This window comes from Anopheles ziemanni, chromosome 2 (assembly GCF_943734765.1).
Source record: "Anopheles ziemanni chromosome 2, idAnoZiCoDA_A2_x.2, whole genome shotgun sequence".
NCBI lineage: Eukaryota > Metazoa > Arthropoda > Insecta > Diptera > Culicidae > Anopheles > Anopheles ziemanni.
This window is the reverse complement of record NC_080705.1, coordinates 85,859,232-85,931,320: the sequence shown is the minus strand read 5'-3', so window position 1 is coordinate 85,931,320 and position 72,089 is coordinate 85,859,232. Positions and strand designations below refer to the sequence as shown.

The window sequence follows — 72,089 nt, the reverse complement described above, 5'->3', positions numbered from 1 at the left end:
ATTCATGAATCTGCCGTCGAGAGATTCATGAATCCCAAAGACACATCAACTGATGAATAGTGATAAGCCAAAAATGGGTAGAGTGACCCGCCCCCCCCCCCACCACAACCGCCCCACCCCTTCTTTTTTTGGTCGCATGGTCCACGCCAATGACAGAATCATGGAGAGTCGTGACAGATCCATGAACGATTCATGACGATTAATTAAAGTCTCTTAATGAATCTGACTGAATCTTAGATGAAAGATTCATATGATTGAATCTCGTCGAAAGATTCATTAAGCACAACACTACATTCTTCACATTTAAGATTGATTTGACGGTACTTGCAACAACTTTAATTAGTTCAACTTTAAATAGTTTTCGGATTAAAGTCCTAGTAGGTCCTCGATTAGCGATGCACGGACCATCGTTGGGAATCACTGCCGAATGATGGTGAGGTTTATGGCTCGTTTCTGCCCTTTTTTAAAAAAAACTCTTCCAAAATGGACTCCACCTGGTGACCGTATCCGGACGCATACTATTGATCGATCGAAACCCGTTTTGCATACACCACTTGGCTTGGTTCAACCTGCTGCGTTGACGCAGTGATCGGTAAAAGTATCAAAGCTAAGGTCAAAAGGCACGATGGGTGTACATAGGCATGCGATGTGTTCAAAATGCAATTGCAAACAGCTTGGGTTTGGTACTTAGGGTGTTAATGTGATGCACAAAGAAGTCAATCGAGTGGGTAGGCGCAAGAACAAGGAACTGATTTCAGTGGAAAAATGCAAAATCTATTCTACCGAAACGAATCTCAATCAGATGCAATTGTTCGATCGAGCTTGCTGTTTACTCCACGCCTCGATATATTAATCGAATACACGGTGTATGAGTTCAAATGGGACTGGCACGCATACTATTTGAATAAAATATTTCAGTATAATGTATCACATTAGAAAGTATACTTCACTATAGGACGGTTGTTGGAAGCATTTCAGTAGAAATTATTCTACTCAATTATGCATGATAATTCATGCGTTATATTTTATACAAAGAATGATTTATACAAGGAATGGTTTTTGTCTTTCATTTGAATGTATATTAAAATCAACCATAAGTTTCTAGGAATATTGTCGTATCAAACGTATACATGAGAGTTATAATTGATAAGTTCAACATTTTCTCATTTTTTATTATTGCTTTCATTATCATTAATTCATAGAAACCTCACCTATCGTTGTTATAAGAAATCAAAGAAAACATTGCATCAAAACTCGAATAAAAATACGCAGAAATATGTCATATAAAATTACGATGTAAGTTCGTTCAATATCGTATGATGTTTTAACTAACTTTTTTTAAAGATTAGTATTTCGAAATGATGTGTAAAGCGACCAATTACAAGAGTGTTGCGAGAACCAATGATTATTTTTAAATAACCGCAATCTAATTCGATATCTGGGCATCGTTAATTGTAGCTTTGCTCGTCAATTCCAGTTCCTGTTCGTTCTGATGGAAGATCATGCACGCCATGATAACGGCTAACCTTTAGTTCTATTAAACGTACGCAACCGGTGCATTCCACTGCGGCCACAGCTGAACACGCTCCGACCAGCAGTTCTTTAACTTGTTGCGCACTACACACGCTGAAAAAAAGATGAAGTAATCTCCTTGAACAGTTTTGAGTTTGCAAAGACCAACCGGTAGAACCCTAACGCCTTACAGTGTTAGCGCTAGTGACACAAAAACTGTCTGCCACGGACGACGAATGATCAACATCATCATCATCATCATCTTATCAGACGCGACGAGACCGACAGCGTGTCCGGCCGAAACCGGTTGTCTAGGTTTCCTACGGCGTCCACCGACGATTGTTCAAGGCTTAGGAAGACGCTTACATCACAGACGGAGGGAGGTTTAGGGTTCAGGTCTATGCCCTAACCTTGCATTTCAATAATAATAATAAAAAAAAATGGTTGAACCGGATCGAAATCAAAGTCCCTTCCAAACCGGGAGGGAACTGAAGCAGGGCAATTCGACGAATGTTTGAAACGGGCCACAAATGCACGCCGTTGGTCCGTGAGAATTTGGGAAGTGGGCATCCGATCACGTGAAGATCACGTGGTCGCATGCATCGACCATGGGTTCCGCTTATCGGCACAATCGGTCCCATCCATGCGTCGTATTTGGTTCTCTCTCTTTCTCTCTGAGGTTCCCTCGTAGATCGTATGCTATCGATGCACACGGGCGGGACTATGCACCGACAAGCCGGAAGCGTTCACAACGTTTTCACATGGTGTTAATCATATTCATGTCGACCCGTATCTGGACCGACTGGGCTCGAGCAAAGGATCACGCGTGTGCTGGAATGGTAGGGCTTTTTGGGGCAATACGCACCTCTTAAGGAAAAGTAAACAATACTTTAAGGAATTTTCAATGAACTTTGCCAGTGATTGTTGATTTTATCAATTCGTTTGGTTCATTGAGCTTCAAACTAGAAACCTGTGAGGGAATGTTTAGCTTTTTTTGTTAAAAAATTATAAATTTTTAAATTAAAAAAAAGTTCAATTTTTGATGGATCTGTACTTAGTTGATGCACCTGTGCTGTGGTAGAATGCTCCGTGACAAATTGTATTGCCCACGCACTAAAACAGTGGGGCAAAATAAACCCTCCTCAAATGACCAAATCTGGACCGATTAAAAAGTTTAAAAAATGTCTGTGATTCGACCAGAAGAAAATTAAATTCAAGGAATCATTGCTTTTATCAATCAACATCTTAGTTTTGAATGATAAGCATTCGTTTTAGTTTGTTTACTAACTGGCTCTTTTTGCCTCGACCGGGCAGGTCGACATTTAGTTAAACACTTCTTTAAATTAAAATACGAGTAAATCTGCATACTTACCGAGATTTGTATATGCAATCTGAAGCTCTGATTCTAACTAATAGTACTATGTTTGCCATGTATAAAAACTACGATGTTTGTACTGTCTATTCCTAGCGGTATGGGCAGCAAAATTATATTTTAATGATATTCTTATTTTGCTTTTCTGTTGATGTAGAGCTATCAATCTTCCAGGGTGACTACTATTTTCGTGGTTAAAGGGTGCGTTTTGCCTCAGAGGTGCATATTACCCCAGCCACCGCTACGAGCCTGTAGGGGCCATGTGATGTGGGCATGGTTTCTCCTGGTACCACTTGATGATAGAACAGAAATTGGTACATGGTTGACCTTCGCCTGCCGGGGAGTGAAAGAAGCATACAATGTTGTTGAGAAATTAAACACGCCAAAGTCAATTGACATCTCGTGTTATGTTCTAGGTCGAATCATAATAATTTACTGTTTGAAAGATTTTTTTGAACATTCTGTCAAACAAATGGAACTTACCACATAAAACTTATCAACAAATAATGAATGTAACTGTATGAAACAAAATTGAATGTCTTCTCGCTTTACTCAAGAAAGCCCGACGAAAGAGATGAAAGAATAACATCCAACAACCATAAATCGAAGAAATGAGGAAAGTGACCGAAATCGAAAGCGATAACACGACGCGTTCTGGGCTTGTCTTTTTTCCGTCCCTTTTTGCTTCCAATCACAAACGTTGCTGTGGAACTCTTTTAGGGTTAAAGTCCCGTCTGTCTTTAAGGGCCGGGTCCAAGGGTGTGCAGACAATCCAAGGGTCTGCTAGACGAGCTGCTTGGTTCCCTATCACAAGAAGTCGGGTTTTCCGATGCGCTTGGTAACGGTACAGTAGGGGAACACATGAACAGATATGTTTGGTGGACTTTGTACCCTCGAAGTGGTCGGTCTTGGATGGCAATCGACATTCCGGCAGACCAGAGCATACCGAAGGCCGGTTGATGTTCGAATCCGCGTGAGGGCAAGTGCGTAGGAGAATGCGAAGGGCCCGAATAAGCCCTCAGGTAAGGTCACGAGACGGGCACGAGGTAGGATGTATAGACTATGGAATGCGCACCCGTCTAGCAACCGGGTTTGTTGCTAGGAAGTAGGCGACAGTGCACTCGAAACGTCATCAGAATTCGGCAGTGTAATGCACGAACAAGTACAGTTGGTTTGTAATTTTTAAAAAGTGACTTTTATGCGTAATAGTTTGAGTTGCAATAATTTGCATTTTGAATGAAATTTTGGCTCAGGACATACTCCTTCGAAACTATGTCTAGTGTTTATGCGTTGTTTTTATATTTATATTTAAAAAAGATCCCAGCAGATGAAACGATAAATATTTTCATAGGACAATCCTTCGTATCAATAAATTCGTTACATCAATAAATTACAACTAATTGTACATCACGAAACTAATTTGAAACAAGAAATTCGATTAACTATTCGCTTCCTCAGAAAATCGTTTAACCCCAATAAAAATGTGATATTTGTGACAACTTCAGCAAAATTCACTTCATACATCTAAGCTGACAGTTGTCATGTTTTCTGAGCTGTATTCGTCTTACTTTTACGCCTCAATTTCGACATACTCAATGTCAGTTTATCTGTTTCGTCTAGAGTTCGATCAGGTATCGCTCGATCAAGAACTTATGCCTCAAATTACCCATTACCTGCACGATACGCTTAGCCATAATGGCGGTCGGCTTACCTTACGGCAATACCCCGGTAATTGGATGCAATTGCAAGCATTGCAAAAAAGCGGCGAGGGTGGATAGAAAGAAGGTTAGCTCTTGTAATTACCATCATCACGCAGTGTCAAATCGAATGCACAACGATAGAAAGGAGTGACCGCGGCGGTGCGAAAGGTATGAAGCGGCCCAGGCTAAAGGGACATCGTCGATGTCAAACGAAACGGTCGCAATGTGATACATATGCTTAATTAATTGCACCCTCTTTGTTGCATTCTAATTTAACGGTGACGCCAACCTAACCAGTACCGAATAGAACGCATCAATCACGGGTTCTTTGTCTCTAACTTTACTTGTCATTGACATGACTGTACACACTTGTAAATACTTATCGTATTATTTGTTGTGAGCTAAGGCAACAAAAGTGGTATAATTATTTGCGAATATTATTAGCAAATAATCTAACATTGAACTTCTTCTGCAAAAAATGTAGCATAAATATAGTACATCAAACCAAAACGAAAACTCTCTGTTGAAAATCTGTAGTTTAAGTCGTTTGATCTTGTTTTTTATTCATCGCGAACTTCACTGAAATTAAACATCTCTTTATGGGAAATGAGTACTTGAAAAACAATATTTATCCTCTTAAATACCCATGACAGTATTTTTTTATTCGCATTTTTATTGATCGAACTCGAATCAATAATTGAATTTCCACGGTTTGATAATGAGAACGTGCAGGTAGATTCCCGGAACCGGTAAAAAAAACCATCTCACGAAATGAATGCCAATTCATCTCTGCAAACAGTCCGATGCCGTGCGAAATCTCGGCGGCTGTGAGCGTCTCCAGCTGTGAATGGCCCGAATTACGAGTGCATCCTTGAGTTGCGTTTCGTATCGTCAAGTGCCAACAAATATTGGTACTTGGTGTTGCGAGCAAGCAAAACAAAAAATCCGAAGAACGCTTTCGCAAACCGCGAGTCATCTTTAAGTATCGGAAGTAGCTTTAAAGTCATTTTGGACGAGGGAAGTATAGGGCATGGGGTCGAATCATACACGACGTCATACGATCAGTAAAGGAAGACACAAGGAACTCGAATCTGAGACTGAAGGAAACTATAGCATTTTCGTCATTTCGTGACACACCTCTCACTGTTTGGATTTGATTTTGTCTTTGATTTTTCCCATCCAAGAACTCCCCTGCGGCCAACATGCATTATGATTCCAAACGCGACACCGACCCGACTATCCGACGGTAAAAATAATGGAACCGGCGCACGCGTACGTGCCTCACGACTGTTTACCCGATTAGTCAATTGGAAGCCGTATTTTGCGTCAGAATCGGAGTCTGATCATCATCCCAAGCCACACTTGTAACTTTATCCGGTTCGTACCGAGGAGCCGTAGGTAGCCGGCGGGATGCTTGGGGATGTGCTGAGAATACTTAGCACTTGTGTGACGTGAAGTTCGCGTGCGGACGCCATGGTTCCGATGATCTATTGATTTTTTTTCCGCCCGTCATCGTGATTCGCGATCGTCTTCGAAAACATTACATTACTTCGTTCGCACCGCGATCCTCCAGTCATGTGTGGCGTTAGAGCGGGCAGAGAAGCAACATTGATCTATGGGTTATTGTTCTCTTTGTGCCAGCATGTATGATTCGAGGGGTATTTTTTTCACGAACACGTTTTTGTTGTTGCCCTCTCAAACGGTGACGGTGGGTAATTTTGGCTGACGCAAACGAACGCAAACGATCGGTTCCAAGTGAGTAGTAATTGGTAAGATGCAGTACTTACCCCAATCCACTGTGTGAAGCATTGGGCAAGTGGGTTGTCTTTAAGCGATCTTCTTTCGTGGAATAAGGAGGAATGGCAAAAGCTGGCGTTGATTGCGAAAAAGAAAACCGTCCAAAATTGGACAGCTTGCAAAGTGTCGGGAAGAAGTAGACAACGATTAGACAAAAGCCTTGTAATATACGATTTAATTGTTGAAAATTATCCGCAATTGTTGGATTTCTTTGGAGTAAAAGCCTAGTTACATTCTTAACAATTATTTCTGATATCCTTTGTCTTTCCATGTTTGGAAGACCTATAAGACTTTAGTCTCTAGAAGTTTCTATACGCGCGATTAAACAGAGCCTACAACATTAAACAAAAACATGGCATAAATTAAATCACAAAGAAATCCTACGATCTTTGCCTGATGACGCAAGAGATTCGATCCGCACCCTGGCATGAGCTGACTAGAGGCGGACTAGAGACTATCTTCTGTCATCACTACCAGGTACGCTTTGCCAGAATTCCCCAATGTCGTAGTTTGTGCTAATCAAAACTAGTTCACATCTCACCGTGCTTCTCATACACGGGTATCCGATCGGTTCCATCCACCCTTTTGCTAACAACGCATTTGATCGATACGGAAGCAAACACTAGATCACACCGGATTGGGTTTTACTGGCCACCGTACACGCGTCCACTTCCGGATACACGCGTCCATCCGTGTCTCGCGACTGTACCGCTAATCAATCGGAACACACGCGAACCCATACGGGTTCACGCCTGCAAGGTTCACGTTGGGAGATGTTTCTGTACGGCGCCCCGAATGCCCGAGGCCAATGATTTGCGATCGAGCTGAACCAAAACATCATACCGAAATCTGGTGGACTTCGCGATCTATCGCAACACATCCCTCGCCGAAGGTCAACGCAGTTACTTCCGCTATGGACGAACCGGACAGGGTTCTTTGTTTGGCTGCGGCTGTCTATTGGCGGAACAGGTTTAGTAACGACGCACCCAGCAACGCTCCTCTGGGCCGGCCAGTTACAGATGGGTGGAAAGTTTCTAGTATCGTGGGGACTTTTGTTGTACGGATTGCATCGATCGGTGCTTGTTTGTTTCTGTAGGAAAATTTTTCACCTGGGAACTTCCCACACCGAACGTCGGAAGTTGGACGACCGATCCGATTTGTTCTCCCGAGAAAACCAGTTACCCCCGGGGCAGATCAGGAAACGAGATCACCGACGGTGGCTTATCGGATCGGATGGCGGATTTGGCATATCGGTGTGAACTGCGGCTTTGTCCTTACGTTGGGTGTTACCAAGTGACAAACTGTAAACTGTGTTCCACCGCCGGTAAGCCACTCACTAAGCCCTGGTTTCTGCAAAATTTCTGATATAGTGCTTTTGCAAGCCAACCAATTTGCCAAGCTGTTGCACGATCACCTAACTTGATGCAGCCCGGCTGTTTGGAGCTCTGCTGTTCGATGATCTCTGGCTCACTCTCTATCGAGCTGATCGTTCGATCCAAAGTCCACCGGCGATTTCCTTCTTCGCGCCGCCACGCAGCTTTTGTCTGCCAAAAAAACAAAAAATAAAGCAGTACCACACAACGGTTCGAGAAGTTTCCTCTCGTGATGATCATCATATGATCGAATGCGCAATGGGGATCACTGTCACCACTACTACCAGCGAAAACCGGCGATCACTGGGTGATCAGGTGTTTGGGAAGGGATAACACCATACTGCAAAGCATCAGCTCGCATTCGCCCGTGCATTCGTGAGCGTAAATCGCGTCGCAGCTTTCGGCGGATCGCGCTTTCGGCATGTGCCACCGCGCGGGCGCCATCAGTGTGTGTGTGTCTGTGTGCAACTGCGCGTTGTGTTATTCTGGGCGTCCTTGGGTCTGTCATGCCGCTCATGGGGCTCGCCACGATCGATGCTGCTGCAATGGCGCCCAAAAGCCATTTTCTCAACACACCGTGCCGGTTTTCCTGCGCTCACGAATGAGGCCTCGTTTTCATTTCATGTGCTGAATTGAACGCATCATTTCACCAATATTGAAGGCATCATGGTGTCTACTTCACGAACCTTTCGGAACGATACGCCAGTTTGTTTGTCCCTGGTTTGTTATCTATTGGAGATTTGTTTGGCGATTTCCGCATTTTTTCACACTTTGCATCACTTAAGCCTATCATGTTCTCTGTTTGATGATTATATTTGTCCCCGGGAGTGCAGTGAATTTTTTTTAGTTTGAAACAGGAAGACAAACGGAAGGTCTTAAAATATCATAAATGGCCTCATACTAACAAGTGGGTGTGAAACGAAACTTTAAATCTGCTTAGTTTTATCTCCTCCGATGTGATGACGGAAGTACTTGAGGGACAGGCAAAACATTACACTCTGTTCAAGAGATCACTTAGCCGTTAGTTGACCCTAAAAAAAAAAGGATTATTTCCATCCCCTGGTCTTCCAGATGCTTGGTGTTATTTTTATCAATCGAAAAAACAGCAACAAACATGCGTCAACCCATTGGCTTAATTAGTCGCGAAGCTGTCGAGTTATGGTGTTTTGCATTGGCCGGCGACACCACTATTCATACGAGCTGTAATTTAGAAGGTCAAAGGCAAGTGCATCAATGAGACTTAATTTGTTTATCTTTTATTTCAACCATGAACGGAAGGTCAAGTTAACGATGTGTGTTGAAATATTATGGGGTGTGAGGAAGGAAGAGAAAATAAAGATATAAAGGGTACGCGAAACGAAGTGTAATTGATGGTGTAATCGTATAATTCCGTTGTAATAACAACATAATAGTCGTTGCTTTGCAAAAATACTGCAACTTTTACAAAATATTGCTTGCGAAGCATCGACCACAAATGGTGCAAAACATAAACAAACAAAGCCAAGATTACGCTTGACCCGAATCTCGATGATACACGAGAGAACGGAAATCCACGGTTACACTAGTGATTACGCTTTACTGTGCCCTTAAGCCATATTATTTATTTATGTTGATAATGTTATTGAGAACGTTTTATACAAGGTTATTAGCTTAATGGTTTTTTTTTAAATTTGAGATTTTTTTTAGACGGGGTTATCCTACTTGAATCTTGAAAATTCCTCTAATACATGTGCAATTAATTTGTAAATATTTGTAAACTTTTTAAATATTTTGTTGAAACCGAACACGACACTAAATACCGTTGGAACCTCTAAGGGATGGATCATTTTTGGGATTAATTGCATATGATGTGGTATGATTTGTTTTGCTCGATAGAATATGCGCATACGATAAATCTTACGTAATAAATACCTAAACAGAATCGATAAACACATCCAAAATAACACCAAAACATGAAAAACAACCATCCAGGTGCGTGAGCATGCCGTTTCGATTAAGCTCGATCACGCGATCGATAATGAAGCTAATGCTCTCATCGATAGCGGAATTCAATTATGAAGACACTAGCAGTTCAGGGTGCGAACGCGCCCAGATGCAATAAACACAATAATAATATTGACTCCCCTGCTAATCAGTCATCCGATGGCATGTACGTCATATACGTGTATGGCCGCGCCGTGGCGTGATAATCGCGTGGCGCACGCCGTTGCCAACCGTTCGGGGTCCATTCCGCCAAAGGGTTCTACCAGCAAATCAGCGGAAAGAGTCCGCAAGCTTTTGTTTTTGTACTCCATCACCTTCTGCTATCGCTCTGCATATGTATGTGTCTGTGTAAGTGTGTGTGCTTTGGGGGGTGTGTTGTTTGCTGATCCTCATTGGAAGGATGCACCTACCATTCAGGGGGGATGCAGCTTATCTGTCCGACAGGCCTTCGTGTTTGCGGGGGGCCATATTTGTTTGTTTGTTTGTTTGTTTATATATTTGTTTGATATTGATTACCAGCGACGTCATGCAGTTTCCCGTTTGTTTTGCCTTTTTTTGTTTTGCTCTCTGGCCATCAGCGAACTCATCATACACGATAAGGAGAACAGCTGGAAAGGATTCGGCCACTCGCTTTCATTTGGGTTACCAACCCACGATACGGCAATGTGTTTTGTTGTTATTCGCACGAGCATGACTGTCTTTATTTTAAAAAGGCCTACTGTTTGTTTGTTTTGAGCCTTCCGCAATCGGGCTTACGAAAAAGAAACGTGGACCATCAGGCCGCGTAGCTGTCAACAAAGAGGTTAATGGTCGGTGTTAGAGTCAGGCGAGAGATGGCACGACCGAATGGTGTGATGCCGGTCCCTTATGTTGTTAACCCACTGCCGGGTGGTGGTTTTACGTGAGATTTGATGGATTCGCTCGTAATCGATAGCAAACGTTGCATCAGACCCATGGTAAATAACATGCACTATCACCACCACCACCACCGACGTAGGGCTAATTGTACGGAATTTATTTAATCTGTACGTTATACGACCTTTTCTTGTCTACCACAGCGCGAGTTTGCGAGAATGTTTTGGTCAGTAGATAAGCGTTAATTGCACGAGGCGGCTCGTCCCTTTCGGTACGCTATCGGAGAAACCATTGTATTGGCATTCGAGACGGTCTGGCAATTTAATTGTTTTCCCGGTTTCTCTGCCTTCCCGAAATAGTTTTCTACAAACATTCCTCCATTTTGGAGCTGCGCGTTCTCTTGTCGTCATTGCGGCACGCAGGAAATGAATGGGCAAAAAGCACTCCGGTACAAGTGCTTCGTTGTGTGAATAATTGGTAACAGCTCAAAATTAACTCCTTATGACGTCTTTTAGGGTTAGCACAGGTGCTGGCATGTTTTGGGGGCACTCGCCAGGGGGCAGGGAAAGCCCAGCACTTGTTTCCTCGAAAGCGACACGTTGGGCGTGTAAGGGGAACCTGGTTAATGTTGATGACCCTAGACGATTTACGTCATGAGCTTGAAAAAAAGAATCCACCTTTTACCAAGTCACGAAATTGGGCACTAGAGAGCCAAGCCCGAGAACTTATTCTTCGGCAAAGGCGTCCGGAACCATCATCTAGTTACGCTTGTACTTATCGTGTTTAGAAAACATAAGTAAATTTTGCATACCACTTAGCACGATGGGAGATCCTTTGTGGTGATCGTTTGCTCAGGTGTTGCTTGGAAGAAAGTATGATCAGGTGCAGACTCTAGAACCCAACGGGAGGGTTGTTGTCCGGTGAAAAGTCACATGCCAATGAGAAGAATATTTATGATGTAATGAGTTGTTTGTGCAAACATAAGCTAAAACAGTAATGTTCGGACTGTTCGGGATGTTCGGACCAGGCAAAGCGAAATATTCAATTAGAAACAACATAGGTAGCTTCCTCTTCGTAAACATTTGATATATAGTTAACATAATTGCCATGTTGCGAATCCATGTTTATTCGAATGAAGTATTCAAAACTCTTTTTAGCACAAAACAAAAAAATTTCACGGCCATTATTTTAAATTATCTTTTAAATCAAAATCTTAACACAATTACCGTATTTTTCCGTAATTTTTTTTTCTAATTTTCATCAGTTGTAACAGTGTTATATGTGTTCAACGCAACGGGAATCGGTATTGCCTGTATGACAACTTCAATTAATAAACAAACAAATTTAAGAAGTAGGTTATTTGAAATTAACGTTTAATTTGAATTGAGTGAATCGTTGCTTCAACTCTTCTTTACCTGTAACTTACCAACCCTTAGAAATCATTTATAAATATTTTTTTCAAATTTTTAATCCTATATTTCTCATTTCAATTGATTTCCTTTTTCCGATCGAGTACATACATTGTAATCATCTTTGTTGCTTGGAAATACATTTTTACTGCAAAGATATTGAACAATATCACCACCTCGACGGCGTGGGTTCGAATCCCAACCGAGACCGGACCCTCCCCTGTACGAGAGGACTGACTATCCACGTACCACAGGGAAACAAGTCTCGTAAGCCCTTAACGGGCAGGCATGACTAAGAGGTCGTTACGCCATGAAGAAGAAGAAGATATTGAACAAATGATTCAATGGGCAATTTATGAAGGCATCACTGGTAATAAAACGTTTAGAGAATAAATTGTAGTATCTAATGTTCTGTTTCCACGAGCAGGGGCAAGCCCACTATCAGCCCCCAGCAGTCGTTTACATCGATGCAATATGCAAACATTGGCAGGTGCAATTACTCAATGCAACGGGAATCGGCATTGCACACGTTGAAAATACCACCGTGCGCGTACGCATCCGGAATACGTTTAACCGAAAGCTATATAGCGCTTTTGCCGCCAGCCGCGCTTGTGTTTTTATCCAATTTCGGTTTCGGCCGCGCGCAAAAGCACGAATCGTAGGTTTCAGGGCGTGTCGGTGCGCTTTCAGTGAAGGCTTCCTTTCCGTTTCGAGATCGGTCAAGGTTTTGTTTGGAGCCGGGCCTTTTTGTTTCAGCCCCCGGCCGCCGTTGCCCGCTGCTTTCGTTACAAAATCTCGCCCAACGCCACCCGGCTGCGTTATGTTGGATGTTGAAATGAGCATAAGCCTTTTGCGCAGTTGTTTTGGGGCGTTTGGTTTGGAGGAGATAAGAGGGGGGCGAGAGGGGAGGACGGTGGATTCGGTGGATAGGGAAGTTGAAGATGTGTTTCACTTGCGGGGCAATCGATCTTCAGGCACGAAATCGGTGATCGACGATGGAAAGACAACAATCTGTGTGTCGATTATGATGGGAACGACCGCACAGCTTAACCTTCCCAATTAAGGTGGTTGACTGATGGAGTAATAACAGTTGGGATCCTGTGCAAACATAATTTAATAGAGTTTGCATTGGCAAGTGCTTGACGTGAAGTGGATGCCGGTAAACCAGCAGTCAAGTGCATTTGGTGTTACAGGCTTCGGGAAATTGCGCATCAAGACAAGGGTGAAAAAAAAAGATTTCCGTCGTGAAATTAGCACAAGTTTGATGTAACATTTCGATTGAAAAATGTTAGTTGAAGAGGGGAAAAGATAGAATTGTTTTCATTGCTTAAGTGGTTCCTTGGTTTGCGAAATAAATTATGTTGTATTTTTCTTAAATGCCATAGATAATGGAGAAAAATAAGATCAATGTGGCGAAAAAAAAAAGTTATAACCATAAGAATGATCACTAATTCGGCTCTCGCAGTTTAGCTAGACTGTTTAATTGATATTGAAGTAGTAGAACGGGGTTTTTTTCAATACTGAAAAGTAGCAAAATCAGTTGTTAGAGTAACTGTTTAATCTTTTAATTGGATTTTATTTGTAACAGAGTTCGTCGAACTTTTTGTCTGCGCTGACCGGATGTTTCGATTCTTCTGGACCATGAGTCGTCAAACTCATTTTAGAGCGAATTCATACAAAATGTCTTGTTTGTAGACTAATCATGCAATTAATTTCAGTTTAGTTTAGTAATCTTGAAAAGGAAGTATATTTACTTGTAATGTACGTTAATTTTGGGATATAAAAGGATAATGATTCAAATCAAGTTTCAGCGTCAAGAAACAGTTTTAGTACCAATATGCAAACAATTGAGAGTCCTAAAATGAAATTTTCCATTGTTGTATTGCTATTGCTAAAAATATGAAAAAAATATTTAAACCAAAACACATTACTGTCGCAGGAATATATTGTTGCGATTTGAAATCAAGTTCTTTGAAAATAAAAATTCAAATGCAGTTTTTGAGCCGTCGCGACGCCGTTAACGAAAGTTTTAAATTCATCGTTGATTAGATTTCATTTGACACCCATCGCATTAAGTATGTATTTTAAAAACGCTGTGAAATTATGCATGCAATAATCGTCCTGTGCTTCTAAATTTGGTTGGTTCACAATGTATGCTGATTAGTATGGGATTAGTTTGGCGTTAAGGCGAACACAACCATAAGCTAGAAAGGAAATTGGCGATCCAGGAAGATGTTTCCAATTCCATAATAAAAGCTCTATTAAAACAGTTCGATCGTAATTCATTGAAAGCGGCGCGCAAGACAAAACGGTCCAACTGATTGATCATCCGATTGAGCCGCATTTGAGAAAACTATTCCATTTTGGGGCTGAGGTTTTCTTTGCTGACGGAACCTTCTAGGCGCGTCGGAAGCAGACGTGTTTGTGGGCGCGTGTGTGTTGGTTGGTTGCCTAGCAGCAGGTTGGGCCAACTCGTCTCGTCTCGCACTTTTGTGAAATGATTAATTTGCATTATTCATTCAGTCGAGCATCGAGGCATTAGGTATTGCTTTTAAGTATCACCCGACCGAAGCTCGTCCACTTATTTACGTCATCTCATGTTTTTATGGCCTCCGGGTCCAGGTAGCTTGATAATTCGTTCCGCGACTGCATTTTGATAGTCGATAATCGGAAGTAACGAAAACGGGAACCATGTTGAACCGAAGTGATACGGAGTGGTTTAACAACTCTAGTGTAACGTACGGGGTTTTACTCTCTGTGCTACAATGTACAATGTGTGGGAATCAAAATGTGCTTGCAAGCGTTTCGTCATCTCCTTGAATTATCTTTTGAAGCAAACAACAGTTTAAAAAAAGGATCTCCATTGCGTACGATCGGGCTTTCGGAGCACAAGAATACACCGGTCAACCTCGCGCAGTTCACGAGCCCATGTTGGCAATGAACTTGGCTCGGCCGATGTTTGCGATCGAACTGGCAAATGTTTCTTCTATCGAATTTCTATAATTTAGCTGCTCTGTACGACGCCGAACATCGGCTCGCACGGCTACCGTGAATGCCCCGTCCCGTGGCGGATGGCCTCGTGATAATTAGCTTCCATCGGTAGCGCTCGCCGGTGCGTGAAAGGTCTCTATCGGGTCGACCGAGAAGGCCGTTACAATGGCGCCGTTTTTCAACATGAATGGTTAAGTCTAACGTTGAACGTAATGGTAGATCATCAAGGCGACATGAGTTCCCAGTCGCATCGCCGTGGTGCATCGGGTGGTGGGCTTTGTTTTCACCCGAGGAACATACCGCATTCCGGAGCGAAATGCCGTCCAGCGGGGGCCTGGTACTCGGCAACCTTGCAACTCGTGCAGCCCGAGCTTTCCTATATCTGCAACCGGTCCACCGTCGAACGGGTCCGGTCTTTTTTTCCTTCTCTTTCGTCTCGATGAATTGGGGTGTTGCTCCTCGAAGGACTACCGGCGTAGAGGACAGTATCGAGTTTTTTTTCTGCCTCTGTTGCTGCTGTCCTTTCCTTCCTCGTCAAATGTCTACAACCGGCTTGTCTGCATCTCAAGGCAGGTGGGCTCGTATGCTTCTCGCCAGGAGTGTTGTCATATTCTACGAGGTTCCTTCTGGCGGTATACGTGAGTTTTGCCGCATAAACAACAAGCCTTTGCACATCGTATCGAACCACTCCGTCCTACACTGCATGTTCATTCTCTTCAAGCTTATCGAATAAAATAAGTACAGATAAATAGTACATTCACCTATAGTACAAACCCACCACAGTTGCATTCAATTGGAAACAAACGTCAAAAAAAAAAAAAATGCAAAATTGGAATTTTGACGTCAGAAATCAGGTTCGTCGCTACAAACGATTCGGCTTTCATCTAAAAAAACTGCTCCAATGTCTCTTACTAAAGCCAACGACAAACATAACGAAATTATTTTTCTTACTTGCAATTTATGTTAAGCGCTTGAAAATGATTCGTTTTTTACATCATTAGGAGTTAAAGACAATCAGGAGATTACAATTTGAAACCCCTTTTTAACGATAGATGTAATGTAGCAACCTTGATCCTTTGATAACTTTTAATCTTCTTGCACTGAACAAAACCTTTCTTTGCTCTGTTTCTTCTTTCGAGGCACGTAATTTTCTGATGAAAGGTCCCCGTGTACTCTTTCCTAATTTGCTTAAACTCCAACACACTTGAATGTTGATAAAACATAATCGATATATCGAGAAACTGTTATTAAAACACACTACAACAGCAAATCATTTACTTTTTTAAGATAACTTTAAACGAGCGGTATCACACAGATTGCTCTATGGAGTTTCCACAACCGAAATTGGCAGAGATAACTAAGTATCTCTACATTCTAAGTATAACTACGCCGGGGTTAAGTGAAATTAACAAAATTAACTTATGCAACATATCGCGTTCCTATCGTAATTTTATTTTACATAAAAGTGCTGGTTTGAGGTCGTTGGATGGTTAGTGTAAACTAGAAGTTTCTATCGTATAGATCGTGCTTAAGTGATATTACGACAGCTATCTAAAAGGTACACTTGTGTGTTTTTTAATCAATCCAGGAGTTAAATAGTAGTAACGAAAAATTGTGATGGACCACTAACTTTCAGCATCAAAAGCGATTAAAAAACGCTTTTCCTTTTCAGTAAAATAATGTGACCATAATTGTGACCAACTTTTTATGTCTTGAAAAATTATTTTGTCTATTTTTATTTTTTTAATTTTTTTTTATCGATCAAGAATTAATGTTGAAATTGAACATCTATTAAATGGGGGAAAAATCTAGATCATTCTTAGACCGCTAGAAATCCCGCCTCCTCTGATAAAAAAGTAGGCTATGTAATCCTGTGCGGTGAGTGACGAACCACATTTCACAACTTTGGGTAAAAAATTATCAATTTCCGAGAGGGATTTCTTCGGATATGTTGCTGCCTACCACCCCACGGGTCGCACATTTATCTGTTTATCTACTGACTCAACGATAAGCGCAGCATGAGACGAACGACGGTAAAAAAACGGTAAACGGGTAAACTATGATGAGCCAAATTCCAAAAAACGTGTCCCCTCAGGCTACATGTCAAAAAACGTGCCCGTAATGGATCCCATCTGTTTCCGCAAAATTATTGTCCCCGCTTATCGATAATATAGCTGAATCACGCACGCTCCTTTTTTGTTCGCTCGCCCCCCCCCCCCCACCCCCCCCCCCCCCCCCACCCTTTATGCAGGCCGGTGCATCAGTCCATCGATGACTTGGGGGCGGGGGGTCTCATGTTTGCATCTAGCAACAAGTGTTTTGCAACAGAAATAATCTATCGAAATTAAACTGCAGGCAGATTAGATTAACGTACCGCCACGCTAGGGGCGAGGGTGTTTTTCCTCTAGCATCGGGAAGCAAATGGGAAAAACAACGGGTTTAATTTGTTATTGATCAGCTGGGCCCTTGTTTGGATGCAGATTATCGATAATGACACTGCACGAAGCACCGCGGATGCAGAAAATCACGGACCCTTGTGGGGAAGGGTTTCCGCGTGAGGATCGGGTCAGAAAATCTATCAACAAAGTCCATTCCAAGCAGAAGAAGAACAAATTAAATGAAATGCTGTTGGTACTCTTCCGCTGGGTCATGGTTACTATTGGCCTCCTGGAACGCCATGTTGCCAGGTGAAAAGTTCGCTTGGGCCCTTATCAGCGATGGTAAAACCAGCTGACAACTGGTGTCTGCGGATTGGTGAAGCTAATTTATGAGGATTTTGATTTGGTTTTCTTTCTTCGAGTTCGCTAGACTAGGCTGCACCAATTATCAGCTGTTCGATTGGAATGGTATCAGTTTTTTTCTACTTTTGTAAAAAAGGTGATCAAAGTCGAGTTTAGTAGGCTAGGCTGCACCAAATATTGGCTCTTCGATTGGAATGGTATCATTTATTTTCTACTTTTGTACAATAGTTGATCAAATACTAAGCAATTGATCGAATGCAATTTGTTAAGTAGATTAGTCTTTGAAGCTGTTGAAAAATTAAAATTAGATAATAAAGATATAATGTAAAGGTTATTTTTAAATAACAATGTTAATCTACAAGAAATCATAGCAATAGTTAAATGTGTTGTATCATCATGTTTTTTTGCGATATAAAAAAAAACTTGTATTTCTTTGTTTATCACTAAGAGTATCATTTAGTTTTTATTGTTTTCAACAAAAAAGTTTGAATTGCTTTGTTGAAACAAACAAACTAATGCTTTGTTTGTAATTTTTTATTTAGATTTCTTGCATATGTTGAAACATTTCTTCACAATTTTTTTGGAAGCAAACCTTGAAAGTAAGCATTCGTTTATTTAGATTTCTTGTATTTGTTGAAACATTGCTTTACAATTTTTTTTAAAGTAAACCTTGAAAGTAAATATTTGTTTTGAAAAAGGTAAAGAAATATCCACTTTTAAAATTATAAATCAAATCAAATTAAATAAAAATCATAGTTTGATAGAATTGCAACGCTCAGGAATAGTACATTTACTTCCTTTTAGTTCAATCTCTTTAGTTAAGCAATAAAAAAGTTGTAAATTCGATCGGGCTGATTCATTTGAAACGATCTAGTTTAGCACAACAAAAACAAAATGACGCTGAAATGTGGTTATTTCGATGAAACAGGATTCCGGTGCAGAATTTTCGCAAAAGAAACGGTTCTCTACCACTAACTTTTTTTTGCCGTGGTGTAGTCGCTGAAGGAAGTATAGTTGAATGACATGTTTTTCGATTGGCAAACAAAGAAACTGGTTTTTCCGGAGAACAATCCTCTTGGCTAGAGAACAATCCTCCTCATCTTGTTTTTTCTTTGTGCATAGGTATGTTGCCTTTTTGTTTTTGCTTGAGGAAACCCGAGGTTTTACGGTAAAGCTGGTTTGTTTAACGTTCTGAAAAGTTCTTCGATCTCCTTTTTGCGCAACCTTGAAATTTTGCACTCAGTTGGCTTAATGCTTGCGAATAGAACTTGATAGGAAAAGTGGTTTAATGCATGCTGTTGCCGGGCGAACATTCCACTTAAGGATCACGCATTTAGCCATCGTGCGAAATGAATATTCTACCGTCGACTCTAGGTTCGAAGTACGATACGCAGATGGATTTTACGTGTACTATCGCGACCTGCAGGTAGAATGCACCTGCTTCTTGTCCACCTACGGGGTATCTAAAGAGCATTTCGTGAGCCATCGCGAATTCCTTCGGGTGCATACACCTTTGCATTAAGCCGATGCTCTAGGAAGAAGAGGGAATAAAACACACTTTTTATATTTATTATTTCTGGGGTTTTTATTATCCAACACTACGTTTGTGGTAGCAATGTTTGTTTGGTTGCATTTATTCGGTTTGTTTTTGTTAGTGTAGCGATTACTCGTCATTTTGTATACGAATGCAATGCAATGAGTATAGTTACAGTGTAAGTTTGTATGGTTTCGCTCCTAATTACACAATCCTGGGGGTTTCTTTCACGCCTCACCGACAAGGATTCGCGTGTCGGGGTTGGGGGTTTTCCGTTTTTTAATTTATCCATCTTGCCAATTAATGGAACCCGTTTACGATACTGGTTCAATGTTTTTTTCCCTCCTCGGACATGCTAATTATATTTATTGTGGTTTCGCAATCTTAGGCGTAGAAAAGTTTCATCCGTTTCCCAACGTTCCCCCACGATCCGGGTGCGTGTAAGTGTTGCTTTGTATCTCTACTGCGGAAGTCCTAGAAAAGCACTGCTGTTTTCGATTAGTTTTGTAGTTTCTTCTGCCTCCCGGCGCACTCCCTACCCAAATGTAACACAATCGCACTCCAATGGTACTCTTGTGTCACTGCTGGTATAATTAGTAAAAATACAAAGAAATTGCGCATTTTTGCGTTTTGCCCTGGTTGTCCATTTTGTTTTTGTTTTTTTTTGTGTTAGTTATTTTGTCGTTTAATTCTGCAACGGATACACACATCTCTCCCCGCTCCGCTGGCCGTGCCGATTATGTTGCAAAATATATCGCTTTTAATACATGTGGTTTGCATGTTCCTGCGCCGTCTCTGGTTGTATACGAATAAATGGTTTTGTGAATCTAGTTCTCACGTTTGGTTCCCTGGGAAGGCATTTCCGGTTTTTGTTTTTTTTTGTTTTTGCAAACGACAGCACAGAGTCGTTAACGGTGAAGCTCGGTTTGCTTTTGGTCCTTTCGAATTGCCTGTAGCACTGATAGCATCACTGCACTGTCTTGAGAAAGATTTTGCTATCGGTTGGGCGATTGTGAACAAAAAAATTACTCTGCTGAGCTTTGGGGCCACTTCAACTGAACTAAAAATATCACAATGTACGCCCTGTTTGGGATTATTAGCTTCAAAAGAAGGTATTCGGTTGGGGGAAGCAAAGCTTTTCGATGAACACACCCGGTATGTCAATGGGTCTTATGTCGGAACTAAGCTCTTGAGACACATTGGAAAGGTAATTGAAATCATTGGTTACCTTTCTTCAAAACTAAGGAATGGAATGAAAACTTGAAACAAAAATGACACTCTTCATGCATTCGTGATAGTTTTGCTTTCAATTTCTCTAAAGATCATCTCGACAACTAGAAACTAAGCTGAAACTATAGAACATGAAAAAGGGTGGAAAATGGATATAAAATTTGACAAAACGCAGAAAAACTCCCCCAAGAACCTGCTACTGAGAACTAAATCCACAAAACTAAGTGTTAAAGTTAACGAATTATATATATATGGTAGAGGGTAAAATACCCGCAGAGAGACACAAATGATGTTCTACGTATATGTTACAAACTAATATAACTTGTGTAGCGTATCGAACCGAGTATAACTGTCTTAAGGAACTATGCCGTGGTTCTTATTTTGAACCGGATCGTTGCTAGAGTAAAAGAAAATGTACTACTCTATGGTTAGTAAAGTTACATATGTTATTTGTTTTAATTACTCACAGTGTTGCTTAACTGATAAACGTAAATAGATGTTTTAATAGTTTTGCTACCAGTAACTTTTTCGTATTTCGAATTTATTGACGAAGTTTATTTTTTTTGCCGCAAATGTCTAGAAACTAGTGGAATTTCGATTTGATGGAAATCATTATATCAATCTAGTCGAATAGGCTAAACAAGTAGTTTTCTAATGGTAAACGTTGGTTCGACTACGTTACTATCCTAAGGATAATGACTAGAGTTGGAGAATGCGACGGGGAATGGGGGTCCGCCGATCCTCTTCTTACACTTGACACTTCTACAAACTAATGGATGGATGGATGGATTACGAAAATTTAGAGATCCGTCGCTACGGCTACGATCACTGGCCAACTGGGGTTTCGGTTAGAATGATAATTTTCCAAAATTTCACTACTTACTAACGAAGACGTATCTCCAGCGAAAAACGATGCTCGAATTTTCGATAAGGGATAAAGAGAGGATGTACGAAATATACCTGTAAACGCTACCCTGCCGAATGGCGGAGGAAAAAACAGTATTTGTTTGGCTTTTGCTAGCGGGGCAGATTATAGTCGATCAGTTTGGCCACCAACACCGCGATTAACGACTCGAAAGCCCCGACGGAGACGACCGACCGTGCTCAGTTGTCAGAATCGTTCAGCTCGTTCAGTTCAACGCTTTGGTCTTCGAGACTGCGCTTTATTTCTGCCAGCGTATCCATGATGAGCTGCTGCTTGGCGTCGGCATCGCTGTTGCCATTTTTCTTCACATCCTGCCCATCCGCGGGCAACGGTCTCCCGTTGTAGGGAACTGCAATGTAAAATCAAGTGTAAGAAAAAGTGTAAGCAACAACAAGGTATAATTATGGAATTAGTGTAAGCCATAGGTATTTAAAACTCGATCAAGATTAGAAATATTGACGAAAAATATCGGAAAAGTATTAAAACATTGAAAAACATGATTGTAACAACAGAACCGTTTCGTTTCAAATCGAACCGGATCGAACCGGGAATTGGAGTAGTACGAGGCTGCGCTCACCAGATGACGCTAGTGAGGCCACCACCGGTTATGAACCGGTTATTTCGACCGGTTCGGGCCGACCAATCACAGGCCTCCGTTTAATGTGTCCGTTGAACAGTTCTAAAATGCTTGCGGAATTAAAATTTGTAAATGTTTAAATGAAATCAAGACGAATTTCGAGCATTTTGCAAATTTTGTGTCAAAGATGAAACATAAATGTTTAAATAGGAGGATCTTATTGGTTTTTCGAAAAATAACCTCAGATCGTTGACTGGTATTCCGTGAATCGAAATAGTATCATTGGACTCGAAACCATATTTCATTTCTACTATTTCATTTTCTTTAGTTAAGAACCACTTATTTTTGCTATCATTTTTCAAACAATAATCCTCAAACTAGACGCATATTTGGCGATATTAATATCAGTTGAATTGCTAACGATATTACTTTTTTTTCACATTCATAGATTTCGTTGATGCGCTAAAAGCTATTTGTGCCAACGGTTTATATCCAGATCGAATTAAATTTTTAATCTGATACAATTTAAAATTACACAATATGCCAAAGCGTTTTACGTCGTCTACCAAATGACTTAAATTGTGAACATTACTTCCTATGAACTCATTTCCATATGTATGTCCGTAACAGTCAACGAAGTGCAAAAGAAGCGAATTTGCCAAATCGAGAAAATGTGCATACTCATAACGTGATACGAAATCCAGCCCACGAACTGGCCTATGTAATTCTAATGGCATCTCTAATATCATCAGAAGATTTGAGATTTCAGTCACATCATTCAAAGCCCATTTTGTCCTGAAGCTACCGAACTTTCCATCACGCCATCCTACCAAACATTTCTTCATCCCCCACTGTAATGCACTTTTGGCAACCAAAATGGTTGTTGAAATTAGCAGTAGTAAAACAATTACTTACAATATTATCTTAACGCTCAAAATGATTACATTTATTTAATTAGATTTATATCTTTGATAAAAGCTCTGGCTGGGGAATCACATATAAAGTCACGAATGGAGACTGCAAAAGTGTGGCCATTGATCACCACACCATGTTTCAGCACATCCTCCATTTCAGCGACGAACGGGTTCAGAAATAAGCCGACATTACTGGGCTTACTTTTTCCGCAATAGATTCCTATTACCATTGGTTGTATACTTGAAGCTTCTTCTATATTGAAAAGTATTGGCCATAACTCGTCCTTTGAGCTCTTGTAGATTGGAAGCCCATCGACGTTTACTTTTATGGATATCTTATTTAGATGCTGTATTGCTGCGCCTCCTGAAGGCTACCACAGGCTCTCTTCCTCAACTCCTACTCAATACGTCCGCGACGTACAGAACGGTAACTTGTCGTCTAAATATCCAAGCTTGGGTACACGGGGAAACCCACCCCCTTGGGCGGATAGGCGGCAAGGCTGAATTGAGAGGTGGAATGGACTGCTACCTGGTAGTAGTTCATCCCCGAGCGTCTGTTCTCCATGTTAGGAGCGGCTCGAACCAGCGTCTGTCCCCCATGTTAGGGGCGGCTGTACACCCTGTCCTGGCATCCTACGGGACGTGAAACAGCTAGGATGCGTTGTGCCACCGACGAGATAGGAGGCGGGGGGAAAGGCCTTGCAAGCCACCCCCTGTACATTTGCAACGAACAGTCATCAAAAAGAAACCCCGATTTGGACCAATCATGCCCGACCTACGCGACGAAAAAAGGACTACGATTGGAAACTCGGTACATGGAACTGCAGGTCTCTTACCTCACCCGGGAGTACCAGAAAGGAGTCTCGGAGTGCCCCTACCGTAGCGATTGCATGATCTACCAGAGTGGTGGAGACAAGCACGAGCTCGGTACGGCGTTCCTTGTTATGGGTGCTATGAGGAAGCGTGTGATCGGATGGTGGCCGATCAACGACAGGATGTGCAGGTTGGGGATACGTGGACGTTTCTTCAACCTGAGCATTATTGATGTGCACAGCCCGCACCTTGGGAGCAGCGATGACGACAAGGACGCCTTCTATACGCAGCTCGAGAGGGAGTACGACCGCTGCCCACAACATGATGTGAATCGTCATCGGAGACCTAAACGCTCAGGTCAGCGGAGGGGAGGCCTATAAACCTACGATTGGTAGCTTTAGTGTCCACCAGCTAACCAACGACAACGGCCTCCGGCTCATAAACTTCGCATCCTCGAGGCACATGAACATTCGTAGCACCTTCTTCCAGCACAAACATCACCACAGCAGACATATTCCCAAATAGACCACGTTCTCATAGACGGAAGGCACTTCTCGGACATCATCGACGTACGTACGTACAGGGGCGCAAACGTCGACTCGGACCACTTCCTGGTTATGGTGAAGCTACGGCAGAAGCTCTGCGCTGTCAACACACTGCGTCACCGGCCTAACACCTGCTGTTGCCGAGGGCTACGCGTCAGCGCTTGGGGAAGCGCTACCGGACAACAACGCGACCGCCACGATGTCCCTCGATGACCACTGGCGTATGGTGGAGCGAGTCATCAGCAGCACAGCCGAGCAGACACTGGGCCATAAGCCACGTAACCAGAGGAAAGAGTGGTTCGATGACGAGTGCAGGCGGGCACTGTCCGAGAAGAACGCAGCGCGCGCCCGAATGCTGCAGCGCGAAACCCGTCAGAACGTGGAACACTACAAACGACTGAGGACACAGCAAACCCGGCTCTTCGAGAGCAAGAAGCGCCGCTTCGAGGAGTCGGATGAACAACTGTTGCAGCAGCTAACTCAGTCGGGGGAAACTCGCCAGTTCTACAGGATGTTGAAGAAGACACGAGGCGGCTACACGCCAAACGTCGCAATGTGTCGTGACGAGGAGGGCAACATTCTTACGGACGAGCGAGAGGTGATCGAAAGGTGGAAGTGCTACTTCAACGGACACCTGAACGGAGCGGAATTGGGGGAGTCCAGCAGCGGCGCAGGCAGAATTGAGCAGCACATTAGCCAGGAGGTAGATGACGAGGTGCTCCCACCATCATTGGACGAAGTCACTAGTGCCATCAAGCAGCTGAAACAGAACAAAGCAGCTGGCAGCGATGGGCTGGTGGCAGAACTATTCAAGATGGGTTCGGTAGAGCTTGCCGTCAGTATGCACCAGCTAATTGTGAAAATCTGGGAGCAGGAAAGGATACCGGAGGACTGGAAGCTGGGTGTCATCCACCCAGTGTACAAGAAGGGTGACAGAATGGACTGTGCCAACTTTCGAGCCATCACAGTCCTCAATGCCGCCTACAAAATCCTATCCCAGATACTCTTCTGCAGACTCGCGCCCCTTGCTACAGATTTCGTCGGAAGCTACCAAGCTGGGTTTGTTGGAGGCAAATCCACCACCGACCAGATCTTCACTCTACGGCTGATCTTCCAGAAGTGCCGGGAGCACCAAATCCCGACGCACCACCTCTTCATCGACTTCAAGGCGGCCTACGATACCATAGACAGGAAGGAGCTATGGAAGACCATGCGGCAGTACAGCTTTCCCGAGAAGCTGGTTCGGAAAAGAGCGACCTGGAAAGCGATTGGTGACCAGGCCATGTCAGCACGACGTGCTCAACTGCGAGCGGGCCAGAAAAGAAGAAGAAGAAGTCTCGACTTACGTGTCTTGGCTGGCGACGATGCTTCCCGTTCACGCGGCGGTGACTTCGATTGACGCTCGCGTCGCAATAGGGAGATACGTTCGAGTAATGCCCTTTTAGAATGTTCTAAAATGAAAATGGTTATTACATTCTATATTTGTGTTTCAATGATTGTCTATTAATTTGTGATTTTTTATTTACCTGGATCCTGATCGAGACTGCGTTGAATTTTCTCGAACGCGGAGCTGCACGTGTAGATCTTCCGCTTGAGGGGTTCACTTTGCGGACAGTAGCTGTCGTCGGTGACTGGCGATCCGATGTCCACCGAACGGAACGATATCAGCGGTGATTTGTGCATTCCTCCGTGACCGTTCAACGCCAACGGTAGATGCTGGGGCGGTCCTCCTTCGTGCCCATTGATTGCATCCTCCCCGTTGACGGTTGGCGCCGACGGGCCGTGAATGGTGTGCCGGAAGTTGTTCATCTGCTTGCCAGCCACTTCCCGGCGTGGCGGAGGCGGTGGTGGAGTTTGTTGTGTGCGCATCGACGACGCTTGTGCGTGTTTGGCAAGGTTTTCCTTATTTCCGCTTCCACCACCACCGCCGCTGCGATGCTGCTTGCCGTTGCTCTTGCAGTCCAGATTGCGACTCACGTCGTCGGAGTCGGAGTCGGACTCGATGTTGAGATGAGGGCTTTGGCTTCGGAACCGTCGCCGCATGATGGTCGGCGACTTGGAAACCAGTCGGGGCGGTGGCGGTGGAGGGGACGCACGGTTGGCACTTTGCTTGAGGTCGGCAGCGGCGGATTCCGGCGCCGAGGGATCACGTCCGGGCCGGGACTGGTGGTGGGACATGAAGTTGGACACGTGTGTCTTCCGTGGGAGTAGGACTCGCGTGTTCTTCGGACTGTTGGGAGCCGACAGGGAGCAGGAGGTCTCGTAGCGCAGCACCTCCAACCGCTTGTTCACGATGACGCCCTCGGCCGGGTTCAGGTCGGCCAGCTCGGGACACTTTTGTGAGCACGTTTTCGCCAGCTCGCGCCTCAGGTCGGCCTCGCAGTTGCGCAGCATCTCGACGCGTTTGTTCGCGGGAGGATTGCAGACACGCCGCGGACTCGCGATGGTGGTCGCGTCCTTCGAGGGAGGAGGAAGTGGTGGTGGTTGGGGCTGGGGCTCTCGGGGTGGCAGCGGTGGCGGTCCACCCGTCAGCTCCTTGATGCATATCGAGCTGTTGCTTTTCATCGAGAAAAGGATCGATTCGGCCTCGTGGATCAACTGCTTGTACTTCACGTCCGCTTCGAGGTCCGCCTTCAGCAGTGCCTTCTCGCTTTCGGAAATCGCCAGAATGCGACTGTGCAGCGTGTGGACCTCGGTGAAGGTGAGCGAGTTGCAGCGGTTCGTGAGTGGCGAGCCTTTGGCCGGCGTGCGCTGATCGGAGTCCGGTTGATTGCGCCGCAAGGAGACGGGTGTTCCGCCCAGACTTCGGCAACCCCGACCGCCAGCAACCGTCGACGAGTCCGCTCCTGATCCCGCTCCCATTGTCGAAACATCCGCCGGTTTCTTTCGCGTACGGACCAGCTTCTTCCGACGCCTTGATCCTCCACCGTTTTCGTTACTTCGCTTGGTGCGCATCGAACGCTGCTTGCACGAAGGTATCCGCTCCGGGAACTGGTGGATCGAGCAGCTGGCCGTGTGCCGGTAGATCTCCTTGTCCGGTACCTCCTGCACCGAACCGGTATCGATGAAGTCCAGATCGAGCAGATCGTCCGTATCGCACTCGTCGCCCGCATCTTGGCCCGTGTCGATGTCCGTTGGGCAATCGGTCGGATCGGAATCACTGCAGCTGCAAAGCAGACGCGAAAAGCGATCATCAGTTAGAGTTAAAGGGACTCGCTCACTATACGCACCTTAGAATATCGGTCTCCTTCTCGTAGTGGTAGCTTTCGTCGAACTTGCCCATCATCTCGTTGAGCGTCGCGTCCTCATCGCTGTCCTGGTTCGAACCGATCGTCACCGGAGCTGACTTGCTGTCCAGTCGCGCAATGTCACACGCTTTCTTCAGACTCCTTGGGGTGAGTATTTTCTTATTAACGATCTTCTCCGTCGACGAGCTCGAGTCCGTGTCGGAGAGAGCGTTGGGTTTCCTATCACAAATTAAACGTACAACGATGAAACACATGCGCCACCAACAATGCCGTCTAGCTTACGTGTTGTCGTTCTTATTGTCGTCCGTTCCGCTGCTCGATTTGATGCCGGACGAGGTCGATCCCGAATCTTGCTCCGTGCGCTTTAGGCAATTGCTAGCGAGGACTCCGTCGGCCGTTGTTAACCACGGGTTCGTACGAATGCGACATCTCTGCCGAGGCGATGGTGCTGAATGTGGTTAAGAAAAACATTTTTCAAATGGTGTTTCATTGTTGAAGCGGGAAAATTCGGGGAAGGATTGATCGATACGTATTTCGATAGTGTGTTTTTGGGACGATGTGCGTACTTGGTAAGGGAGTTATAGATTCTTTTTAATGAGATGGAAGGTTTGATAGCAGAGTTTGCAATCTGGACAGTGTTTATTCATAGGGCATATAACTCATATTACTTTATCTGCTTTGTTTTCTTCAATTTTGTTTCTTCCATTTTCTACAGACATAAGGACCCCAATCTCAACATGTAAATGAGAAAGCAGAGGGCCCAAAAACTTATTATGTTGCATGTTATTTCAAGCAAGCAAATCCTTAATAACTTTCCAAGAGAGTATCATTTGGTATACAGAAAATTGGCAAGAAATTATTTTGTTTCACTTTTAAATCAAATAACTTTTCAGTAGTTTTAAAACTGAAAAAGTCCCTTTTTGTGAAATGTTTGGAAAAGCAATAGTTAATACAAATAAATTATTTCTATGTTTTGAAAAGTGTAGGGCAGTACCTTTGCTAATGCATATATATTCATTATTCCCAAGCTATGCTGAGAATTTTCCTCTTTTTTAAATACATTTTTTTTAAACTGAATAAACGCTATTGCATCAATCTTTTTATTTTATCCCAAATAAAAACGCCAGAAGACGACTTCTGACAACTTTTTCTTCATCACAGCTCGATTCAGATAGTTCAGCTGCATCGCTTTCACATTACCAAGTTCTTTATTTACTTTCATTCGGAAGTAATACACAAACTCGTCAAGTATTTGATAAGACAAGCAAGTTTTTGGCAAAATAACTCTTGCATTAAAATTTGAAAAAAAGTACGGGGCCCTAACAGCCTGGGCCCAAATCTGCTGCTTAGTTTGCTTACCCTATGATCCGCCTCTGCGAGTAAGTCATTAGTGGTCAGGCCTTAGTGTTTCGAATTCCTATGGTGATTGAACAGTCGTTTAAGGTTTTTCAATTCGTAAAATATTTAGTAAAATATTGAAATCATCATGATCCAAACCCCCAAATAGGGCTTTTGTTCCCATCACTATGGTTTTCACTATAAATGTTTACTCACTATTCCTCAACTAGGAGGTTTATCATGGAATGAATCTTGAATTTTATCTGTCTTATCACATCTTTGTAGTGAATCGTAATGACGATAGTTTTCGATAATGTCTTGCCATTTAAAATTCATACTGTACGCAAAATCAACTAAAAATGAACCCTATTTTCCACAGTCTACAATAAACATTCACCGTATTTACACTATTTTCTTATTTTCCTGAAATGTTCCATTTACATTTCCTAGGAAGCTTGAGGACTTTTTTTTTTCAATTCAAAATGACCAATAATACTGATGCAACTATAGTTCGATGAATAATTCAAACAATTATCTGAATGTATTCTTCACTGATTGGTTTCTCTAAACTGTACCGAGGATGTGTACCATAATATCAACATAGTGGTGTTTTTTTCAACTTGAATAATCTAAACAAAATTGGTGTTATTAACACTAGAACTACCGCATTAGTCATTTTGACTGGTCCAGTTCTTTTTCAATTCCATTTATTTCTTAAGGTAAAACAATTCTACGAAATGTTAATGCATGACTCTCACGTATCCAATGGAATGATAATTTTTATGTGTTCAAAGATAAAATTTTCTTTTCAATATTGAACATAAATCGTGGTAAAGTTTCAACCGTAAAAATTGCGGTAGTTCTATTGTTAAGAACGCTCCACCAACTATTACTTACATAAGACAGCAAGAAAATGTTTAAACATGGAAATGTTATTCAAAAGTGTTTCATTTGAATGAAACTGGGCGTTTTCCGGGGAGGGGCGCACAGGAATGGTACAATTAAATTTGATGCTCGAACTGCGCTCTCATGAATGCATCATTTATTCATGCGAAAAAGGCGAACCCTATTCGCGTGCAATGTCACCAGAATGCAGTTTGGCCCGTTGCGCGATGAATGGCGCGCTAGTAAAAGTTTTATGGCGCCATCTGGTCTGGGGATGGGGATGTAACAAAAACCAAGTGGCAGGATGGACATAGTTTTTCTCGGGGTATTATTATCGGTGAAAAGTGCAGGATATTCCGTTTGCCGCTTCGTTGGCAATAAAGTTCATTCCTGGCGATGCAGAGGTGGTTGATTGGTGGCGTAACGAGGCCAAGTGTCTTTCTTCATAACTTTCTTAAGCCTTTCGAGTGCAATCTTCGATGCACGTGCGTCCTCCACCCCCACCTCCGGGAAAAGTAAATTTATTTCAAGCGCATAGCAGCAGCAGAAACACAATCGAAATGGAGACTCCGGAAAACCGAGTCGGCTGCTTGGCCTACTTTGATTAGAAGTTTCCCGATACACACAATGGGCAGGAAATAGAATGCAATAATACGGTTCCGTCGTACACACACACACACACACTCACACTCAATGCTCCGGTAGTGCTGCATGCCGAGATTCTTCTGCATAACGGGACTCATCGCGACTGCATTTGGCGGCTGGGAGGTTGCGACCGCCGTTGACGATGGCTGCTGGGGTTGCGATAACGCGCCCGCTCCGGCCGCCGGCTTAAAGCTTGACAGGTGGGTCGTCGTCGTCGCCGCCGCCGGCGTTGCACTGGAAGCTGAAGCCACCGACGGGATCCCATTGTTCGTTCGTGGGGCAGACACGTGCTGAAAAGGATGTGACAGGAAATGGTAAAGAGAAAAATAAAGCGAACCAATCAACGCATCGGACTGCAGCCGGTAGAAGGGAAAGGAAACGTCATCCATCTCCTCCTCCACCCCCCTCCCACACCCGAAGGTCTGTAAATTGGCCATCTGTTTATGCGAAACCCCCACCCGCGGGAAATGGTTTGAAAAGAAACGAACGTAATCGGTTGCCAAGGGTTGAGCTGGGAAACCCGGGTTTGGCGAGGGGTTCAGTGGGAAACGTGCCAATGTGCACGGCAGCTATTCACGTGCGTTCGATGCCCCCTTGGGGATCGGCTTGGGGAATCATTTTAAACTGGCTGCTACGGACTGCATCCGTACGTCCGCTTTATTCCGATGTCGGATGCAATGGAATAAAAATATGAAAGGATAAGTCTCCGATTGGCGGGACCGGTGGTGGGAAAGGGATCGTTGAATTCTTTTAGATGAACCACAGCTGCCGGAAGACCCCGTCGGCGGGAAGAGAGACACGATGGAGGGGGAGGTTGTCTAGTGAATTTTTTTAAAGCTGCACCCAAAACGCAAACGGAATACCAAGTGGGAGGACAATCCGACATTGGGACATCCGTGTTCCGAGTTTTGGGGGAGGTTTCGAAAGCTTAACACGAACTCACGGCGTCTCTTCCTTCTTCACACCCCCTCCGGGAGGGACTCTTTTCTTCCTTTTCCTTCCGCATTTTTCTTACCTTGTCCGCGTCGACACAGAACTCCACATGTTTTTCCTCGATCCGATTAAGTGCACATTTGAATTTGGCGTCGCCGTGGTTCGCCGCCGGTCCCGTCCCGGTGCGATCGACGGCCCGGCCGTGCAGCGCTCCCGGCAGCGTCGTGCCCTTCGGGAAGTAGTGCGTCCCCGTGCGGATGTTGATGTAGTACTCGGGCGTGTAGGAACATCCACCTGGCGCGTTTGGATGGAGAATGGAAACGGTTAGCAATTGGTTTGGGCTGTGCTTCTGTTTGGTCGCAGATAACGGAGATGAGTTGGGAATTCAAAAAAAAAAAACAAACAAAGGGAAGCAAAAAGGGTGTATCTATGGGAGGAAAGGACACACGCACACCGGAAGAGTTGAGGCAATGTTTATTCAATTTAGTAACCACCTTTAGCTTTCAGCTGACAAATGGGTGTTTTTTCCCCGCTTTTTGTTCTGTCTTTTTATGGAGCAATAAAACACCCGCTACTTGGTAGCATTTTCCCAACGTGGGTTCCTAGCGTGTGCTGTGGGTGTGGGTGGGCGGAAGTGGAAAAGCAATAAAACCACTCGTCCCCGACGTGAGAAATTGACGAAGACCGAAGACCGCAAACATGCCTTCCGTCTTCGGAGCGGTTCGCACGCTTCTTTATCTGCCAAAACCGCGCGAGCTTTCCCTTCCGCGAACGATGCTTTCCCGGATGCTGGACGGACAGATTGGATGCAATAAAATTGAACGTGTGCCACGGGAGCCGTGTCGCTTTCTTCCTGTCGTCGCAGAAGTGTTTTGCTTCTAGAGGCGGGGGCGGTATTAAATCAAGCATCGAGACAACGCGGGGTATGAATGGTCGTGCGAATGGCCATTCGGTGAATGGCAGAGGCGGGGATATGTAGTGTGACGGGCTGCGGGGTGCACGACGCAAGAAAGAATATGCTATCGATTTGAGCCGATTGTGTATCGTAATCGTTTTCTAAACGATCTTGTCAGCTGCTTGATTCATGTTCGACTTTGTTCGCTTGTTTATATTCACATGGGAAACATTTTTCCTTTGTCGGCGAGCTTTTCCTCGCGCGGGGAAATGGCACTTTGATTGGCTTTCGTATTGCATAATATTGTGGCTACGGGCGGAGGTGGAGAGCAATGCGTCGTTGAATAAGTGTAGAAGAAATGGTAGTGCACAATTGTAGTTTCAACACACAAAAAAGATTGTTTATATTATTTTATTTATTTTAAATTTTTACATAAAAAGTCTTAGCAACGAAAAATTGTTTTTTAAAAAGCAAATTAATTTTAGAGGTACATATGTAAAACAAGCATAGAATATTGTTTAAAAAACAAACTGTTTGTCAAAAACCGAAAAAAATAAGTAAGCAGTTCTACAAAAAAAACGATCCAATAATAAATTTTAAAAACCATTCAAATATATTATAAACTAACTCCAACTGCGACTTCTAAACGAAAAGAAAAAGAATTAATTTATCTATTATGAAGCCTACTCTGGTATTTATCGCCTTTCTAAACGAATTTATTGTTTAGAACAAACTACTCGAATGCTTTTTGAAAACATTAAATTTGTTGTGATGATTAAAAATACCAAAACACAATGATGGCACTGAACTGTTGTAAAATGAAATGAGAAAACGCATAGACATTAAAAAAATATAGGAACCAATTAGGTAGTGAAAGGTACGCCCTAATACTAGAAAATCAAACATGGAAAAATTACCTTTTAATATTTTCTATTTGATTTTATGTCAATTATTAAGATGCCACTATCGAAAAGTTATAAAGTGAACATTTTATCAAAATAATAAAAGGCTACGCTTTAAATATCCATTTTTAAGTCCTGTTCTACCGATGGAAAGATGTTTAGATTATTCTAAAACTTAATATTTGATTGAGTAATAAACGTTATAGTTTGAAATGAAAGATAATCAATCATCAGTTCTCTTGATGTTTATTTTAAAACTTCAAATCAAAACATTTGTTTAGCAAAGGATTGGTCTGAAATACGATAGATCAAAAAGAAGTTTCTCATCTTAGCCACAGTTTTCTTTCATCATTGAATTCCTTTTTTGTTCAACATCAGCAACGTGTGGCACGTTCCGATTACAAGTGTATTATGGATGTAAAACGATTCGATCTGATGGAAGCATCCGTCGTTTGACGCATTTAATCATGCTCCCAGCATCGTATAATCCTGATTTAGGTCGATCGATCGCCTTGACAGCAAAAAGTTTAAGCTACTTTCCGTTCCCGTTCCGGTCATCGTTCCGGCCGGCGGATCCGTCCGCTCCGATGAAGGAAGCTGTGGGGGAAAAGACACACTGAGTACCGTCCACGCTGTGCGGTTCGGTTTCAAAGCGTTCGAGACGTTTTGTTCCAAACGAGATGAGAGTTTGCTCGCTTTTATCTCCGGGTAGCCCGGTCATGAAAGAGTAATGTTTGTTCGGGTGGGGGAGGACGGCGGCTTCCGAGATGCAAAACGGTTTCCGTTTTTCCACCGCTTCTCTGCGAATGATGCGAGGTCATTTGCATACGACACGGCAATACACGGCATCCAGCGTTGACCCAAATCATGGTGTTGATGGCATTCTCGATGGAGTTTCCTTTGTCGTTGCTGGAAATCATCTTGCTGAAAGGCTCGGCTGAGCGGTCAACAACAACAACTATCCGCTCCGCTTGGTTTGGCTTCCGGGCTCTAGCGTGTAGCTGTGGTTACAGTTGACACGGCCTACGGAAATGGGAAGCCCAAATCTGTCGCCAGCACGTCAACACCGCACAGCTTCGGTTCAACCGAGAGAGCCAGGGCAGACACGAGCGACAGCATTCGGGGTAAAGGGCTCAAGTTTTTCCACCGGGCTGGCAACATCCGGTGCCCCAATCCATGCGTTTATAGCTGCGCTCTTCCGGGCCACTCGACACAAATGGGCCGAGTTTCCCGTCGCCCGTCGATTCACGAAAATTTTCCCACCCAACGCGAAGGCAGGCCCCCGGTAAACAGTTTATTAGCATACAAATGTTGATAAGTTAGCTGTGATTTTTCTTTATGTCTTCCAATGCGGGAAAAAGGGCCATTGGGGGGGAAGGGGGCGTACATTGCTTTCTCCATCGAACGCGGGGAAGGTAGAGTGTCGCAAACTCTGGCCCGAAAAACAACCCGTCCCGTCGTATGGGTTTTTTCCCGTCGCAAAACGCAAAACTTTCCCGTTCACAAACACAAGTAGCCCCATTCAAGTTCTAGCTTTTCGGCGTAGAATCGGGTGGACGTCGGAAAATCGTTCCCAGCCAAAGGGACGGGTGAGAAAATACGGGTCGCCCGGCGAAGATTGGGATCCTTTACGTCCCGACAAGTTATTATTATTTTTATTATATTTGAAAAGGTACAGGCAGTTTGTGTTCCACCTGCATTCCACCACCGAATTCCTTCCCCCTTCTTCAACGAGTCGTGGTGGTGGGAAAGTTCGTTAGGCTGCGGTGTGGTTGGTCTAGCCTGTTTTGTCCCTCGTTTGCCTACGTCCCACCTCCAAGTTGCGACAGTTTCACCCGGATGCGGGAACATATTTACGTATTGAAGAGTTTTTTGTTACGGTTGGTTTGTGTTGTGCAGAAAAAGAACAGAAAAAAAACGTCAAGGGTCGAGATTGAAAGTATCATGACGCTATGAACACAGTTTCGGAATGTTTGGAATGGATGGACTTTGTACCCCCCTTTCGTTCACCTGTGGGCCAGAATTTTCCAATAAGCTCTAATGTGGCATGCGTGCACCGAGCGGAAGAGGTAATACCCTTTACGGCGCCATTCGCCATTCAGCCGAATGAAGTGATTGTGAACTTTTGCCGGCAATAAGCAATAATCATTTAAATGTAAGCTTCCGAGTGGGAGAGTTGTGTGTATGCGTTTGTAGGAAAATTGAAAACAGAAATCGAGCTTGCATCGCTATCGTTCTTTTGTAGGCTTTTCTCGTTAGGCGGAATGGAAAGACAAGCATTCGTGCAGGAAAGCGGGGAAATGTTTGCAATCTTGTTTTTCGAACTAGCAAATGTTGCATTACTTTTCCTCTTCCTTTTATCTCTCGTATTGAGTTGTCCTTAGTCGTGGCGTTAACATTCCTTTTTTAATATATAAAATGAATATGTTTATGCAAGCCCCTCATAAAATCATCCACCTCAAACTTTCATGCTCTGTTCGTTAAATAATAATAAAGGGATTCCCTTGATTTATCCGAGTGTGGGATTGTTTGAAAAACATGTTTTTACGAGCATCCCTTATGGGTTGAAATTTTACGTGAAGGTTTATATGCAAAAGTGGATCCATTAACCCATTAGAAGGGACACCCTGGTCGGGACGGGTTTAGTCGAAGCCTTTTCGGGAAAAAGGGCGTACTTTTTAACACAATCTCTCGGTGACGTCACTATGATCATACCAATGGATAAAAAGATAAGACACGTTTTTTTTTAAAAGATTTTTTTTATCGAAAAGTGAAATCGAGTAAACACTAAATATTCCAATAAAAATCCGATAATTTTTTTTTCATGATTCTTACTAAACTCCGGCTACGACATCCTAACAACCGAAGAATAATTAGTTGTTACAATATGATTTAATGTTATTGCTCGTTTTTCTAAATTATTTTATGCTTTACAAGTATTTATGGCTTAAAAGCTTTATATAACTAATTTTTATGTTTATTTTTAAAATTTCAAAAGATTGATAATTTTAAAACAAATTGATTGCTGTTTGTTATAAAATGTTAACATACAAAGAAATCAACTAAAAAATTGGCATTCAAAAGCGGAACAAAATGGTGAAGACTTTTACAAGTTCCCTCGGTGACGTCACCATGGTCAAACATGCCGATGGATGGAAAATCAACCGAATCACACGTACATCGCCCTTGTGTGTTCGAAAAATCAATAAAACTCGTACTAAGTTGTCGTGGGACGTTTCGGTGGAATGTGCGGGTGTCTGTGTGGCATACGACGTTGAGTTTGAGCAGATGGTAGCGTAAAAGTTCCCAACTTGGACGAAAAAGTCGCATTCCAACAGACATGAGGACCCGATACGGGGGAGACTATTTCGGCGTTTATTTCCGTCCACGATCGAGGGAAAGTCCCCCAGTGCCTATGTTTAAACCGAGAGCGCGTGGGGGTTGGGGGAAAATGCTTCCGCCAAAAATCACGGAAAACGCAAAATGGAGCAACAGGAGCTTGATTATTGGTTTCGTTAGGTCGCGGTTCTGGGATAGACGAAGGACGAAGGACGAAGGACTCTCCCGAAAGCGAAAGCGGAAAACGTCCAAAAGCGGGATGATGTGACAGGTTTCACTCTCGCTCCAACATGACTTGACAATTACACGTACCCTGCCCAATTGGAGAATTCAATTTATCGTATAATTTTGACGAAACGGATCATTATTTCCCGCCAGGCGGGGTGGGAGAAAATCTGTGGCAGGAAATCGAGCATACGATCCCGGAGTCGGTGCAATGGTGGACGTGGATTAACGGGAAGTTTGATTGATCGCTGGAGAAAAGTGCCACCGTCATCGGCCGACGGGTTCAAGACGCCCGTTTTCCCGTAAGAACTTGCGCGACTATTGTTTTTGCTCACCACCGGGGAAAAACTTCTCGTAAAAGAAACTGCTCGTTCACGATCGAGGGGTTTTCCACTGTTGTTTCGATAAGCCGCCAGCGAGTTTAGTCTGTTGTTGTGCACCAACTAGCCGTTTCCCAGTAAAGCTGTCAAAGAGGGTAGATAATTTTCCCTAGTTGCTATGGGAACCACCAAAGCAAACCACTCGGAAGAAGCACGCAGCAGACAGTTTGTGAGGTTGAAATTTTCCGAAAGAAAAGCACCCAGTAATCTTGCGCCACAAAATGAGGCCAAGCTGGTCCGAGACAATGTATTGTTTTGGGGTGGGTTTTTCCTCCGGTTCCGAGAAGGCGAACACGGGAAATATCACGATGGTGGGCGAATTCTTCGCTGGCGAAGAGCCCGGCGTGAAACTTATGCTCGGTGAGGATTCCATTACCGGTTGCTGGCGCAGATCCCGAGGCACTGGAGGCAGTCAAGTAAATCACATTAGCATAAATGTACTACCTTGATGTTGTGTGTGCGTGTGTTTTTTGCTGCCTTCACGCAAGGTACGCACCAAACCTGAGTGAAGCTCCGGCAAACGGAAGACCGGAAGTGGCTGGCCATTACGGGTACGAAAGGTTGCGCCAGCGAATCAAGCTTCTCCCGGTCGGACACGGACCCTTGGATAAATATGAGATGAGTGATGATGGAAAAGGTACCTCTCATCTCGCACTTGGCACGAAGTGGTTGAGGAATGTTTGGCGCAAGACGGGTGGACTGGCGGGGTTTTTCCTTTCGGCACCCAACCCGGTCGATTGTCGACCCGAGGGAAACGGGAGCTGGGGAGCTTGAAGGTGGCCGACAAAAGGATAATAATCCTACAAATTACGAACACATTACCATATGCAAATCGGGTCCCGTTCGAATGTCAGTTTTGCGCTCGGCACGGTTTCACGTTTCCGTCTTTTGGTGAACTTTTCGTTTGCTACCGTTGGAATGACGCCATTGGGGTGCTTCCCTTTGTTCTAGAGATTTTTTTTCTTTTTGTACATTTTACATGATTTTCCAACTCCCCGAAAAGTTTGGTGGCAGTTGCGACGCGAGGGAACACTGGCCTGCCAACAGCTACGGCTACGCTCCCTTCGCACAAAGTTAAACCAAGGGGATAAATCTACCGTCCCATTTTTGAACTCTCAGGTTTGGGAGGGAGTTCGTCCCCCCAGAACTTTGTAGGGTCGGTTATGATGGAAAGGAGGCGATTTATTTTCCAGGTGCAGTACGGTTGCGAGGAGGTTTGCGCCAAAGCACGCAGTGGAGGGAACCGTAATGAGTGAATTTAACAAGGGCATCGCTGTAACGAGGGGTGCTACATCGATGTATCTGGTTTGGCGCCGGATTGGAGAACATTAAACAAGCTATTAAGTTGTTTCCATGCGAGCTCCAAAGAAATGGTTCATTTTCGGGCAAAGAACAAATCCACGAAAAACATTCGCTAAATTATTCATAACGGTGTGTAACACATTCAGTTGATATAACGTTTTTGCTGCGTGTTCGTTAGTATACAATGAAAAAAATATGAAAAATATTTTTAATTTCAAAGAGATGTGGCCTGTGAATCAAATACAAGAAAAGATATATTGATACAAGAAAATGGAGAATTCTAAAATTATGACTTAATACAGATTCGTACTATGTAATGCACTATCTTTATCTGACAAATAAACGACCAAATATAGTCGAAACTGGGTCTATACAAGACGCTTATAGTTCCAATGTTGTCTAAGCTTAAGGAAACCTTACTTATGAACACGAGCTTAAGCAGAACTAGAACAGTTCTTCACTTCGCTTTGGCTTAAATAAATTATATATGAACGAAATCAATTAAACACTTACTTATAAAGGTACTTATTTTAGACCTATTTCGTAAGGTCATTCCATTCCATTAGATGTCATTCTGGAAAAGCTTATAACACAGTGCAAGTATCCAAGCTGATGCCATTTTTGTCGTAGCCCAAGAAACCGATCGTAAATGAAACTGTTTCAAGCTGATCAGTCATTGTTTAAACTACAAGTTGTAAAGCATTAGAAACAGATTTAAATCTGTTCACCCGACGAATCGACGGGTGTGTAGTTTCGCTGACCAACAGTTATTAAAACACCACCGGGACTCGTAGTGTCAAAATCCGGGATACGGTCAAATTTTAAGAAAACTTGTCTTTAGCCAAATTTTACGTTCAAAAATGTTTTACTAAATGTTCTCCACATTCACCAACAAACTATGCTTTTGATTTTTAAAATTATAATTAGACTATTTCTACTGCAAATTCGCAGAAAACTTTGGCCGAGTTGTGCCGAAACATGACGGTATTTCCATGTCAAATATCTTTCTTTCTTTCTCTTTCTTTCTTCTTGGCGTAACGACCTCTTGGTCATGCCTGCCCGTTAAGGGCTTACGAGACTTGTTTCCCTGTTGTACGTGGATAGTCAGTCCTCTCATACAGGGGAGGGTCCGGTCTCGGTTGGGATTCGAACCCACACCATGTCAAATATACGGTCCTTAACTACGCTAAGAATACATAGAGATTGGACTATACAATCACAAAGAAAAACCATGATCATCTAACTAATGGCAGTATATAGTGGACACGTTGACTGCCAAGCGTTTTTAGCACACTGTTTTAATACTATCTTTTATAATAAAATTAGTTTATAACATATAGTAGAGCTTTCTATGTTGCATTTTCATTTATTTTGTGGCAAAAACTGTTTGCTGCTAATTACAGCTGGCTATAAAAAAGATAGATTATGTTGATGATGATAAATTGTTTCAAAGTAGTTCTTTTCAACATTAAAAAGGAACTTCTTCTGAAAAATTTGGAAGCTTCACGTCGGGAACCTTACGTTAAGCTACTAAGAAAATATAAAGCAGACTAATTCTCTTCTAGCAGCGACCATTCTCTTCTTAAAACAGGGCTACATTTATTCTCTGTCATGGTCTTTGTTCTCAGTCATTTTCAAGAAACATTGCCTCGGCTATTCCTCTTCTTTAAAAAAAACCTCTTCCAAAGAATATGTGAAGGAAGCAGTGATTGCATTTGCGAAATAGATTAATTAAATTTATCGCCACATAAACCTCGATCCGGTTTGTCCACTACGGCCTGTTTAAACTGTCATAGTTTTATTACGTTATTGGCATGTCGGGTCGATTTCTTTCGACGATTTTCCCGATTGCGGATCATAAAACCCACCAATTACCATAAGACGGGCGAAAAGAAACAGATTGTAAAACTAACCGTGGCTCGGCGAACGCGGCCTCGTAGGAGTGAGTCGGGCCCTATTGCAAGTTGATTAACTTTTATGGACACCGATAGTTAAAGAATGTCCAAGCGGGAGTTTTATGGACGGGCCACACTCCGCCACTCTGCCAACGGAACCCATTGAAATTAAGAGAAAAGCAAACAGACCGGGAGAGCGAGAGGATAATATACCACATCCGGGTTCCACTAAAAGGAACCGACGACAAAGCCAGCATCGATCGGTTGTCGTTGATTGCGCAGCCCCAAAACGTTGGAAGGAGGAGGAGGAGGAGGGCATAAAAAAATATAATGGCACATCATAAAACTGAAGACGGATTAAACGGTATCGGAGGCGTGTCGGAGTGAACTGAGCGTCGGTCAAGTTTGTCGTTGCGAGCGCACAAGTGCATGTGGTTTATGGCATATGTGGGGAAAGGAAGCACGAAGGAAGTTTGGTGCGTATTTACGAGAATGTTGATTGGAAGTAGATAAAACTGTTATCCTGCCCGCACGTGAAAGCGCCACGAGACGGTCGGTTGGAAGGATACCGTCGCTCTTTTAGTACTGTTGACTTTGGAGGGTAGAGGAAGTTCGTTGCGAAATAGCCACCTCGGGGAAGTGGCTTGATCTTGCGTCTTGCGCTTGCCATAAAGTGCACCAGGGATAGGGTGGTTAGGCGTAGGGGGGGGTAAAAGTTTCCCGTCACTTGTGACACACTTACCGGGCGACGTGCCGTCGGTGGAGTATCCGGTCGAGTAAGCACTCTCCGGCGACGACAGTGTGTGACCCATCGGGTGCGCCGTCCCGTGCGGGTGGTGGTGATGGTGCGTCGCTGATGGATGGTGCAGCAGATGGTGCGCACCGGCCCCGGCGGCGGTGGGTGGTTGCGGTGGCGACGGGGAGGACGACACCGGGGGTGCCGGGGCCGGTGGATGCAGATGTGTCGTGACGTTATTGATTTGGTTTGGCTGATGCGGATGCTGATAGGAGGGTCCGTTGGCGGTGTTGCCGGGCGGTGGCGGTGGGGGGTGGGCGGTCGTAGAGTTGCCGCTGCTGCTGCTGCTGTTGGTGTTGTTGTTATTTACATGATTCAATTTACTGCCACCGTCGGAGCGGGCGCCCGTCAGTTTGTGGAACTTGCTGGCGAAGGTGGAAGTCAGCGAGCTTCCGGTGCCGGTGCCACCGGCCCCCTTGCCCGCCACGTCAAAGTGGACGTTATTGTTATTGTTATTGTTATTGCCATTGATAATGCGATTACGGGGGGTGAGGGGCGAGGCGGTCGGTTTACTTCCGCCAGCTGCACCGGAGCAGCCATTAACGGAAGTCACCGCTGCTGGAACCGGTGGGCTGTTGGGTGGTATCGGGTACACCGGGTTATTGTTGATGCCATTGTGTTGCAGGTGGTTGTGCTGCTGCTGCTGTTGTTGATGATGTTGGTCGTAGTACGGACCTCCGCCATATTGTGGCTGGTGCAAAACTTTGCCATGTTTGCTTTCCCCATTCGAGGGCGGCTTTGGGTGGTGGTGTTGTTGGTGTTGGTGATAGTGGGCGAGCGCACCGTTGAGCATGTGATTATTGTTATTATTGCCGGCGGTGGTGGCGGCGAAGTTATTGTTGCCATGATGATATTGATGGTGGTGTTGGTTGGAATGGTTGCCCGAGGCGACGGATGACGACGAGGACGAGCTGATGCGGGCCGTGGCCGGATGGAGGCGCTTGATGCGATGGTGGCTGGCGTCGAGCGAGTGCAGGTCCTCGAGCAGCTCGTTGCTGGAGCTGGTCGCGGGCGAGTAGTTGCCGTGGCCGGTGCCGTTCACCGCCAGGTGGCCGTGGCTCTGGTGGCCGACGGTGGAGCTCGCGCCGGTCATGACGCTCGAGGGGCCGGTGCTGGCGGAGTGGAAGTCAAAGTCCGGCATGCCGTAGGGCATTGGCCCACCGTCGGCGAACGAGTCGACGCTCTTGGAGTAGTACACGTTGGCGGGCGGACGGCCAGACTCGAGCGTGTACGACGATCCGTTGCGCGAGATGCTTTTGGGCGACGAAAACGCGTGGTGCTGCTGCTGGCTGTTCGACGACTGCGTTGCTCCGTTCGCGCACGTGCTCATCCAGTACTGGGCGCCTCCACCGTTCGGCTGCTGGCCACTGTTGGCGATCCGGTGCTGGATGGGGAAGTGATCGGATTTCGGTGAAATCGGCACATTGTCCTGGTTCGGCGAATGCCAACCGCGCCGGCTGGTTGTCTGTGGGCGAAGAAGATAATTTGTTTGAACGAATCAGTTATGTCGCTTTGTGACACCTTGCCATAAACACGTGGATAAAGGATGACCAAGAGTTACTATTTTTTGTAAATGGTTGAAAGTGATATTTTCAAATGAAGTAGCAATTTTGTAATCCCGAAAGTAAAGTATTATTTGAAACCTATTTTCGTTTAATTTTTACTTTTGGGTATATAATTATTTGTTTGTGATTAACTAATTTTATCATACTTGAAGTTATTCGTCTACTCAGTTTATTTGCCACAGTGTGACTTACTAGCGTGCTCTCATTAATTAAAATAACTCAGGTTAAGGAAGTTTCAATCGTTTCTTTTTCAGAAAAAATGTGTGATATAATGAACAAACTCGATAATATATTCAAATGTTTACGGGTCGGCTAAAATAAGTTGGCAGGCCGAACTTGGCTGCCTGGTCTAAACCATCAAATTTGGTTTTAAGGCATAAAAAATTGTCTTTAACTCTGGATTTGAACAGGCAGGTTATTAATTTAAATAATTAGAAGTTGTTGTCAGAACAAATTGATGGCTATTTTTGACTTTTCCTTTTTTTTTTGAATGTATTTCAAATTTTTGTAAAAGAGCTTTTCTGAACGTTTTTATTGCTGTATATAATATTACACATTTATATATTAGACAAAATCACACAGACAAATAGGCTACGGACTCGTCAGTCGAAGAGAAAATAAAAATATGATGGTTATTTTATAACTACTTTGTTTGAATTTAGTATCAATATGTTTTTTTTTTAATTTTTTTTACTTCAAATAATAGTCAAAGAAAAGAAATGTTAAATTTCTAAATATTTTCTAAAACATGCTTGATCCAATCGAATTTCTTGACAGCATGAAACACGAGTGAACTACACACCCATACAAATGGCAAACGATCGATGTCGCAGTAAAGTAGAGTTTGCCAAAAAAATAAAAAAAACTAGATTTGCTTTTCCATTTTCGCTTGGTGCATTTCTTTAAGCTTGCAATTAAAATGGTGCACAAGAGATGCCGCAAAAAAAGGTTTCTCTCGGGAAAAAGTGTTTCCTCACTTGCACTTCCAGTTTCACGTTCCATGCGCAAAAAGTGCAGTTTGACTTTTTTCGTAATCCACAGCAGGATTAAAAGTTCGTACAGTCTCGTAGGACGTGATGAGAACAAAGGGGAAATAACGATATTGACGATGCCAGAATAGTTTTTAACTCTGCACACAAACGAAGTTAGTGTTAAAAATTGGAAAACCGCTTGAACGTGAAACTTTCATTACAGTAAGTATTAAAAACGACACTTTAAACTTGACATTTTGTACCAGAAAAACTTATTTATTAGAATAAATTGGCGATCGCTTAATAATCGTGCAAACTTACATGATTCTGAATTGGTGAGACCTCGCTGCGTCTTGCAGGACTACCGATGGTCGAATCGCCCGTGAATGTTCCACTCTTGTAGCCATTTTGTGCCGTCAGGACACCGTAGTTATTGCTGCAAAAGGGGGTGAAAAACGTGTAACAGATAAATTGAAATTCAAATATATTGGAATTGTTTCTCTATAGATGAAAGAATGCAAAGAATAATAGCCCTCGATCGATGCAGTTCGGCCCGATGGATGTTCGTGGAGATAAATTGAAATGTACCGATATAAATAATCCTGCGCAAGGTAATTTTTCAGCGAAACCGAGCGAAATGAAGCGAAATTAATTATTCAACCGTTCACAAATTAGTACCCTTTGTCCGTATGGTATGGGATTAACTCTCGTTTGTTCGACGATCGCGGTCCGCCATGTTTGCTCGTTGGAAAAGAATTTCACCAAGCATTTCATCAATTATCGGACAGGAGAAACTGATCAAATATTTGTGTTCGCAAATTACAGCAGTCGGCGTCGCAGCTGCTCCCCACTTTTGGAAGTTATTCCGTTTTCTACAAGAGAACAAAGTTTGTAACGAATCAACTTAGAAAGCAACTAAAGCTGACAAATTTAATTTATATTTCCCGGGAGAAACCAACCTCAGATATACTAATTCAATTGCGCGCGGGGCAAGTAAAACGTTTTCCCGGGGATGGACGATCGGTGGTTTTTCTCGCCACTTCCAGACACTTTTCCGCACCGTTTGTGTGCGTGGCGTACGTGCCACGCGTGGCGAGTACGTGGGGCGATTTGGGCAGATGGGAAAACATGTTTCTTGCCCAGAGAAAAAAGAGGAACAAAGCCACGAAAACAAGATGAAGGAAATGAAACTTCACAGTCATGTTGTTAAATTAGTTTCTTTTGGCGCCTTCGAACGGTGTGTTTCGCTGACGTTTGTTTCGCTGGAGTTTGTCGGACTACCGATTTAATGGCCGACGCTTCGTGTCGCCCCCGGAGGAGAAAGACCTCCGGTTCAGCGTGCAAACGGTAATGATAGTAATGTTTGCGATGGTTTATGTTATCATACATCTTGACGTCTCATTCACGTCCCTTCACGCGAGCGGGAACGAGTGGTTCAAAGAGAAAGGCACGAACTCAAACAGTTTTATCCATCACACATTTTGGTCTTTCTTTTTTTTATCAAAAATTGATAGCCTTACGCTTACCGTCCGCTCGGTATTGGAATTTAGGACGCACTACCGAAAGCGTTTACATACGGATATGCGGGCTACGTGCCGGCGAAACGGCGACGGCTCTCGGTGGTTTTTGCCTAATCCATTTTTGTTTTCTGCCGTAAAAATAGGAAAAGAGAACCTAACGAAAAGATAACGAGGAGGAATCGTTAAATATATTGCTTCCACTCGTGGGGGACTATTTTTCTATCGGTAACCGCGCCACCGGACGTTCGGATTAGTTTGTAGTGGTGAAGAAGGGGAAAAAAATGTCCATCCCATTCCTCCGGGAAAGACTAAGGCTAGATTAGATCGTCCAACGGGTGCACCAGGCACAACTTTCTCGGCTGCAATTTTCTGTCTTCGGAAAACTTCTGCAAGCCGCTCCATCGAGAACCGTGTTCCCTTGGTCCTCCGGTTGTGGTCACTTTTCTCTTATCTTCTCGTATGTGGTTTGATAGCGTCCCAAAGGGTGGGGTGTTGGGCCGTCTGGCAGTCATTTCGGTGGTCCCTCGGCGAGGGGCAGTCATTTCGGTGGTCCCTCGGTTGGTTTAGCGATAAATTTTTATAAGCACAATTCCCGGTGGAAAAATAAAAACCCAAAAGCCTCCGCTCAGCCGAGGCTGGAGTATGAGAATGAAAGGGGGGAAATTTGAAAGAACAGTGGCTGCTAGCGTTTGAAAGAAAATTAATAGAATGGTATGTGCACGCTGAAAGGACACAAATACAAGAACAAAAAACTGAAATTTCAAGCAGATTGTGATTTGTCCAACATTATGAGTTATTTACACGAAAGATTTTGGCAGGAAAAATAAAATAAACCGGTTTGAAACTATCAACTACAACAATGGAAATAGAAATGTTTAACCTGATTAAAGTTTAAACCAAGTTCATTAGATTAGAAAAATAATGTAGTGACTTTAATATTGTATCTTTCCACAACATAATTTAAATTGATTCTTTGAGATGTGTCTCTTTGAGAAAACTCTTATCATTTGACTGTGTAACTGGTTTTTTTAAATAGGTTTCTTTAATCTCTTTAATTAAAAATTTTCTTATCCACCATTTCATTGGCCATCTAATCAAAGAAACAAGTTCTTTCTGAAGCTTTCAATTTACAGGACATGCTGTCTCTAGCAAAATAACAAAACACCAACAGGGAAGATTGCAGCCACTCTGGAACAGTAAATGGAACAAATTAAATCCGGCGGGACACGTTTCGATCGTGAAGATTGCTGTGGTGGAATGGAAAAACTTGAAAAAAGCCGGAACTCACACCGAGTTAAATGCAGAAAGAACGCCACTGGAAACCGAAATGAAGCGCGGAATAGAAAAGAAGCGACGCATGTGTGCGATGGGGAAAGACAAGCTCATAAATGTTATCACATCTCTGTGGAATGGAGCCAATGGCGGTAGTGGAGAACATTATCACCATCCTCCCAAACGGGGGGGAAAACTTGAAGAGGAAAAACACCACGACGCGCTCGTGAAAGACCGCTCGGCATTGGGCAATGAACAGGAAAAGCCAAGCACGGCGGCTAAATTGCGTGTTTAGCATGGTTACTTTAAGAATCGATTAGTTTTAATGTTGCACAGCTTCATCTCTAGATTGCCGTGCTTCCGTTGAATTGTTGCGTTTATGTTATGAAAATGTACCGAACAAAAACACGCCATTGTGCGATTAGGAGCATTACGGCTTAAATATTATCATGTTTTCGCGCATTGGATTAATCTTCGAATCTCATACACCTTCCGATAAATGTAACAACCAAATTTGATTTAAAATCGTTCCATTCAAAACCTGCCATTTATAGTTAGCTTCGGTAACACGAACGCTAAACGCACTACCTGTCAGCGTATGGAATTGAATTTGACCCACCAGGAAAATTCATAAGCCCCCTCCCCAAAACCACCCCTTTTCATGGACGGAAATCCCTTAGTTAACGGATGCAGATGTCAGCAAAGTTGAAATGCGACGTGACGGGACAGAAATTGTAACTGGATTTCATTTACGCGCTGGAATCGCATTAGTCCGAATCCTGCTGCTCATGCATGATGAATGACGTTTACAGGGAACATACAAGCTGTCTACGGGTTTGAGGAAGGTTCATGTAAATGCATTCAGTGGCGGGTCTGCATTCGGTGTTCGTTGTGTTATCTGTGTTTAAAGGTTTGTTTGTATTTTTCGGAACGATTTCATGATGCAAGGATGCACAGTAGTTTTTGGTAGAAAATGAATCCAAGCGTCAAAATTGGGATAATAAAATCTCTCTAACATATAAAGAAATATGTAGATAGCTAAACCAGAAGGTCAACTTGTGAAATCGAACAAACGATTCTTCTTCGTAAAAAATGTCCAAAATCTTCCCAGTTTTGAAGGGTATATTTAAATATTTCCAGTAGGGTGAAGGTACCAATAGTGGTGCACTGAGTAATGTAACTAACAATATGATGTAATTTGTGTTAACAACACAATATTTTACATATTTGTACCAATTATGATCGAAACACGACTTTTCTTCTGGATAACATCTATTTTCGCAGTAAAACATAAAAAATAGACAAGAAAAGCGCATATTTCTTCCGAGTTGGTTGCTCCTATAATGGTGATATGGTTCCTATAGTTGCACTTACCCAACGATAAATAAAAATAAATCAAACAGATTTAAAGAAATCAAGGCTGCCTGTAATCTGGAATTGTGTGAAGTATTTTTTCTAACAAAATCTGTTTTAACGGGAAAGATGTCAACCAAGAGCGGGCCGTCCCCGGCTTTGGAGAAATTACTATCCAGAAAAAACTCTCTTCTAAGGCTTAAGGTGTCAAAGCAAATGAAAATAAGATTTCAGCTAAGCTACCTGTGCCTAAAGATACCTGAAATTGAGCACAAGAAGCGACCACTGAGAAGTTTTCAGTTTCCACTTCGCCATCATCCGAAACGCAAAGCCTGCTATTTCAAAACACTCCAGCTTTATTGACATAATTTTAAATACTCCAAATGACGGGAGGCCTCCAGTTGGGTGGACAGGCGGTGGTGCAAAGCTCATAAATAAAGCTCAAGAGTCAATTAGACCGAAATTACTGCTGCTCGGTCTCGTGGTAAATACGCCGAGCAGGGAAGCGAACAGGCAAATTGCCAACTCCCACCATCGATACCCTCTCTCGGCCCAAGGAGAGAAAATCCGTCTAGACGCTAGACAATGTACGGTGGACTTATCGGAAAGCGGCCGAAATCTTTGCAGCCAAAACCACTCAACACATGCCGATTATTGGCCGATCGATAGGCAGAAGAATTTCGGATCCGGGCGGTTGAGAATTTTCCGCTCGGCTGGAAAAAGCATTCCAGGCACATACAGTATATTTCCCGCACGCTTGGCCTCGGGTTAGATATAATCGACGTATCGATTTTCTTCATTGTTGGCTCGTAAAACGGCTCGGCTTCCGGCTCCGACTCCGGTTTCGTTTCCTTGAAGAGCCTCGAACGCCGACACGTTGAAAGATGGCACTTAATTGAAGCGTAAAATCAAATCGTGCCGTTGTGCGCGATGACGTCTGTCACTTGAAAGCCTAATTTTTCCGTTTCTTTTTCTCTCGACCCCACTTGGGCTCCTTCACGCGGTGATGGATGATCTGTTTCTCCATCAGCAGCGTCGGCTCGACTTATCGAGTTAGTGTGGCACGGGTTTTGGAGCCGGTGCAAATGTGTGAGGAAAAATGTCGAGGAAAATAAGGCTGCGATTGTTTTGCGCACTCAGCAGTTTTTTTCAGTTTTGCAGTACTCTGAACCGGCACCGGGTGGTTTGGGTTTGGGAAAGCGTCTTTCACTGCACATGGAAGCATGCCAGGAAAGCGCTACGACATCCTCGGAGACAGCCTTGCGAGACGTGATCCTAGAGCGCTAGAAAACAATATAAACAAACGTGCCGGGAAAAAAAGGGCACATCTTCCAACCAACCGAGCACACACAGATGATGGATTGTTTGGCGCATAAAAATGGAAAAGCCCTGTTCTAGAGCGGAAATTGAACGGCGGGGGAAAAGGCAAGACAAAAGCTCCTCGGGAAAAGCAAACATTGTCTGGGTTTTGGAAAGGTTCCAATTGCACCGCACCGCGGAGTGGAGTGTTGTGATGAGACACGCTGGGAACCGAATTTTTCCCAGCCGTATGTGGACCGCCTTTCCGAGTTTTCCGACACACGGGGTGGCCGACGGAAAGCGACATGACAGAAGTTTTCGTCATTGGAAAACCGCAAGCGTTTGTTGTCTCGTAGGCCGTAATGTTCATCATCTGCCGGGGTTTTTCATCAGCAGCTGCATCATCTTCATCACCGTGCACCTCATTCGGATGATGCTGTCTCTTGTATGTTTCGATTTTCCACCCTCCGTTTTCATTACCACACGGGTTTTCATTCACCTTTTTCTCAGCCGGAGGAAAACAAAACCCCCACCATTGTTTCATCGTGGAATCATTTCAAGGCTTCTGATACAGGGCTTCGTTTTGGCAGCGAAAAGCATCATACTGTGTGTGGTGGTTTTTCCTATGCACCCTTCCCTCACCCATCGCGAAAAGTTGAGTAATGAAAAACTGTCTACCGTCGTCCATCAGTCTCCGTCGCCCGCGAACAACGAGCCCGAAAACTTTTCATGTTAGAGCGGCAATGAATGTTTTCCCTCGTACAAGCGGCTCGGTTTTTGGGCGTTAAAAATGTTGGAAAAAGTACACTCGTAAATGTTAATACACACCCTGGCATTTGTGGAAACATGTCGGCAAAGCCGGACCGCCAACGCAGTCTAGAGAGTAGAATGTGCGGAGCAGCAAAGAATGCACGATTGAAATTCCTATGGTTTCGCGAATATTTGCTCGTAAAGCGAGTCGAGGGAGAACGAAAGCTCTCTTTATTTGTTTTATATTTTATATTAAATATTAAATCTCCCTTCACCCCCAAAACGGTTGGGGTAAGGAATCTCTCTCGAGGACATTATCTGTTATTTATATTTGTACAATCAGCGACCGAGGTTCATGAGAACAAATTGTGAATAATGAAATTAATAAATATACGCATGACCACAATAAACTGGACGCTTCCAAACCATACTTAACTAACTTCGACAATTGATTGTTCCGTTTGTTGGTTACATCTCGGATGTACATTCGAATGCGTACGACTTGCACATACTATTACTACAAAACCCCCCCCGGCCAATCAAGTTTAAATTGCACATAAGCCGATTATGGTCGTTAGATACTTTGATCGTGTCCTTTGACCGGAACGCAGAACCAGAAGCCGGCATCCCAATCTGCATTGCACCGGAAAAGCTAGGAAAACCCACGTCGCCGCTGCAGTGCAGGGCGGAAAAGTGAAAGTTAAATGATGCCGCACGGGGCACGTTCCAGGTTACGTGCGACGGCAGCAAATGATGATTCGAATCTCGCTCGGATTGGCTGCGGGCAGTACTTGCTTTCGATTTTGCACGACCAGCTCCGGTTCGGTCTGATGAGCTTTCGGTTTCATTATTTGTATTTCGAATCACTACCGGGCCCCTGCTCGCTGGCGTAGAGCATCCCTGGGAAAATTGTTCTACCGACGCTGCATTTTGGCGATAGGTGGTTCTGAACCATCGATTTTGCTCCATTTTCTGCACAAAAGAAAATTGTTGCCAGACGTCTTATGCAACACACGCCGACACACAATCCCCAGTTGAAAGTGTTTCGGTGTTTCGGAAACTTTGGGCTTGGGAAAAGTAATTTCACTGCTGGGATTGAAAAACGGGGATGCCTCGAGGCTGTTTCCGAAATGGAAGCTGCCTCTTTACGGCCTAGTTGCGTCGAACAGTGAGCATTTGTGAAACATCTCTGGTTTTGTAACTATTTACTCGTTTTTATTTTGAATATTTAACACGTTGACTGCCATGTCTATCATTTTTGATAGCCACCTGTCATTAGTTTTAAAAAGTTTTTACCTCAAAATAAATGAAAATGCAACATAAAAACTATAGTAATAGAAAAATTCCGAATTGTTTAATAAGCTAAGCCTTTGTTTAATCTTTGAAAACCGACAGTTTAATGAATGTTAAAAATAAATTTGATCAAAAACGATTGTAAAGAAAAAGTAAGTTAAAAATGCTTCGCAGTCAACGTGTAAAATTATTTTCAAATCTAAATGAAAAAGTCACAAAAGAAAAACTAACTTGTATCTTGCTTAAGAAAAACTGACCAAATGAACAGTGTGAAATGTAAGTTTTAGTTATGAAAATATAGGAAAATAGCATGATATCTCGTTAAAAAGTTCGGTAGCAAATCCGGAAAAGTATTGTGAACACTCTCGTTCGTTCTGCTTCCATAGTTCCGTTTTCCGTTAACTCTTTCCTGTCCTACGCTCAATGGAAATCTTCGACGAGTCCTTGCCGGAAGGCATTTGCTGCGTCTGCCAACTCCTACCCCACCCCGAGGCACCCAGGCTTTCCCGGAAAATTTCCTACATCCGCTTCAACTTACCCACTGTTTCCGGTTTTATTTTTGTTTCCCTTTTTTCTCGGTCGCACAATATGATTTTCCATCCATGATCGCAATTTGGAACCGAACATTTTTCGTTTCCCCACGGACTCATGCACGGCAGATGCGCTTGTTGTTCGGTTATCTAAATTCCTTCCTGTTTTGCTTCTTTCACTCCTTTTTCTTCACTGAGGCGGCGTTCAGAGGTTATGTCGTTGCCGTGACGTCACTACTGTAGGGAAAGTGTAAGTGGTAAGAACTGCGTTAAATTGTGACAGTTCGGTTGTTTTTTTTTGCACAAGTTTTGTGGAATGTTTTTTTTTTGAGTTTGTTAACTTTCTCCCACTGCACTAGCCGATTGTTCGAGTTACTTCACTGTGAGTTTCTTTTTTTTTACAAAAGGACTAACATTCCTCGTCCACCACAAGGGCTTTTTGTTCAATTGTCACTAGGACGATGTGTCCTTCCCTTATCAGTGTCCTCTGGGGACGAACAAAAGAAATCCCCCACCGAACGGACGCACGGGAAACGTAACGGAAAAGCGAAAAAAAGGGACACACTTAATCCACTGGAAGGTTTTCAGCCACTTTAGCGCCGCATCCTTGCCGCATCAACTCCCGCCGGCCACGAGCCTCCGGAGGATCTGGAATGGAAAAAGAGAAAGGGAAAAAATATCTTTAATTTCTACCCATTTCACATTAATTGCATTTCTTAGTAAAAGATGTTAGTATTTACTTTTTCTTTCCCTTGCCCCCCCTGTCAAGCGGCAGGACTGCGGCATTGTTGGTTTGGGCGAATGCTTCACATTCCGTCCGACGGTTGGGTTTCGTTATTACCGCTGATGAGAGGCACCCGAAGGCACGAGAAAGGGCGAAAAAGGAGAAGCTTCCCTGGCATCCGACATCAATGAGATTAATAGGAGTCTTTAAATTCCAGTCGGAACAAAATGATGCCTTGGCTGAGTAACGTTCATCGGTTCGAGAACAGGTGCTATGAAGCGTGAATAAAGTAGATAAGAATTTGTGCCGTTTAAAAAACGATTTAAAAACCCACGTTCTTTTGAAAAGAATAAGTAGTTTCGTTAGGTTTTTTTAGATTCGAGGATGGGTTGAAAAAAACAACTTTAAAGACTTTTAGATATGTGAAGTAAAAACAATGTCAATCAATGGACAAGTTGAAACGTAGAAGTTTTAGAACGAATTGTGAAACAACAATTCGATTTGCATAATCTCCGGCAGTGGATTCGCGTAATCCATTGTTGCTGCCTGAATTGTGCTGCGCTGCTGTTTTCGCTAATGGATTTTAGATCGAATTGAATTTTGGAAATAAATCAAATCAATTTCGATAAAGCACTCACCAATTGAAATCCCATTTTGTCGGTTGAGTGAAGCTTGCGGCATTGGGAGCTAAGTGAAGGGAGCGAATGCATAATGTTCCCGGCCTGTTGTCAGCCTAAGCTTGCGGGGCTCGCTTCTAAGCTCGATGAGTTTTAATTTCATCACAGTTTAATTGAAAGAAACAGTCGTCGTAAGCGGGTGAACTGGAAAAAAGCGGGTTCTCTGGGGCGTTTGTGTTTCCCAGTTTGTAGTCCCCGCCGGAGGCCATCCTAACAACGCGGATAACATAAAATAAACTCCCATAAAGCCGTCCGTGAGTAGGTACGACGATGGGTTTGGCTTCCCGCGCCACCCGGACCCCTCGCCGTGGGAAAGGAAAACAGAACGGATTTTTGTAATGAGCGCCGGGCGCAATGAAATACAGGGAGACATAAAGGAATCCCATGCCGTTGAGATAAAAGTTCCCACTTTGCCACCGGGCATGGGATGGAAAATATAACTCCGCGAGGAACTTTAAGGGTCGAGAGGTCTTCGGGGCGATAAAGTGTTAACTGCTGACTTATGCTGGATAACGTGAGAAACGAGTTCTCGTAAAATTTTAGTTAATGTGCGCTGGAGAGACTGCGTGAAGGAGGTACTCAGTTTTTCACGAGTTTCGTTGAAGTGTAGATGGAAAATGATATCCGAGCGATGTCAACGGCTTTTCAATTATTATTCAGTGACTCATTAGGCAGGTGAGCAAAGACTCGCAGAGTGTAATTATTGATCGTGTATAACCTTCATTAAGTCACTTTTTACACGTTTAACATGTAGATTTATGTTGGTTTACCTTCTACCACGTTAATTAAAAGGTTCAAGAGGTAAAGTTCTACTACAAAGCAATCTTTAAGCCAAGCATCAACATCATTTTAATAATAATTTTCCATTTCATTAGAAAGCAATCTCGGCTTTGCAAATGGAACTCGGTTATTGAAAGCGACTTCCTATCCAGAAGCCGCCCCCAGAATGCCGAGAATTTCCATCGTTTGGCGTGGATAAAATCCTGTGTAAAATCTCTGGCTAAAGCTTACCGCTTCGAATCTATCTTAGGACAGCGTCTGGAGGAGCAAATTGAATTGCCCCCGCGCCCTCGGAGCGCCATTCGCGAGGTAAAGGATAAGCGCCCCGAGGTACTTACGACGACCCGTGAGATGAGGTGAAATCGATTTTTACCCATGCTACCACACCGGTTACCGGTGGATCCGGTTCCGACGGTAAGAATTATGATGAACGTTCATTTTCGGAGCAATTTGCGATCCCTCCTAATTTTAATTTTCCTTCCCGAAATGTGCTGATGTGGGCGCACGGTTCAGTTGTTGATTTGCAGATTGAAGCGCGAAAGAAGCTGGTGAAAAGCAACTTGATAACGATCGTTCTCATTAGACTTCATGAAAAGAACACTTTTTCCAACTGTATCTAGAAAAAATAAATTCTCTTCTGTAAACCTGTTAACGTGGAATTTGTTTGATAATTTTGCTTTTGAAACTATTTAGTTAAGGCACTAAAATCCTTTTCATCCTGAACATTCAATAAATTCAGCCGTCAGTATTCAATTTTCAAAGTGAACCGTAAACGCTGCATCACCAGATACCAAAAAATACCATCTCTTCTCAATCTCCCGATCCCACCGGCTAAGCCTATATTGCGTTGTACACCTGCACGCCCATTTCATGTACGATAACGCCTTGTTCCCTTCGGGGTTGTTTGATAAACATCATTAAAATGTTCCCCGTGCCCGTTCGGTGCATGCTGGCTGCCTCGGAGCCATTCAATCTTCTACACCTGTTGAAGGAACGAAAGGACGCTACAGGAAACGAGAGCGACGCCGATTCGAGCCCACCAAACGAGATGACGTTAACTGAAGCGATGCAAGCTAAGCGCTGGAACACTTTATGCAAAAACGGTGCACGTTTCGGTGCATTTTACATGCACCATGGTTCTATGGAAATGGATTGGCTGAAGCGTTTTCTCACGGGTGAACGATAATTAAACAGCTCTCGTGATGGGATAAATGAGACGTTGGGTCATAATTTACCGTCGGTTAAACCATATGGTGCAGGGAAACGTACCCCAAGGGCCCAAACTGGTTTTAAAAACGATAAAACACGATTTAGCTGATTTAAGAGACGAATATTTTATGTTAAAGTAAAGCGGATACTTGTTTGTGTAAATTTAATTTAAAAAGCAAGGTAAACAAAACAAATCAATTTAATAAAAATGATAAAATTAATTTATTCTATGTCCTTACTTTACTTTAACTTGAAGTAGGCTCTATACAGCGTGACGTAATTTATCAATCTATATTATTATCAACTTTGACAACAAAGGCGTTCAACTTATGAGCTTGACGTTGGCAAACTTAGAACGCCTCCTGAAGAACAGCACTCGTAAACGAGCCCGTGTGAAATGTTTTAATCACACTTAGTGCTTCTCGAGTACGTGAAGCGTAAACTTTTCTGTTCCTGACACGCCGTCATGGGGTAAAGTGTGGAAAACGCTAATGCAATCAAACGACGCCTTCCCATATCCCTAACGCTTAAAGCTCGACAGCTGCAACGGCAAATCCGTCGACGTTCCGTCTCCGCCATCTTCGGGGAAGATGAAGAACGCCCGGCCATTCGTTCGGGTTACGAGCTTGGTGTGTCACATTTGGCGCTCGGGAACAACCAACGACGACAGGTCGTTGGTTTTCCATCGAAAGCGTGCAACAAATCCACTTACCGTGGCCTCGAAAACTGCTGGTAATTGTGAAAAAAGCATCAGCTGTGCATAATATTCATTTTTGTGCTCGCATGTGGTGATGGCTTCCATCGCGTGGCATAAGCCGGGCATCATTGTGAATGGATAATGTCGTGATTAAGGACGAGCCAGTTTCGGTGACGAACAGATATCGTTACATCCCGTCACAAGGAATGCGTCGAAGTATTAATTACCAAACTTTGTTCAAAAAGCAGCTTGGCTTCGGTTTTGCGGTTTTGCGCAGGGTGCGAACTGTCGCTCTTCAATGAATAAAATTACGGTGCTTGGTTTGGGTGTTACAGTTGATGTAAATGGGAAAATATTTCGTCACAAAATTTAACAGCACAATGTTGGTTTTTATTTGCAAGCAACATGGTCATATTTTCTTTACATTTAAACATGGGTTTGAACTTTCTTTTGAAAATGGTTTGTTTTTGACGAGCGATTTAAATGTTTCGAAGATGTCTCGGTCGATTAAACATGTTGTTGAGGCTAGATCTTTTGTATTTTCTTTGATGTTTCTTCCTTATTCGATCATTAAAATTGCATGGTTCAATGAACTTAATGAGACAAAACACGTATTTTTCCATCCATTTCTTTTCTCTTCGAAGTAACACCACTTCAAACAGTTTAAATAATGGGGTTAATTACAGCAACATTATTTAAATTGGAAAAATGGAGTGGATGAAAGTATTTCCTCCTGTAGTTCGTAGAAGGATGCGTACAGAAAAGGTAAACAAATATGTGTTTTTACTTCCGTCGAAAGAAGAGTGTAGATTGAGGTGTCCTTTGGCTCTAACAAAAGAAACCAACCAACAAATCCAGCGATGTGCAATTCCGGACCGTAAATACTCCTGTCTCCAGCATGTTTATGTGTGGAGAATTTAAATTTACTTGGCAAGTGAAAAACCGTGTGGGAAAAAAAAGAATCGTACGCGGGGAGCAGCTTTGCAAGAGCGGTTGTGCAGTTTAGTTCAGTTCATTGAATGCTACAGCTAGAACCGTTATCGCCCTCACGTACTTCGGAACGGACTTGGCTACCTGGCCGTGGTGTTGTGGATGATGGAAAACTTTTCCCTCTCCCCTCACCGCCCGATCTGTTCTGCTGACCGCGAGCACGTTTGCAAAGTCATTTCCGGCCCGGCCACAAGGGTAGACAGAGCGTCGTAAATATTCGGGACCGGATATTGCAAAACCCCCGAGCGGACGCGCCTTGTTGCAGTAAGTAAATCTGTGCCGGGTCGCGGATGGCCGGGGCGACGGTGCGAAAAGGCCGGGCTGGGGCAGAAAGTTGGTCGTTTAGCAGGCCGTTAAATGTTTTCATTTTCACGTGCGTTGGATTTGCTTTTTCCCAGGCAGCAGGCATGAGGGAATCTAGATTTATTCAGGGTGTCATTAAAAAACCGTTGGATTGCGAGAAAATAAAATACTGGCTTTTATTATTTAAGAGAAAAAACTTGATTGAATGAAAACTTTGCTTTAAATTATTTTTTAATAGATACAAAAAAAAAGAAAACAACATTTAGAATCAATAAAATCATATAGAAATCATTAGAGTTATTTAGATGATGTAGCAATGCATGAAAATAATCAAAATCAATCTAAGTAAAGCTATAAAAAGATGGTTGAGCTAAATCTTTAAGACCTTTTCATGAAATCAAAGCCTCTTTAAACGCATTTCTGGAAAAGATAAGGTTTGTCCTTAACGAATGCCGCAGGGTGAGCATCTTACGATCTTGCGGAAACGGAAATTACTTTACCTTATTGAAATTCGAGCACTTCCCGAACGTTCTTTTGGCTAACCGGGGGATAGGTCTTTGCGCGTCATTTCGATATTTGTTGTTTCCGTTGGCGAAAGGAATTTATTTCGATTTGAGTACCTCGACGGATACCTGGTCTTCGTAGGAGACTAAAAGCGTTTACCATTCGTTTACTTTGTCCCGATGATTGTTTGTCAATAAAACCAATACCTTTCCCGGATTGGGTCTATTGATTTTGGTTATTCGCTATTGGGCCTCACGGATATCCCCGTTGAAATGAACGCATTTTGCTCCTTTAAAGTAGAAAATGATTCATTTTTCTTCAGCGATTTTTGGTCTTCTCGCTTACCAAAACTCTCCTTTTTGGGTGGGTCCATTTTAAATGCATCTTCTACTTCTCACCACTAATTTCAACGCACGCACAACCGATCATTGGCAGTAGCTACGTTCAGCTGGCTAATTTATTCGCGGCTCTGCACGTCTGCCAATGCTAACTCCATTAACATATTAACGAGTTGAAATGATGTTTACTGAACGCGATAGCGACACCCGTCCGATGGCTGTTTTGGGAAGCGATCCGTAGATCTGGGGTCTATGCCTATTTTTAGCTGTGTGTGGGTTTTAAATTACATCAATTCGGTGAGTTTTTATAAGCTGAACTTCCGCGAATTTCGATGAGCGGTTTCTTCAGTAGAGAAAACAACCTTTTTTATCGCATAAACCCCCAATGACACCGACAAACATTTTTCAGCACACAAGTGTAATGAACAGTATGACGAATTGCAAAATAGGCTTTATATACACGGTTTGAATATTGCTTTTCAAAATTGTCATTTGTAGTGCCTACTCACTGCCGTTGTAAATACGTTAGCTAAACATGTTTGATTGATAAAAAACTTTTGACACGTTGCTTATATTTGCTCTTGTTTTTTCTTTTTATTGTCAAGGCCATCATAAAATTTGTGAAAAGAGTTTGTAGACTAAATTTGTTTATGCGAAAACCTTCTTCTTGGCGTAAACGACCTCTTGGTCATGCCTGCCCGTTAAGGGCTTACGAGACTTGTTTCCCTGTTGTACGTGGATAGTCAGTCCTCTCGTACAGGGGAGGGTCCGGTCTCGGTTGGGATTCGAACCCACGCCGTCGAGGTGGTGAGCCCCGGCGCTCATGGGCCGATTTTCTAACCGGCGCTACCGCTCGGCTGTCGCGGACCCCCCCCCCCCCCCCCCCCCCGCGGATGCGAAAACCGTTTGGTAAATAAATCCTTATAAAAATTATGGTACTATTTTAATGTAATCGTCAACATCAATTTATTATCATATTTGAAGACCGTATCATCCCACTCAAAACGGATCATGCATGAAAAACGATGCTTTAGCAACATACTTATTTTTCCCCAAAGTCCATATTCAATATGTTGGTCTAAGCTAAAATTCCAAAAAGGGTATGGAAGGCGAGGAAGGGGAAACTTTTCCATCCACTCCATTAAAGACGGTGCAATGAACTGACTGTTAGAAGTAATGCTGCCCTCGGGGACGTTCACCTCTTGCTGCGGCAAAAGGTGAAACTTTTCGACAGTCGTGACGTTGGATCACAGCGCGTCAGAATGGTAAAGTAGGGCAACCGGAAGTTTCACAAAACCTGTCAAGCCGCTCGCTCGTACCGTGGTGAGGCGCGGAAGGTGCAGGTGCTGAAGGGCATGACAGATTATGTGGTATGATATGAAATTCAATTTTGATTTTTTCTTTTCCATTCCTGCGAAGGAGAATGACAATGATGGAGCGCTAGGAAGGCAATACATGTCGGTGATGTGTTTCATCATGAGGAAAATAGCTTTCGAATTTTGGTTCGTTATTTTCAGTACAGCATCCCTTCGCATAGATCCTTTTCTGGAAAAGGTTTAGGTATGTTTCGAAAGTTTCGGTCGAAACAAGGAACAAAAAAACGTCAATGATAATGATTATTTGGTGCGTTATCGTGTTGCTCGAGAGCAAACTATTTCCATTCACACTGCCATCGCATTTGCATATCGGAAAGTGTCGGCTCGAATGTTTGCCGGACAGCTACAGTTCGTACGACTGGGTCCGAGAATATTCCTGGCAGCCACTTGTCTCGTGTGTCCCGTGCTCGGAATGTTCCCGTTTGCAGAGGCCATGTGATATCAGATCGGAAATTTATGGGCCGAGCGCCAGCATCAGTGGAGAGAAATTCAATGTTTTAGAAAATTACTACAATCTGCATCGTTTCACCGGTGGTGGACCGATAGAGAGGATGGCGGAATTGATACATGTTTGCGCACATTGTCAAACACACATATTGCAGCAGGAAACGTTCCGATTTATTTCAAAACATTTAACACTAAAATTTAAAAAGGTTCTTTAAAAAAGATATTACGAATGTGGTGGTAACATAACAAAAACATATTCGCTAGAGTTCTTTAATTTTCATTTTACCTATGTTTTAATACTTCTACAGTACCCCATGGGTAAAATTTTGGTGCGCACTGTAAACAACGGTTCAATTCATCCCATACCAGAAGCTTCATCAACTGCGACTGGGGCTTTACTGGAGAAGAGTGGATGGATTTTCAAAGGGCATACCTAATTGGAACGTTGAGCGGAGCCGAAGAAAGCGTCCCATTTAGAGTGTCTACCGTCGCTAACAAGGCTGGCACGCAGGCAGGCACCAGTGCCAGCACCAGCACCAGCAGCAACAACGAGAGTGACACATTGCCGGCAGCAAGTGAAATCCAATAAATAGATTGGACACGCGCCCCCGTCGTTTCGGGCCGTGCCTGGCAATATTGTGGCAATCGAAACACGTTTCGATCCGGGCACGTACGTATCTGCCAGTGATGATGAGGATTAAGCCCAAAATTGACTACATTCTCTATGCACGGCGGAACGGGTGTTCTAATACACTGACAAACGTTGGGGTTACCGGTGAACGCATGTACAGGGAAAACTTAGACGGCGCACTCGGCCAAACTTTCAAACGCGTTTGTTTGCTCGAGTAATTTTTTTTTGAGTACCGATGACACGTAGTGCACCGTTTTGTATTATGGGTTGCGCTCATTTGGAGGGTCTTGTGATGCTAATCTAGTGTTTTATTCAACGCAACTAGCTGCAGCGTAATAATTTACCTTGAATCGATAGTATAATAGTAAGCAAACTCTCTAAAATGGAAATATATTACAGATAAAGTCACTGAAATTAAATTAACGTCCGTAACATTTGGCTATAGCTCAAAACAAGTAGTTTATTTAACCCACGACGGCGTGGGTTCGAATCCCAACCGAGACCGGACCCTCCCCTGTACGAGAGGTCTGACTATCCACGTACACATAGGGTAAAAAGTCTCGTAAGCCCTTTACAGGGCAGGCATGACCAACAAGGTCGTTACGCCAAGAAGAAGAGAAGATTTAACCACATAAAACAAAGTCTCACAAAACTAGTCTAATGTTGCTTTTTTTAAGTTCGTTTGTAGAGTGGGTATAGTGAAAGAATCCGTCTGTTTTTTGATAAAATCTGCATTTGAGTTCCTTTCTTGTGTGAAATATTAATATATTATGCATATTAATGTTTCACGCAAGAAAGGAATTCAAATGCAGATTTTTTCAAAAAAAAAGAGCAAGATTAACCTTTTTTTCTACCGTCCGATTTCGGTAAAAATGCCCGAGTTTTTATTATGACAGACCAGCTTCAACGTTAAAATGCTACATGCAACATTTCTCTCAGTGGGAATTCCAGGGCTACATTGTTTGCTTTGGAACAAAAATTCTTTTCCCGAGATTTGCGATCCATTTGCAAAAAAGTTAGGCCACATCTGTGGAAATCATACGTTTCATACACTGTCACGTTCTAAGAAATAAATTTCCCGAGGGACCGACTCACACGGTTGCAAAAGAAACTCCGAACTGTGTGATATGCTGAAGTTTTTGTCTCTAACAAGTTGATGCTCCAGGCTACTTTCATGAGTCTAATGTAGACGTTTGAACGATTTCTCGTGTATTTGGCAATAAATACAGGAAAGTAAAGGAGAGGTAATAGGATAAACGCAAGCAAATACATTTTATGAGGTATCGCTTGCTTTTAAATAAAGTCTTAACTTAAATCAGCGTCGTGTGAAATTCAAAAATCGGTTGAATACTAAAACATTACCACATGGAATGTCCTAATCAAGGATTGATATATAAGTTTTACGCAACACTCAATCGAAAACTCTCACCTTTACATTGTTACTGTTACAAATGTTTGCGGTAATTTTATCCAGCGCAAAAAAACCATCAATGAAACAGGGATATTAACGAGATGAGCCTTTCTCTTGATTGTTGCTCGGTTCGAAATGAGAAGATGAAAGCCCCGACTGGGTGGCAGGAATGTGATTATCTTTCCATCTGATTGCGCCCCAGTCATGCAACCCGGAAACCCCGGGGTCGGAAAAGGTTGCTACTAAGAACTTCGCGGCAAATCGACGGCCTGTCAGGAACTATTACGGCGGCCCAGCATCGTATCGCATCGCCCGGAGGTTAGCTGTGATTGAAATATTCATGAGACATGCCGATGCGCTGATGGACCGGAATCCACCATCGGGTAGAGGTTATCGGCTATGGCCCGCCGCCAAATAGGTTGACGGTATCGATCATGATAAATTTCTCTTCGTTCGCACCCGGAAGCGAGGGAAAATGGTAGCCCAAAGCATCGTGGTTTAGGGACGTGGTTTGTACGGTACAGTGCGGTTGAAATTGTTGGAATCCGTAGGGTTTAGCCGTTCAAATGTTACATTACGGTACGTGATAGAATTTGGGTGGAGAAAATAGGCTTGAAAAGCACAAAATATGCATTTTTATTGAAGAAAATAATTCTGGAAACTGTATTTAAACCGGTAATCGAACTTTCGCAAAACAGAAACTTAAATTCATCTTATCATCCTCGTTATATTATCATCTCTTTTGATGATTGATAAATGTGAAACATTACAAAGATTCATCATGCATGAATCAAAGCGGAAAGACTCTGTGACATCGATATATTGAACCATCAATCAATCCGAGCTTTCTGGATTTTCAGCTGATGCAAAACTGAAGTAGGTCACCAGAATGACATGTTTAACCATTAAACATCGTTCCAGCTAGCTTTTCAATTAAGACTGCAACAAGCAATGGATCCATTTTCATGCCAAACTCGAGTATTTCCCTCGCCTCGATGTCCGAGGAAAACCCGTTCGCTGACAATAGATGATTGCTTCCGTCAACATTCATCACCCGTTAGGCATTGTCCCAGAAACCGATGAGAAAATGTGTGAAGATCTCATTAGCACGGTTTGTACGACCGTATGATGCATCGTAATTTAGAAATCACATTTGGTCATGAATTAGGTGTTTAATTAAAAGCAGAACTGAGGTTTAATTATTTGATTTAATTTAATTGTTATTTCAAAATGCGCTCGGAAAACTCATTTAAGGCATATTTTCCCAATGAATTTCATCCAACTTCAAATTAAGATTCACCAAAACCGTAAATTACGCGCCATTCCAGCGCGGTGCGAGATAATAATTCTTTTTCCCAAATTTTTCATCCACACAATTTGCCGGAAAAAATTTGTCCACCGCCTTAGGAAGGCAAAGATGACATCTTTATGTTTTTTAATAAAAATGAGACCAAATTACCCCAGCCACGGGCGAATGTCAAGTAAATCATGTTTCGGAGGGAAAAAAAGAACCAAGGACTAGATAACGAAAACGAAACGCTGGAAGACAGTGGGTGACGTGTGGGTTCAACTAATCAAAACCGGATAGACAGCAATTGCCAGTGGACAAATTCATCACAATTAAGCGAAATTAAAGCGGAAGTCGACGCGCCTAGCTACAGGAACATGAACGGTGGGGTGCGCGGTGAGCTGTTGGGATTTTAGATTGGGAGGAAAATATGTGCTGAAAGAAGAAGCAACAAATAACTTTCCAGACCGAGCTATGTGAAGCTAAAAGAGCTGTGCTGTATCGTTTAATCAACGACAAAATTGGTTGGAAAAGAAGGTTTAGAAATAAGCTTTTAATAAATGTTGATTACTTATTCATTGATTTCTTAGGTTTGTAATATCATTCGCGTGAACATAAAATAAAAAGAAAAGGAATCTCAAAAGATACACAATATTTATGTTTACAGTAAATATAGCAAATGCTTAGACCAAATTCAATCTTGTCTTGTCAAAGTCAAAGTCAAAAATTTATAAATGGAAGAGATATTATTATCAACAAAACTAAAACAGCATAAAAATGTATCTGAAGAACATCAAGTAATCAAGATAAAATTTTCCAGCATTCAGCAAATCAATTATGGCATTCAAGGCCCATTTCATAAACAACCATGCGCCTCCATTGGAAAGATTTCTCAAGCATACTAAGGGAAACCGTTAATCCTTTCAATTTTCCTTCCTCATGTTCATCAGACATTTCATTGGAAGCTTAATTTTAATAATCTCGTGTACAACTTTTTCAATTTAACTCATACATTTTGATGAATTATGTGGCCGTTTCAAGGAGAAGTTTAGAAGAAAAATGTAAAGAATTCAATTCGCCTGTTTAGTCACTCAGAAATAAAACAAAACGTTGTACAAGCAAGGTCAATCTCCATAACGAAATTACCATTTCCCATACAGGACACGAAAGTACGGGTTACCTTCTCCAAATACCTATGCACTCGACTTCACCTTTTTCCTAATTTGAGCATCCTGCCGTACGGGCCAAAATTTTCCTTCCATAACAAATCATTCCTTCCGGCAGGCTCCCACACATCGAAAAGTTATGCGTACCACGTGAAAGCTTTTATTATTCGATTAATTAATTTCTCCCATCCCAGCTCTCGAAAAGGGCGCCCTCCCAGAAGGACCGTCGGAAGCGAGAGGCTGTGTTTCACTGCCGGGGAACAGCATAAAGTGATATTTATTTTTCATGCACCAACCTGGGACCTGGTGCGTGCGGGAGTAGCTGCGTATGAGTGTGTGTGTGTGTGTGCAGCCATTACTTCTCACCTCGCCCTGACGGGATGGAAGTTCGTGGCAAGTTAGACAACATTTGCTGCCTCCGTCGCTTCCGGTGGCAATTTTTGGACGAAGCGTTCCACTTCGACCGGCGGATCGGTTAATGATGCTTTATTTATTTTTACACAACCAATTTCCGGCCCAAATTAGATTTTGGCTCGAAACTTCTGCACTCGGACAATATATCAGAGCGGTGTCGTTCTTTTTTTTTTTTTTTTGGCACTTCTACTTTGCTGCGGTCGTTCAGTTCGAAAGGATCGATGTTTCTATTTCGGACTTTTGGTGTGCGCTCTGATTGGAAAAACTAGAACACGTTGGAAAAGTGGCGAAAGGAGGCGAATTGGTAAATTGGTTCGATATTTTTGTCCATATTTGTTAAGTGGCTGCGAGTCTATATTTTTAAAGAGCCTCCGATCCATAAAGGTTTACTTCCTGCTTGGTGGGGGTGTATAAATAACAGTTGTGCTTTGCTTTCCCCTTGGTTTTTTCATTGCTTCGTTCAAAAGATGTCCCATTCAACATTTTCAATATGAAAAAGAAAACTTTGAAAGTGTAGTGTATAATTGTAACATATATTGTAACACTAGAAAAAAAACAAAAAGCGCACAAAACAATACAGAAATGTGGGGCTATTTTTAATCTTCCTGCAAACCCGCTTGTACAGTTATTGTACCCCGTTCTTTCTAAAGTAAAGTAAGTCGTGGCCTGCCAGAACAAACCCGTGTTGCGGCATTCATTAAAGAAAAACCATTTCCGTCGCCCTCGGAATTATGCCCTTTTTCATGCGCCTTCTCGCCTCGTACCTGAAAGTATTTCCGCCTCCGGTTTCCATCCTACTACGCTGGCCCTGGTCGGTGAGTGAAAAGGGTAAATTATGTTTGAATATTTAATGCAATACAAATAAGCTTCCATTCGTCGGGTAAATGTGACAGAGTGGTAGACGTTGCAAGGAGATTTGCAAAGTACGTGACCTTTTCACGGCCCAAGTTGTTGAAAATGTGAAAAAATGTTTTGAATACATGCAATTGGAATTTAAGCATGTTTTTATTTTTAGAAAAATTTAAACCATCATTCGACGTTTATTAAAATATTTCATATAGGATGTTTCAGAAAAGAACTGCTCGTTCTTATGGAGCTTCCACGTGGAAACACTATCAGTTTATCATTCGAGGAATTGATAAATAATTCATCTTTTCCGTACACTCCTTCTCCCTTTAATCCTCACTTGATGCGGTGGGAGGTCGAAATCAAACTTCCAGAAAAGTGTGTGTGTGTGGCTTATCCTGAAAAGTTTAGTTCTCTGCGAGATTCCAAGCGGGCGAGCAAAAGTTGTGATGGATTATTCGATGGGTGAGATAACGACCTGCCCAAGGCAACAACAGGCGTCCACACCCTTTATTCGATCCACCAAGCACTGCACCCCCAGTGTTTTTCCAGTAATCAATCATCATGTGTCACTACGCAGCGTAAACATCGACCATAATACCCACCTACGGTGAGCGAATCCGTGGCTCAGCGTCGCGGCTTCCGGGCATTTGTGCAGCTTTAGCCCGGAATTTGTTTTAGAATGAACTCATATCGGAATTTTCCGCACCGCAACGGGGGAGCAACGTGGCGAAATAACTCCCGCAGGCGATGAAATTTATTATTAGTTGAATGTTATTCTTCCGAGGGCTTAAGGAGAAACCATGGAGCTGGGTTGTTTTTTTTTACATTGGGTGGGTGTATTTGATGGGCGTGAATAGGGATCCGCTTTATGGTCAGCTTAAGCTACGCTTCCGAGCTTCCCACACGTCGCGGGAGTTTTTCTTCTAAGCCCCATTCTAGGCACGTGACGTAGCCGATAGTTGGCGACCAGGTGTCGTTGGCCGTCGTTCGGATTTCCGGCCGAAAGAATGATGATAATTGATATAATGGTTCGTTAAGGCTAACGGAGGTAGCGGTACGATAAAACTCGCCTATGAAAGCGCCAGCCGGGCCAGGGATGTCACTGTTCAAACGAGCATTCGATGTCGCGACCAGCAGGAGCATACATCCAATTAAGGTTAGAGGAAAAAAAAAGTCACGGACATTCCTTAACGGTGCTGGACTAACGTTGACGTGTATGCGTCGTTATTTAATTAGGTGACGAAACACACCCATTGAATCGTTAGTGTATCGCTTTTGTAAACGCCTCGAATAGAAAAATCACCCCAAACAAATGTAGGCGCAGCGTCGGTCACTAGGGAAAAATTTATATGAAGGAAGTGGAAATTCTACGAATAAAAGTTAGAAAATCGAGAGGCAATATCGATTTGATGAGGATTTTCCCTTGTCAATCATCTCAACTTGGCAAGTGATCGATGATACGATGGATAAAGATAGGAAAAAAATCGGAACAGTCATGATGTATGATGAAAGTTTTTAAAATTCGTTCTTCAACGTTTTCTTAAAGCAAGGACGAAGAAACAATTAATAAAAAATGCTGGAAAACTAAACCTCAAACCTTATTTTTGTGTTGAAGCATCAACATTAAAGTGTAAAAATAAGTAGTGTTTAAGGAAAAAGATATAAATTTTAATTACTTTCTCAAACTTGAAAACCCGACAACAATATAATAAATAAATCTACTCTGGAGGTAAATGTTGAAAATACTCTTTTGTGAAATTATTCAAACGGGTCACTGTACACAATAAGAGGACCAACGATGTGGAAGCAACAAGATGACGGAGTACAGATCGGCATCTTCTGATAATAATTCTCGGCCGCATTGAGCAGCGGTACAAAGGTCATTGTGCAGGGTGAATGATAAATATACAATGTTCCATAATGCTCATGGAAGGCAGTAGTGGTGAACAATATTTCGATGAAGCTAAAAGTTTCTCGTTCACCCGACCGGAAACTCGCAACCGGTCTGTTGTCTTTCCGAGGCTTCCGGGTAGTTCGGGCGGCAACCGCAAGGGGTACGCAAATTCGGGAAAATTGTTTCGGTCCGTTGATTTTATCAAGCGTACGGACCTATGCTCCACACTTGCACCATGGAAAGCATCATTAAAGTTTATGAACACAAGGAACGGGTGTTGGATGTGTACCTCGAAATACGGCTACGTAATATTCTTGGCAACGAACGTGAACGAAAGCTTTGAGTCGCTGAGGCGGAAACGATAATCTTTGTCATAATGCGAACGTTCATTTCAATAATCCAAAATTGATAGTCTACACGGAGGATTAAATCGATCGTTTTGTAGGTTTGCTACGGTGTCTTTGTGTTCTTCTTTGCAGTACAGTAGAAGTCACGTTATGATGTATGCAATCCAGTTTTGTTCTTCGAAATGGAATAATCCTGTCACGCGTCAAATAATGTTTAACGACATTGATAATGGTACGTCCCGAAAATGGAAGATAACATATTGATTTCATATTATCTCTCTGTTTTCTGTGACTTGAAGAAAGAGCTTTGAAGAATTCTAAAAGTTTAACCTTTTTGATGAAATTTGAGTGTAAGTAAAACCTAATACAAAAACTCACCTCTTATTATGCCATTATGCAAAAAAAAACTATGATAGCAACGTATGGTTATGCTCATAAAACTTATAACATTCCGACACATGAGTGACAAACATTCACCCCCTTATCATTCGCATCAGTTTCTCCACCACATGTGCCGTGATAAATTGAGTAGCCTGAAGCTCAATTTCAGCTGCTATGAAATGTTCCCCCCCAAAAAAAAGGGTGAGTAGCGTGTTCGCAAAATAAATGATTTATGGAGGAGTAAAGCGTGAGCTTTTGTTCTGCGATTGAAAAATGTTCGTAAAAAATGCTCGCTGCATTATATGGCAAAACTCAAACATACATACACACACACGTATCCTGTAGGAGCCAAGCGCAAAACAGCAACCATGTGGAGTATAAGCCACTCTCACTGCCAGGTTGAAGTGAAAAATGGGCCTCCGCCATTGTGGGGTCCGGATTGAGCGTTTCTTCCGGTTTCGAAGGAACGAAAGAGTGAAACCCCCCCCATTAATCTTGCTTTTCTTGCCTGCGGGTTTTAAAGGGTGATCGTGGACCGGGCGTCAATTTGCAGAGTGAAGAGTTGCAAATAAATAACAATTACTCGTCCCGTAAGTACACTCTTTAATGCCTGCCAGGCCGAGTTGGCACTCGAGCGCCTCGAGTGGAGCACATAATGGTTATGAAGAATTCATCGGAGATTTCAAGTGCGTTGAGGTTTGTGGCACCACCACCACCATCACCCGACAGTCTGACGGTGTCTTTCCAATCAACGGTACTCCAAGAATCTCATCCACGTCATCCTTGCACATCCCCGAGGCCGAGCGCACTCCAAACGATGATTGTTTCGGTCTACCTTGAGCGAGGGCGAGGGAATTCATCATGCGGCTGGATGTGGATTTAGATGCACTCGGGAGGAGCCATTATTTTTAGACACAGAGTGTGGCGTGGGTATGCGGTGTAGGTGCGTTACTTCTTGCCAGTTGGCAAACATTTCTTCAAGGACTGTGAGTTGCTAGCAAACGCAAGGCAAACAACGACCACGTTCTAGTCTCTGACTGATGGATGCGCCATGTTAAAGCTTGATCCATGGAGAATGAAACAATCCAAACCGGATTACCGAAAGATTGCCTGCCAAACATTCACTTATTCATTATCTCTTGCACTCTTCAGGGACTTGCCACCAAGAGCGGGCGTAGTGGAATTTTTCTACGCGCTACCTAACCGAGTCTGGGCGGCGGAACAAAAGTGAGGGATTCATTTTTTATTATCTCGAAAACAACCTTGTTACGCCAAGACGCCCGAGCAGCTAAGACACATGTGTATCCTTTTTTATGGCACCCTCTTGGCTAAAAGAGTGAGTGTCCTTTTACCGTGCGGTGTTCGGGCCGCATCCTTTCGCCTGCTCGACGACGGAGAAGAACTTGACGGTTTGTTAGATCTTTGATTCTTTCGCCGTCGGCATCGAAGCGTAACGCTTGCCAGCTGTGTGTTTTTCCCTGGCAACCCTGGATAAAGGACACCGTTCCGATGGCTTGCACTAGTTCGGCGAACCCCTCGAAAGGGAATTCAATCTCCTGCCGATGCCGAGTGCTGGATTACCGGGTGAAATTTGAGTACCGCCGGATAGTGCTTCGGGGAGCTTTGGAAGCTTTGCGCGCACATTGACGGCTCCGACGAAATTGAGTCCTATTTTTGGGATCTTTTCCAAACAAACCCTCTACGCTAGGTATCGCTGCTAATACCCAACCGATGGTGTACGTACATGGTAGCTTTTTGCTTGCTACTCTAGCACGTCGCTAGACTCTGACGAACAATATATTCTGCTTCCATCCACTATCAGGTTCAGTCTGCAGGTTTGGATGACGCTTTAACTCTGCTCGAGAAGGTTTTGATTCGTGTTTACCAAAGGTGTAACTTGTTTGTGCAGAGATTGATGGACATGCTTAACGGAAAATGAAACAGAATAGCAACGTCACAGAATAAACTCTTCCGAATACATTGCCATGCACTATTACGCACAATATGATAATCATTCCTGATAACCGGCGCAAGCGGGACGTTGTTTATTTATCTTAACTCCCTTTGCCGAGTAGCGCCAACACAACGATGAAAACAATATGCAAGCGCGACGATAAAATCGTGTTTAACGACACGTGAAATTAATTACCTTTTTTGCTCTATTTGCACCAGCTTAAGTGTCTGTATAGCAACCGTTTCAGCAAACACAATGAATAGAGCAGGGCTTGTTGAAATGGTTTGATAAAGTGCAAATCGAGAGGTGATACCAACGTTATTTCGTTGAACAATTTGCCCAGACTATAGGATGGAATGCATTTAAAGAGACAAGAAATAGTTATAAAAAACTTGAACAGTAAAGTTATTGGATTGAATGGGTTCATAAAATTGGGTTTAAAGCTAAATAGAACTGCACAACTAAAGTTTTACAACGAAGACACACTTTAGGGTTTACATATGTAAACGATGGCAAATATAAAATTAGCTATACTCGTTACTTTACTCCGGTCATCATTTAACTTATTTACCTCATATAACATTCACACCATTAAAAAGGCGTTGTAATGTCCATGAACATGTTGTAAACAAAGAAATGTTAACATCTAAAAACCTAACCAACCACGATTTATTTTGCCCCGAGCACCTCCAATCAGGTTCGGATCCATTTAGGACAAATCTGCTCATTGAAAGGATAATGAGAAGTAATCAAACATAAGCCTTGCTGAGTAATCCTTACTCAAATAGTATCATTTTCAAACATCATCGATCGCAAAGGGCGACATGCTGAATCAATAACCATTTTTTCCCACCATTCGATACCATTCGAAGGGGCATTAGTATCGGTTCTGTTTGTTTTCTACCGCCTTCATGCTGACACCTGCGGGAACGAAAAATGTTTACTGAATATTTGTGCCTAATTTAGATGGTATTTCGTCCATCGAAGATTGATTAGCGACAGGCAGGAGTGGAGAGCAAAATTGTTTGATATATAATTATATCTGTATCTGTACCAAAAGATATCGTTGAAAATCATTTAACTCTGTTGCTTCACGGTGGAAATCAAATAGAATGTTATTAAGAAATAATAGCAACATTATAATGATTTATGTTAATGACACACTCAACAGCTTGCTTCGGTCGTGTTTTGAAAGTCGTTGGCGTAAATTGAATTTAAATTCTTCAAATCTCGCATGAATGTTTAACAAGGAACGTTTCTATTTGATGAAGTGCCAGACAGTTTTAAAACATATTTTGTGACGCAATAATTCGTCCCCATGGTACCACAAAACGGTAACTTGATACCCATTCATCTGAATTTTCGCCATCTTGGAGAGAATCTTTTGCTCGGTAAGTTGAACAACAATAAAGCTGCGGCCCAAATCGTCCATCTTTTTCATCTCAAATCCGTCTAAGCAACCGCTCGGTGCTACTTTATTTAGACGAAACCACGGACAAAGTTTTCGTTCGGCTGCCTCCGGCCGGCTGTCGCTACAAATAAGCTTAATCCGACCTGACCCGGGCTCCGAAGTTGGAGACTTTCGTGCACCGCACCCGGATCCTCGAGGGACCAATTAGCCCGATCCGAAATTGTACACGAAAACCTGGCTGACGCTCACGATTGGCTCATTGACTACAGGTTGAAATGGTATCAAAGTGCAAAAACATAGCACAACTTCCACTGGAGCCGGACACCGGCCGAAGGTCGCTGGCCTTACGGTTGGAAAATCTGGCCGTTCGTTTCGAGTTCATAAATATTGCACGGGTTCGTCCACGGGACCGGAGCAAAAGGGGAGGAAAAAAAGGGAAACCAATTCGCACGCCACGTTGATTTCGTGTTAAACATGATAATAACTAGCAGCTTGAGAGCAGGTGAAACTAGAACGGGTGGCCAGCACGCGAAAGCGAACGAGGAGAAAGTTGCGAATGCTCTCTGCCCGGGGGGGAAGAGAAATGTTTCGTAACATCGGAAGAAAAGATACAGCCATCATAAGGTCATTGGGAGCATTCGGCATAAAAATCCAACCCACAGTTAGTTTATGGGTTTATTTCGTATTTCTT

General features: G+C 43.1%; 1 protein-coding gene across 1 annotated transcript; it reads right to left on the bottom strand.

Annotated features, from left to right (window-relative positions):
- Positions 1 to 21,601: 21,601 nt before the first annotated feature.
- On the bottom strand, positions 21,602 to 51,704 carry LOC131281332 (uncharacterized). The gene is made up of 9 exons (XM_058310658.1): positions 51,616 to 51,704; positions 43,912 to 44,026; positions 41,001 to 42,519; positions 31,403 to 31,614; positions 30,431 to 30,677; positions 27,802 to 27,967; positions 27,502 to 27,738; positions 25,806 to 27,437; positions 21,602 to 21,710 (listed from the first exon to the last, which is right to left on the bottom strand). The coding sequence occupies exons 1-9, from the start codon at positions 51,702 to 51,704 to the stop codon at positions 21,602 to 21,604; spliced, it is 4,326 nt and encodes a 1,441-aa protein (XP_058166641.1).
- Between the last annotated feature and the right edge of the window lie 20,385 nt (positions 51,705 to 72,089).

What these genes read in the sequence shown, in the direction of transcription:
- LOC131281332 (XM_058310658.1), bottom strand. Translation starts at nt 51,704, where the DNA reads ATGTTCGGTTCCAAATTGCGATCATGGATGGAAAATCATATTGTGCGA. An exon ending in GACAATAAGAACGACAACAC is followed by an intron (nt 27,739 to 27,801) that starts GTAAGCTAGACG and finishes AATTTGTGATAG; the next exon opens with GAAACCCAACGCTCTCTCCG. An exon ending in AAGGAGACCGATATTCTAAG is followed by an intron (nt 27,438 to 27,501) that starts GTGCGTATAGTG and finishes TCTGCTTTGCAG; the next exon opens with CTGCAGTGATTCCGATCCGA.